The sequence below is a fragment of the Salmo salar genome, chromosome ssa02 (genome assembly GCF_905237065.1).
Source record: "Salmo salar chromosome ssa02, Ssal_v3.1, whole genome shotgun sequence".
In the NCBI taxonomy this organism is placed as follows: Eukaryota; Metazoa; Chordata; class Actinopteri; order Salmoniformes; family Salmonidae; genus Salmo; species Salmo salar.
In genome coordinates, this window is record NC_059443.1 from 88,973,293 (window position 1) to 89,034,240 (window position 60,948).

General features: G+C 41.8%; 1 pseudogene; it reads left to right on the plus strand.

Annotated features, from left to right (window-relative positions):
• Positions 1-8,577: 8,577 nt before the first annotated feature.
• LOC106599969 (piggyBac transposable element-derived protein 4-like) lies at positions 8,578-47,806 on the plus strand (annotated as a pseudogene).
• The last annotated feature ends 13,142 nt before the right edge of the window (positions 47,807-60,948 follow it).

A 60,948-nucleotide genomic window follows, 5' to 3' on the forward strand; every position in this document is an offset into this window, starting at 1 on the left:
CTGAAGACTTATCTCTTCAGTAGGTCCTATGATTAAGTATAGTCTGGCCCAGGAGTGTGAAGGTGAACGGAAAGGCTGGAGCAACGAACCGCCCTTGCTGTCTCTGCCTTGCCGGTTCCCCCCTCTCCACTGGGATTCTCTGCCTCTAACCCTATTACAGGGGCTGAGTCACTGGCTTACTGGTGTTCTTCCATGCCGTCCATGGGAGGGGTGCGTCACTTGAGTGGGTTGAGTCACTGACTTGGTCTTCCTGTCTGGGTTGCCCCCCCTTGGGTTGTGCCGTGGCGGAGATCTTTGTGGGCTATACTCGGCCTTGTCTTAGGACGGTAAGTTGGTGGTTGGAGACATCCCTCTAGTGGTGTGGGGGCTGTGCTTTGGAAAAGTGGGTGGGGTTATATCCTGCCTGTTTGGCCCTGTCCGGGGGTATCATCGGATGGGGCCACAGTGTCTTCTGATCCCTCCTGTCTCAGCCTCCAGTATTTATGCTGCAGTAGTTTATGTGTCGGGGGGCTAGGGTCAGTCTGTTACATCTGGAGTATTTCTCTTGTCTTATCCGGTGTCCTGTGTGAATTTAAATATGCTCTCTCTAATTCTCTCTTTCTCTCGGAGGACCTGAGCCGTAGGACCATGCCTCAGGACTACCTGGCATGATGACTCCTTGCACCCTCGACAACTACTATGATTATTATTATTTGACCATGCTGGTCATTTATGAACATTTTAACATCTTGACCATGTTCTGTTATAATATCCACCTGGCACAGCCAGAAGAGGACTGGCCACCCCTCATAGCCTGGTTCCTCTCTAGGTTTCTTCCTAGGTTTTTGGCCTTTCTAGGGAGTTTTTCCTAGGGAGTTTTTCCTAGTCACCGTGCTTCTTTCACATGCATTGCTTGCTGTTTGGGGTTTTAGGCTCGGTTTCTGTACAGCACTTTGAGATATCAGCTGATGTACGAAGGGCTATATAAATACATTTGATTTGATTTACGGATATCTTCTATACTACCCAAAATGCACTATGTGCTACAGAGTTTGTATGCCAGCTCGGTATCTAGCTCAAGCCTGTAAACGTCAGCCACACCTCATGGTTTCATATACTGTATGGTTGTGATATCTAGTGGGAACGCATTAGCACGGTAGACTCTGCTGCCTTGTTGTCAGCAGGGATGTTACTTTTTATACCAGAGCTACGAGGCCTGCGTCCAAATCGCTAAGCAGTAAACTTCAAAGCAGTGTACCGATGCCTGTATCACTTTATCAGCAGCACGTCATCAATGGCGTCTGAAGCTTCATTTCATCAAACAACCACCTGATTGGTTTGGTAATGGGCTTGTTCGACATTGCAGGCGACTGCCGACTGACTGATCTACAAATTCCCTGTTGCTGCTGTTGAACGAAGCGTTCCGTCCACTACATTATACGTCACACTAGCATCGCCTTAAAGCCCCACATGATGTATTGTTACACCATGTAGGAGCAGTATAGACCTAGTCTGTTCATTATATACATTTACATTATGTATTGTTACACCATGTAGCAGCAGTATGGAGGTACAGTGGGGGACAAAATTGTTGACACCCTTGATAAAGATGAGCAAAAACGACTCTATAAAAAGAAAATTCAAATACTGAGCTATATTGTGTAAAAAATACAGGGAAATGAGTTTATTTTATCCTAATACAATAGCTCAGAGAAAGAGATTGAGTTTAACATGTAATTCTCAAAATGTGGGGGTCTGAATTATTGCCACCCATGTTTTCAATACTCCAGCACCTTCCCCTTGGGAGAATAACGACACTGAAATGTTTTATGAGATTAGAGAACACATTGGGTGGGATCTTAGACCATTCCTCCATACAGAATCTCTCCAGGTCCTTGTTTTATTTATGGACTGCCCTGTTCAATTCAAACCACAGGTTTTCAAATGGAGTTCAAGTCCAAAGACTGAGATGGCCATTGAAAATGTTGATTTTGTGCCCAATTAAACATTTCTTCGTTGATGTTGATGTGTCTTGCTGGAAGATCCACTTATGGCCAAGTTTCAGCCTCCTAGCAGAGAGGTAACCAGGTTTTGGGCTAAAATATCTTGGTAGTGGGTAAAGTTTATTTATTTATTTTATACAGTAATTTTTGCTCATCATTATCAAGGGTATTAATAACTAGGTGCTTATTTTGATATCTAGTTATTTGACTGAATCAGAAATACAGATGTGGAGTAGATGTAGAGTTTGTTATAAATTCTCATAAAAAATCTGAACTAATCAAACAACACTTGTTGCTCTTTGTACGTGTTGATATAATATTCATATTTAATGGAGAGAAAAAAACGTTTCCCTAAACTGCTTTATAATAATATAATTCAATGAAGAATAAAAAAAGTTTATCCTCCTCAACTGCGTTTCCTCCCTCCAGACAGCAGATGGCGATATGTGTCTTTCAGGAGATGTTTCTAGTGTGACGTATAATCTAGTGGACGGAACGCTTCTTCAACAACTGCAGCCACCTCGGTAGCTCGCTAGTCAACAAAGTCGGAACATTCAAGTTCTTTGGACAATTTCGTGTTGTATTTGCCACTATACTTTAAACGTAGTTATGTGGAAACAACTAGCTACCCCATTTATTTTCATATTTACGTTGTAAGTCAACTAGCTGGCTGGTTAAGTTAGCACTAGTCTAGTCGCTAATGCTAACTAGCTATTATCACTGACCATGAATTCACTAAGCAACTCTCCTCCTGTTAAAGAAGAGGTCTGCTGGACGGAGAAAGAGGGACTGTGGCTGAACGTTGTCGTGAAAGAGGAGAAGGAAGATGAGGATGTCTCAGTAAAACAAGAAGTAGAGGGTGAGGCTGTTACAGTGAAAGAAGAAGAGAAAGACGTTACAGAGAAAGACACCTTCAGAGTGAAAGAGGAGGAGGATGTTACTGTGAAAGAAAAGGAGGAAGATGCCGTTTTTGGAGTGGAGGATGAAGTGAAAGAAGATGAAGACGTTTTTGGAACGAAAGATGAAGAGGGGGAGATTACTGTCACATTAGAGGAGGACGAAGAAGAGAAGACTGGAGAACTGATTAACACCAGTAAATACAGTGAGTACTATCTAATAAAACAGGGACATTGATCTGATTAACACCAGTAAATACAGTGAGTACTATCTAATAAAACAGGGACATTGATCTGATTAACACTAGTAAATACAGTGAGTACTATCTTATAAAACAGGGACATTGATCTGATTAACACCAGTAAATACAGTGAGTACTATCTTATAAAACAGGGACACAAACCATTTTCTAGTCTTGCCATAGACTTTCAAGACGATTTAAGTCCAAACTGTAACTAGGCCACTCAGGAACATTCAATGTCATCTTGGTAAGCTCCTCCAGTGTAGATTTGGCCTTGTGGTTTAGGTTATTGTCCTGTTAGGACAGTTTTTTTGTATTCAGATCTCTGAAATGCTCTCTACCTACGTAACATTTAGTGTCTCCTTATGTTACGCTGGAAAAACAGTTTTCATGGGCACAGAAATCCTAAATCATTTCAGTTTACTAAATGTTACTAAATGTTACCTACTGTTCCCTGTAGGAAAATAAATAAATCCTGAATCATTTCAGAGTTTGCTAAATCCAGTGGTTCTAACTGAGAGTCACCTTAACTTTATTGAAACACCCAAATGGATACTGTCATTAATGTGGTTCTTCAATAATTACACATAATACTTAATACTGTAGCTGTTTAGTTACAGTCACATGTTCAACTATCATCAGCTGATCCAGGAAATCATTTTCTGAATGACAGTCACATGACAACATCACGACATGCAACAACAACCAAAGTGCTTCTTCATTCATTACTCTGGTAAAGACAGTTATGTCGTGCTCCACGTTGGATCCAACATCCCTACCAAATTGATGTTTATAATGTGTTTTTGACTGCTTGATTTACTGTAGGGTCTCGTTAGTCTGTTTGGACACAGAGATACTTAGCTCATAATTTGTAGAGATCTGTTCCTTGATGGATAGGCTATTGTACAACACGCAGAGATATTTTCCTTTATTCAGGACATTTAGAATGAAAACACATTACAGAGTAGCCTAGTGGGATTATTCACAAAATTATCTGGTGATCAGGTTCTGAATTGTCATGACAAAGACATTTTAGTTTCCATGTTTCACCTTGAAATATTAAATGATTTATAGTCCTAGGTCTATGTTGTTGTTAGGTGAAGTTATGGGTCCTACAGTAGGTCTGTTTTTGTTAGGTGAAGTTATGGGTCCTACAGTAGGTCTATGTTATAGTTAGGTGAAGTCATGGGTCCTACAGCAGGTCTATGTTATTGTTAGGTGAAGTTATGGGTCCTACAGTAGGTCTATGTTATTGTTAGGTGAAGTTATGGGTCCTACAGTAGGTCTTTGTTATTGTTAGGTGAAGTTATTGGCCAATTTGGGTACATTTATTTTACAAACGCTCATTGACAGACTGGTAGCAAAGCTAGTCAAATAGCATTTTACTGGTTGAAGTGTTTTTTTAAAAGTATAAAGCAGTTGATTTGCGACAACACATATTATATTAAGCAGTACATTCAAATGAGCCTAACAATTATAATCCAAAGTAGTGTGAAATGTACTCATAAGCAACCTGGAAATGGAGGCTGTTTTTGCTGTCAGCCTGTAAGTTTCCCCACTGGTGAATTAGTGAATAGACAACAGAGCTTAATGTTTCCTTGAGTAGCACTCCTGATCTTTCTTTGTAACATTCATTACCAGATATACTACATCCATAACTAGTGGTTTCCTCATTACCAGATATACTACATCCATAACTAGTGGTTTCCTCATTACCAGATATACTACATCCATAACTAGTGGTTTCCTCATTACCAGATATACTACATCCATAACTAGTGGTTTCCTCATTACCAGATATACTACATCCATAACTAGTGGTTTCCTCATTACCAGATATACTACATCCATAACTAGCGGTTTCCTCATTACCAGGTATACTACATCCATAACTAGTGGTTTCCTCATTACCAGGTATACTACATCCATAACTAGCAGTTTCCTCATTAGCAGATATACTACATCCATAACTAGCGGTTTCCTCATTACCAGATATACTACATCCATAACTAGCGGTTTCCTCATTACCAGATATACTACATCCATAACTAGCGGTTTCCTCATTACCAGATATACTACATCCATAACTAGCGGTTTCCTCATTACCAGATATACTACATCCATAACTAGTGGTTTTCTCATTACCAGATATACTACATCCATAACTAGCGGTTTCCTCATTACCAGATATACTACATCCATAACTAGTGGTTTCCTCATTACCAGATATACTACATCCATAACTAGTGGTTTCCTCATTACCAGATATACTACATCCATAACTAGCGGTTTCCTCATTACCAGGTATACTACATCCATAACTAGTGGTTTCCTCATTACCAGGTATACTACATCCATAACTAGCGGTTTCCTCATTAGCAGATATACTACATCCATAACTAGCGGTTTCCTCATTACCAGATATACTACATCCATAACTAGCGGTTTCCTCATCACCAGATATACTACATCCATAACTAGTGGTTTCCTCATTACCAGATATACTACATCCATAACTAGCGGTTTCCTCATTAGCAGATATACTACATCCATAACTAGTGGTTTCCTCATTACCAGATATACTACATCCATAACTAGCGGTTTCCTCATTACCAGATATACTACATCCATAACTAGTGGTTTCCTCATTACCAGATATACTACATCCATAACTAGCGGTTTCCTCATTACCAGATATACTACATCCATAACTAGTGGTTTTCTCATTACCAGATATACTACATCCATGACTAGTGGTTTCCTCATTACCAGATATACTACATCCATAACTAGTGGTTTCCTCATTACCAGATATACTACATCCATAACTAGTGGTTTCCTCATTAGCAGATATACTACATCCATAACAAGTGGTTTTCTCATTACCAGATATACTACATCCATAACTAGTGGTTTCCTCATTACCAGATATACTACATCCATAACTAGTGGTTTCCTCATTACCAGATATACTACATCCATAACTAGTGGTTTCCTCATTAGCAGATATACTACATCCATAACTAGCGGTTTCCTCATCACCAGATATACTACATCCATAACTAGTGGTTTCCTCATTACCAGATAAACTACATCCATAACTAGTGGTTTCCTCATTAGCAGATATACTACATCCATAACTAGTGGTTTCCTCATTACCAGATATACTAAATCCATAAATAGTGGTTTCCTCATTACCAGATATACTACATCCATAACTAGTGGTTTCCTCATTACCAGATATACTACATCCATAACTAGTGGTTTCCTCATTAGCAGGGAGGAGTTTCAGGATTTTGTTTCCTCATTTTGTCTGTCATTGTTGAAGTGTACCTATGATGAAAATTACAGGCCTCTCTCATCTTTTTAAGTGGGAGAACTTGCACAATGGTGGCTGACTAAATACTTTTTTTGCCCCACTGTATATATATCCATACACGCATGCATACATATACACATATTTACATAGATACTTTTTTAAAGAATATACCTTTATTATTATTCCCTGCAAACCCTACCACCGATCGCCCAATTGGAGTAAACTAAGAAACACTTCGGCTTTTACCTTCAATTTATTCATCTTATACACATTTTACAGACAGTCTCATTTACAATAGTTCTTTTTTGTTTGTTTTTAGTTCTTCCTCTATTTCTGATGTCCATCCAGTTTGATTTCTATTTGTAACTGTGCTATATCACAAAAGTTCTGAACCTATATACATTTTACAGACCCTGTATGTTTTACATTGTTTATCTTGTTATTAGTTCCACCCTTCAGCTCCATTCAACCCCTCCCATCTATCCATCAACATCATCCATTTCGGATTTCTATTTGCCATATATTTTTCAACTGTGCTATGATGCTTCACAAAACAATTGAACCTTTCTATTCACATAGCTTCTACAGATTGTAAATTAAAAATAAACATTTTTGCTAAAATAATTATTATATTATTGATTGATTGACTATGGCTTTTCAAATCACCCAGTACTGCTATCTGCAGCATTAGTTGTAGGCAAATGTTGCAATTTTTCAGCCATTCCTGGACCTGTGATCAAAAACGAGCTACATATGGACAATACCAAAATAAATGATCTAATGACTTTGCCTCCTCACAGCAGAATCTGCAGAGCTGGGAAGATTGTATCCCCCATATATATAACATTCTATTCGTTGCAAGAATTTTGTATAGTCATTTAAATTGAAAAATTCTAAGTTTTGAATCCGGCGTTGTTTTGCGTATCAATTCATAAACCATGTGCCATGGAATGGGCACATCGAAAATCTCTTCCCAACTATTTTGCAATTTATATGGCACAGCTATCAGTTTTTTGGTCCTTAACCTCTCTTGGGTAGGGGGCAGTATTTTCACGGCCGGATGAAAAACGTACCCAAATTAAACGGCCTACTACTCGGGCCCAGGAACTGGAATATGCATATTATTAGTAGATTTGGATAGAAAACACTCTGAAGTTTCTAAAACTGTTTGAATGATGTCTGTGAGTATAACAGAACTCATATGGCAGGCAAAAACCTGAGAAGAATCTAACCAGGAAGTGAGAATTCTGGTGCTTGTAGTCCTTTCAAGTCATTGCCAATCAAACACACGGTGAGTTAGGGTTCATTTTGCACTTCATAACCCTCCCCTTGTCCAGGCCGGGTCAGAGCGACCCGCCGGCTCGGCCACGCGTTAGGAGCCGTTCCCCCGCGTCCAGGCCGGGTCAGAGAGACCCCCCGGCTCGGCCATGCGTCAGCAACGCGTATGTTATATCCCCCTCTGCAGTTGTCTAGGCCGGGTCAGAGAGACCCCCCGGCTCGGCCGTGCGTCAGCAACGCGTATGTTATATCCCCCTCTGCAGTTGTCTAGGCCGGGTCAGAGAGACCCCCCCGGCTCGGCCGCGCGTCAGCAATGAGTCGGCCACGCGTTAGGAGCCGTTTCACCCCGAGTCCAGGCCGGGTCAGAGAGACCCCGGGGGAAGCGTTAGCAATGCGTATGTTATATCCCCCTCTGCAGTTGTCTAGGCCGGGTCAGAGAGACCCCCCCGGGCCGGGCGCGTCAGCGTGCAGTCGGCCGGCCGTAGAGAGGCTACTAATATTGTCAGGAAGAAGAAAAAGAAGAAGACGAGGACGACGAGGACGACGATGAGGACGATGGCGAGGAATACAACCCCGCCCGGCGCCTCGCCGCGGTCCCGATTTCAGCGCGGCTCAGGTCCTGGAACAGATAGCCTCCAGCGTCGACCGAGAAGACGAAGAAGACTTTTGCGATTCCGAAGAGGAGGACGTTTCGGAAGACGAAGACGGCGAGGAATACGACCCCGTCCGTGACGCGGACGACTCGGCCTTGCGGTCACGCTCCTCTTCTTCTTCTTCTTCTTCTTCTTCAGGGGAGGAGGAGGAGGAGGAGGAGGAGCAAGACAGAGAGCCAGAGCGAGAGGACACGGCGGCGGCGGCGGCCGTCCAAGCCCGAAGGGAGACGTTGCTGTCAAAAAACGGCAAAATCAAATGGTCCTCCGCGGCCTATCGCGGCCCGGACCTGCCCCGCGCCACCCCGGCCCCGCGGTGACGCCTGGCCCTACGGCCTACGCGCCGTCGCGCGTGCTCGACATTGAGTCCACCTTCCGGCTGTTTGTCACGCCGGCGATAGAAAAGATCGTCGTGGACATGACCAATCTGCAGGGGGTGAGAAAATACGTTGACGGCTGGCGACCCATGGACTCAGTCGACCTGCGCGCCTACCTAGGGCTGCTAATCCTATCGGGCGTCTACAGGTCCCGGGGCGAGGCCACGGCCAGCCTGTGGGACACGGAGAGCGGCAGGACCGTGTTCTGAGCCACCATGCCGCTCAAGGTCTTTCACAAGTACTCGAGGCTGCTGCGATTTGACGACCGCCGGTCGAGACCCGCGAGACTCGCCGCCGACAGACTGGCGGCCATAAGAGAGGTCTGGGACCTGTGGGAGGAGCGGCTGCCGGCCCTCTACAACTCGGGGTCCGACTTGACGGTGGACGAACAACTGGTCCCGTTCAGAGGTACCGTGTGTGTGTCTGTGCGTATCTGCTGTGAGTATCTGTGCGTGTACTATAGAGAGGTAGCGTCGGCGTGTAACATAAACGCCGTGCGCCCCCCAATGATGAGCCAGCGGTAGTATAGAGGGGTATCGGCATCAGGAGCAGTAGCATCAGCAGCAGCAGTAGCATCAGCAGCAGCATCAGCAGCAGCATCAGCAGCACGACGCTGCTAATCTCCTTCCTCTCAACCCGGGGTCTGACTTGACGGTGGACCAACAACTGGTCCCGTTCAGAGGTACCGTCTATGTATCTGTGTATCTGTGTATCTGTGTAGTATAGAGAGGTAGCGTCAGCGGTAGCAACGCCGTTCGCCCCCCCCAATGATGAGCCAGCGGTAGTATAGAGGGGTAGCGTCAGCGGCATCATCATCATCAGCAGCAGCAGCAGTAGCAGCAGCAGCAGTAGCATCAGCATCATGACGCTGCTTGATGAGCCAGCGGTAGTATAGAGAGTTAGCGTCAGCATCTAATCTTCTTCCTCTCCCTCTCCCAAAAGGGCGCTGTCCTTTCCGACAGTACATCCCCAGCAAGCCGGCCAAATACGGCATCAAGTCGTGGGTGGCCTGCGACGCCAAGTCCAGCTACGCTTGGAAGATGCAAGTCTACACCGGTAAGGCGGCCGGCGGAGCCCCCGTGAAGAACCAGGGCGCCCGCGTCGTCCTCGATCTCACGCAGGGGCTGCCCGCTGGTCACAACGTCACCTGCGACAATTTCTTCACCTCCTGCGAACTCGACCAGCGGCTCCTCGAGAGGAACCTCACCATGGTCGGCACGGTGCGAAAGAACAAGCCCGAGCTCCCTCCCGCACTGCTCCAGTCAAAGGGCAGACAGGTCTCGTCCTCCAGGTTCGCCTTCACGCCCACCGCCACTCTGGTGTCCTACCTGGCAAAGAGAAATAAGAACGTGCTGCTCCTGAGCACGCTGCACGCGGAGGCCGACGTTAGCGATCACCGCGACCGGAAACCGGCCCTCATCCTAGACTACAACCGCAACAAGGGCGGCGTGGACAACCTAGACAAGGTGGTCGGCACCTACAGCTGCAGACGGATGACTGCCCGCTGGCCCCTGGTCATCTTCCACAACATCCTCGACGTGTCCTCCTACAACGCCTTTGTCATATGGCGAGAGATCAAGCCCGACTGGATGCCTCGGAAGCGGAACAAGAGGAGGGTGTTCCTGGAGCAGCTGGGAAAGGCGCTTGTCAAGCCCTTGATACAAAGAAGGCAGCGTCTCCCCCGCACCGAAGCCGCGTCCGCGCTCGTCAAAGTCCTGCAGAGTGCCGACCGCGACGCCGCTCCTCCGCCGGCCCGGGAGCACGCCGCCGGCCTGGACGCCGCTGGCCCGGCCGCTGCCCCGCTAGTGTCGAGTAAGAGGAAGAGGTGTCAGCTCTGCCCGCCCAAGAAGGACGCCAAGACACACACGGCGTGCTGCAGGTGTAAGAAATACATCTGCAAAGGCTGTTCGCACGCCTACTGTCACACTTGTGCCCTCTGGGCCTTTAGCCGAGACAGACAGGGTGACCCGCCCGGGGACACGGGGAGTAGGCAGAATGGGAGGACAACGGGAGGGTTAAGGCTTCCACTAGATGTCAACAGTCTTTAGAAAGTTGTTTGAAGCGTCTACGATGAACAGAGACCGAATGAGAAGCCTGGGAAGTTTGTCACCCAGAGAATGACATCACTTCATTGGGGCGCGTTCACGAGAGAGGATGTTCCGTTCCAAAGTCTTTTTCAAGACACAGGAACCGTCCGGTTGAAATATTACTGAATCTTCATGTTCTAAAGGCCCTAAAGGTTGATGTTTTACAACGTTTGACATGTTTGAACGAACGTAAAGACATTATTTTTTTTACTTTCATCGTCACATTTTCGGCGCACTTCCGACATTTTGAGTAGCTGAACTGAACGCGCGAACAACAAGGAGCTATTTGCACATAAATTATGGATTTTATCAAACAAAACAACATTTGTTGAGTACCTGGGATTCCTGGAAGTGCCTTCTGATGAAGATCATCAAAGGTAAGTGAATATTTCTAATATTATTTATTAATTTAGTTGACTCCAACATGGCGGCTATCTGTATCGCCTAGTGTATTTTTCTGAGCACAGTACTCAGATTATTGCAAAGTGTTATTTCCCAGTAAAGTTATTTTGAAATCTGGCAATGCGGTTACATTCAGGAGATGTTAATCTATAATTCTTTGAATGACAGTTTAATATTTTATGAAGGTTTTTGAATAGTATTTTTGTCAATTGTAGCGCTGATTCACCAGCAGTTTTGGAGGCTAAATATTTTCTGAACTTCACGCGCCACTGCTGTTTTTGGATATAAATATGAACTTGATAGAACAAAAAATGCATGTTTTGTGTAACATGATGTCCTAGGAGTGTCATCTGATGAAGACTGTCAAAGGTTAGTGCTTCATTTTAGCTGGTTTTCTGCTTTTGGACGGCTACCGTTGCTTTGAAAACGCTAAGAAAATGGCTGTTTTGTTACTCTGTTGCTGTGTTGGTATCCTAACATAATGTAATGTTTTGCTTTCTCTGTAAAGCCTTTTTGAAATCGGACAACGTGGTTCGATTCAGGAGATGTTTATCTATAATTCTTTGAATAACAGTTTAATATTTTATCAAGGTTTTTGAATAGTATATCTGTAAATCGTAGTGCTGATTCACCGGCAGTTTTGGAGGCAAAATATTTTCTGAACGTCACGTGCCAATGTAAAATACTGTTTTTATATATAAATATGAACTTTATCAAACAAAAAAATGCATGCATTGTATAACATAATGTCCTAGGAGTGTCATCTGATGAAGATCGTCAAAGGTTAGTGCTTCATTTAGCTGTGTTTTGGGTATTTGTGATGCATGCTAGTTGCTTAGAAAATGGCTGTGTGGTTATTGTGTCGATGTACTCTCCTGACATAATCTAATGTTTCGCTTTCGCTGTAAAGCCTTTTGGAAATCGGACAACGTGGTTTGATATCGTCCCACATACCCGAGAGAGGTTAAATGAAATTGGTATATGTTTTTATTTATCACACTTTTCTTTAACCATTTATGTTCTTTAAAACAGGGCCGACATACAAGTTCCTTACTTTTTTCCCCTTCTACTTGCCTCTTCCATTTTTGTGGTTATGCTGCAATTAATTCGTTGTAATTTTGGGTAGAGCAGACATTTCCATATGTCTGTGTTAGCTGCATGTGTGACATCACTCCACCAGTCCTATTTATAATATCATTCACTAAAATTATATATATATTTTTTTAAATGTCTTCGAAAAATACATTTTTTTTAATCAATTATTGTATTTCATTTTTAACCACAATTTTTGTTATTATTTGTTTTATTATTTGTTTTAGGTGGATTAAACTGAAATTGCAACCAACTTTCTAAGGCTTGTTTAAAAAAATAAAGATATTTTGGAGATTATTTCCTTTTCAAACAACCGAAAGTGGGCAGGTGTAATCTGAATAAAGGGAAAAAGGCCCTTCTTGAACATAGGATGAGACATGTACCAATTTACTAGAAAACCAGTTTGGATTTAAATATAACTTTGGTATGACTGATGCCTTTAGTGAGGTCTAATGCTTTAATATTTAATAATTTCTGCCCTCCGAATTCATATTCGTTATATAAATAGGTCCTTTTAATTTTATCTGGCTTGCCATTCCAAATAAAATTTAATCTTTTTTGTTCATATAATTTAAAAAGCAGGTCACTAGGTGTAGGCAAAACCATAAGCAAATAGGTAAACTGTGATATCATTAAAGAGTTAATCAGGGTGATTTTCCCACAAATAGACAGGTATTTTCCTTTCCATGGTAGCAAGATTTTATCTGTTTTTGCTAACTTTCTATAAAAATGTATTGGAGTGACTACATGGTAATGTAAAATGTGCATTTTTTTAGTGATCCAATACGTAGTATCATATCACTTATCATAATTTGATTTTAATCCAGAGAGGATAGCAAAAGTATCTAGATCCTCTATGAAGCCGTAAAGAGACTCTAATTGTGGTTTTAAAAGAACATGAATCATTGGCGTACAATGACACCTTGGTTTTTAAGCCACGGATTTCTAATCCCTTAATATTATTGTTTGATCTAATCTTAACAGCTAACATTTCAATGGCAATAATAAATAAATATGCCGATAGTGGACAACCTTGTTTTACTCCTCTAGATAGTTTAAAACTTTCTGAGATGTAGCCATTATTTACTACTTTACACCTAGGGTTACTATACATAACTTTAACCCATTTTATAAGAGATTCCCCAAAATTGAAATATTCTAGGCATTTATATATAAACTCCAGTCGTACTTTATCCATAGCCTTTTCAAAAACAGCTATGAAAACCAGGCCTGGTGTCCCTGATATTTCTTGACTGTCTTAATTTTCAAATTTAAGAAGTCAGTTGTTGTACAACTTCATGGGTATGATCTGGACATCACCTTTTACCTCAAATAAACAGTGGATTTCTGCTGTTGTGGGCCTTTAACCATCTGTCTGACTTTGTCGTTCACACAGGAGAGAGACGTGACTATCGTGGATCCTCTGTGGAGCCTCAACAACATCATGATGCTGACGAGGCAGAGAGGAGTCTCTCCAGATCAGAACTCCTCAAGAAACACCAGCAGAGACCCACAGGGAAGAAATCTCACTGCTGCTCTGACTGTGGGAAAAGATTCAACTCTTCATCAAACCTTAAAATACATCAAAGAATTCACACAGGAGAGAAATCATATGGCTGTGATCAATGTGGGAAGAGTTTTACTCTGCTACAAACCCTGAAATCACACCAGAGAACACACACAGGAGAGAAACCTTATAGCTGTGATCAATGTTGGAAGAGTTTTACTACATCTAGCAATCTAACTATGCACCAGAGAACACACACAGGAGAGAAACCCTTTAGCTGTGATCAATGTGGGAAGAGTTTTACTACATCTAGCTATCTAACTATACACCAGAGAACACACACAGGAGAGAATCCTTACGGCTGTGATCAATGTGGGAAGAGATTTATTCTGCTACAAACCCTGAAATCACACCAGAGAATACACTCTGGAGAGAAACCTTTTGGCTGTGATCAATGTGGGACGAGTTTTTCTCAGCTAAGCACCCTGATAGGACACCAGCGGGTACACATAGGAGAGAAACCTTTTAGCTGTGATCAATGTGAGAAGAGTTTTACTACATCTAGTTGTCTAACTATACACCAGAGAACACACACGGGAGAGAAACCTTATGGCTGTGATCAATGTGGGAAGAGTTTTACTCAGCTAAGCAACCTGATAGTACACCAGCGGACACACACAGGAGAGAAACCTTATAGCTGTGATCACTGTGGGAAGAGTTTTACTACATCTAGCTGTCTAACTATACACCAGAGAAAAACCTTATGGCTGTGATCAATGTGGGAAGAGTTTTATTGGGCTACAAACCCTGAAATCACACCAGAGAACACACACTGGAGAGAAACCTTATGGCTGTGATCAATGTGAGAAGAGTTTTACTACATCTAGCTGTCTAACTAAACACCAGAGAACACACACTGGAGAGAAATCTTATAGCTGTGATCAATGTGGGAAGAGATACTCTGATAAAAGATCTCTGATTAAACATCAGAAAATACATGAAGGAGTTGTTTCATGATATCGATGAAATAATGTCAGAATGTAGAATGTTTTAACATTGTAGTAGGAGTATTTTAATGATGTCACAATGTAGAGTGTTTTAACATTGTAGTACGAGTATTTTAATGATGTCACAATATAGAATGTTTTAACATTGTAGTAGGAGTATTTTAATGATGTCACAATGTAGAACCCTAAGCGTTTGTCCCCTGTTCTATTGATTTCAACATGATATGGATATTATCCTCAGGGGGAAAATCCAGGCTCTGAGTTGGAAGAGTTACTATTTATGAGATTTAACAAAAAGTGACAAAAAAAATGTGTTACACTTACCATGTTGGTGACCCACTTGAATCAAAATGCAACACTTCAAAATGTTTAGGTTTTCAATTTATCACAAACTGTTTCTGCATATTGGTTATTGATTTGGACACGTTAAAACTGTGTTTTGACTGTGGGGCTATCCCACCTAGCAAAATGTAATTGAAAGAATACTATGCCCTACGTGCTATATGATGGGTGTGATTATACGTTGAAAGTGAAGTTTTTTAAACAACTTAATTTCAACGTACTTGCAGCCTAAACACATGGACGCAGTATAATAGATTGGTCTATAATCAATTTTATTAACAGTCCTACATCACGCCATCATTTCTTGACAACATTCAAGTGCTAATTGTCTTTATTCCACTACTGAGGAAGCATGTCTCAAATCTCATATTTTAAACATTCAGCTTGACAAAATATACATGTTTTATTATTCCATGCCTCACCATTAAGTAAATGATTGCCAATACATATTAACAAAGGGGTGTACTTTAGCACGTCTAGCTCGTAGGGCACACTGATTGGTGTCACCTCCTTAGTCAGTATGTGTTACACCTGCTTCCTGTCTTTAAGTTTGGTGTGGGTTTTTCTTTTGTTTGCCTCTTCTTGGGCAGATTTAGTGGGTCTCATGGTGGGTGTCTTTTAGGTCCCAGTTGTTGTTACTAGTCAACTTTCAGTGGACACCCCCATAGTGTCTTTCAGAACCCCTCCTAAAACCCCACCTGTTTAGTTGTGGTTGTTGTTAGTTCCCTTTTCTATTTTAGTGACATTTGGTTTTCTTGCTGGGGAACGTAACAACAAACAATGTAGTAAAACAAGCTGATATTTTCAGTTGGATGTTGCATCCAATTAATATTTTAATCAATGGCATTTCCTTAGAATGTTCATTAGTCTTTCAGTTGTTAGTCTTCTGTTTTTTATCCTCTTATGTTTGTTGTGTACTAAATATTTCTGTTTAATTTCATTGTTTTTTTATTTGTTTTTTCCTGTGAAGCCATTGTGTTGCCTCCATGTCTGAAATTTGCTGTATAAATAAAGCTTGATTTGAACATATTGCAAAACAAATGAACCCAATGACTGACCAATCAACAGACTCTTGCTAAACCAATGAACAAATATGTACAAAAGCAACACGTATCTTGGTCCATCTTAGTATGAAAAACAGTATAAAATCTGTATTTCTTCCACTATCAAAATTAATGGTATGTACATTTCGTCTCACTTAAAAAAAAAAAAATCAACAATACATCAAAGGATTCAACTATTAAAAACTGAAACCGTATCAATCCCACTTGTGTTCCTAGCTCCAACAGAGCAGTAATATCTAACTAAATGCTTGTGTTCCTAGCTCCAATAGTGCAGTAATATCTAACTAATGCTTGTGTTCCTAGCTCCAACAGTGCAGTAATATCTAACAATTTCACAACAAATACCTAATACACACAAATCTAAGTAATGGAATAAGAATATAGAAATATATGGACGAGCAATGTCAGAGCGGCATAGACAGATACAGTAGAATAGTATAGAATACAGTATATACATATGAGATGAGTAATGTATAGACTAAGATACAGTGGAATAGGATAGAATACAGTATATACATATGAGATGAGTAATACATAGACTAAGATACAGTGGAATAGGATAGAATACAGTATATACATATGAGATGAGTAATGCCAGATATGTAAACATTATTAAAGTGACTAGTGTTCCATTCCTTAAAGTGACCAATGATTTCAAGTCTGTGTATGTAGGCAGCATCCTCTCTGTGTTAGTGATGCTATTTAACAGTCTGATGGCCTTGAGATTGAAAAACAGCTTCTGTCTCTCGGTCCCAGCTTTGATGCACCTGTACTGACCTCACCTCCTGCATGATAACAGGGTGAACAGGCAGTGGCCCGGGTAATAACAAAGAACAAATATGTGTGTCTGAGGGGAAATTAACTTTCATACAGCCAAAAGGGTGAGAAACTACACCAATATCAGTGGACTATTTGTACTAATGTAAATAAAAATAGATGATGGAACATATTCCCATTTGCTGACGTGATGAACCACTAAGGGGACATAAATATTTACCATCTAAACCATGTGTGACCTCTCACCTCTCTGGCTGTAGAAGTGTTCTTCCTAACCAGTCCCTCAACAGCTCTCTGACTGAGCTCCACCCTCACTGGGTCTTCAGAGGAGAGGAAGGCTGAGGAGGGATGGAAGGATGAATGGATCAGTCAGTCAATAAAGTGTAGAGCTGCTGTCTGACAAAATCACTATTTTAGTAGTTCATTAAAGTAAATTAGGCTTTATGACTGCTGAATAGCAACTATCAATCACTTAGATCATGTATTTTCAGGTAGAGATACATCCTTGGGACGTCCATAGCCCATTAAAGTTGACATTTAAAATGGTTAAGGTAGGGGTTAAGGTTAGGGTTCAGGGTAGGGATGTCCCAAGGATCCCAGATAGCATTGACCATTGTGCATTCTTCTGTCTCTTTTACAAAGCAGGTGTATGGCTGGATGAGTGTTTCAGACAGCAGGGTTACCCAGAGGAATGGCTGGATGAGTGTTACAGACAGAGGGGTTACCCAGAGGAATGGCTGGATGAGTGTTTCAGACAGCGAGGTTACCCAGAGGAATGGCTGGATGAGTGTTACAGACAGAGGGGTTACCCAGAGGAATGGCTGGATGAGTGTTACAGACAGCGGGGTTACCCAGAGGAATGGCTGGATGAGTGTTTCAGACAGCGGGGTTACCCAGAGGAATGGCTGGATGAGTGTTTCAGACAGCGGGGTTACCCAGAGGAATGGCTGGATGAGTGTTTCAGACAGTGGGGTTACCCAGAGGAATGGCTGGATGAGTGTTTCAGACAGCGAGGTTACCCAGAGGAACGGCTGGATGAGTGTTACAGACAGCGGGGTTACCCAGAGGAATGGCTGAATGAGTGTTTCAGACAGCGGGGTAACCCAGAGGAATAGCTGGATGAGTGTTTCAGACAGCGGGGTTACCCAGAGGAATGGCTGGATGAGTGTTTCAGACAGCGGGGTTACCCAGAGGAATGGCTGGATGAGTGTTACAGATAGCGGGGTTACCCAGAGGAATGGCTGGATGAGTGTTTCAGACAGAGGGGTTACCCAGAGGAATGGCTGGATGAGTGTTTCAGACAGCGGGGTTACCCAGAGGAATGGATGGATGAGTGTTACAGACAGCGGGGTTACCCAGAGGAATGGCTGGATGAGTGTTTCAGACAGCGGGGTTACCCAGAGGAATGGCTGGATGAGTGTTTCAGACAGCGGGGTTACCCAGAGGAACGGCTGGATGACGCAAGGGATCGTTATAAAAGTGGTGGGAAAAGTACCCAATTGTCACACTTGAGTAAAAGTAAAGATACCTTAAAACCTCTTGAGCATCTGATCCCGTTAGCGGGATCAAAATCCAGCGAAAAATCATATCGCCAATTAGCATTAAAAAATTAGCATAATTTTTTACAAAAATAAAAAAATTTTTTTTTTTTTTTATAGATACACCTCTCCTGAATCGACCCACGTCGTCCGATTTCAAAAAGGTTTTACAGGAAAAGCAAATCATTAGATTATATTAGATGAGTCCATCGTAAAAAGCAGCTTCATAGCCATTTTCCGACCAACCACTTCCATCACATATTATCAATAAACAGCTAAATGTAGCACTAACCTTTTACAAACTTCATCAGATGGCACCCCTAGGACATCATGTTATACAATGCATGCATTCTTTTGTTCAATAAAGGTCATATTTATATATAAAAACAGCATTTTACATCTCTGTCTGACGTTGACTACCTAATTTCCCCTCAAAAGCGTCCCGGTAAACAATGCTACGTTTCAATAAATTGCTATACTATAACGATTTTTTAAATGTATATTGTCAATCTAACATTTATAGATGAATATCTCTTGAGAACACCCGTCATACCAGATTTTAAATTAACTTTACTGGGTAATCACACTTTGCGATAAAAGGAGATGCGATACTCAGAAAATCAGCTAATATACAGTGCTCGGCGCCATCTTGGATGCAACAGTATGAACCATCTCATCTTCAATAATATTGTCAATAATCGCCTACCTTTAGTTGTCTTCATCAGAAAGCATCCCAGGTCCACAACAGATGTATTTTCGGTCAAAAAGTCCATACTTCACGTTCCATTAGCCTGATGTTGGTAGCGCGTCCTATGGCTCTCTCCAAACGCAGCTCTGCACTTCATACTGAAAGCAATCCTCGCGCATGTAGGTTCGTTCAAACATGTCAAACGTTGTATAAAATAAATGTTCAGGGCCACTAACACCAAGAGAGCCAATAAGATTCGAGGGGGATGATTTCATTGCCTTTAAAACCGTTTCCAAAGGTGGGGGCAGACATGGCCGCCCGGCGTCATAATGGTGATGGCCCATCCCCTGTGACCAATTTCAAACTCCTGTCATTCACTGAGTTTTGACTCTATAAGGCTCAAACCACTGTGAAAGGACTGGCGACATCTAGTGGAAGCAATAGGAAGTGCCAAAATATTCCTAAACCCCTTTGTTTTTCAATGGGATAGGTTTAAACTCAATACAACACATCAGGTATCCACTTCCTGTCAGAAAATGTCTCAGGGTTTTGCCTGCCAAATGAGTTCTGTTATACTCACAGACACCATTCAAACAGTTTTAGAAACTTTAGAGTGTTTTCTATCCATATATAATAAGTATATGCATGCCCTATCTTCTGAGTTTGATTAGTAGGCCGTTGAAAATGGGAACGATTTTTTTTCAAAATGCGCTGTGGCGCCCCCTATCCTAGGGTATCCTCAAGAGGTTTAGAAAATTACTCAAATTAAAGTGAAAGTCACCCAGTAAAATACTACTTGAGTAAAAGTCTCAATGTATTTGGTTTTAAATATACTTAAGTATCAGAAGTAAATGTAATTTCTAAAATATACTTCAAATAATTTCACATTCCTTATATTAAGCAAACCAGACGGCACCATTTTCTTGTTTTTACTATTTACGGATAGCCAGGGGCACACTCCAACACTCAGACATATTTTACAAACGATGCATTTATGTTTAGTGAGTCCTCCAGATCAGAGGCAGTAGATGACCAGGGATGTTCTCTGTTTAGTGAGTCCTCCAGATCAGAGGCAAGGCAGTAGATGACCAGGGATGTTCTCTGTTTAGTGAGTCCTCCAGATCAGAGGCAGTAGATGACCAGGGATGTTCTCTTGATAATGCGTGTATTGGACCATGTTCCTGTCCTGCTCAGCATTCTAAATGGAACCAGGACTTTTGGATATCAGGGAAAATGTATAGAGTAAGAAGTACAATATTTTCTCGAGGAATGTATTGAAGTAGAAGTTGTCAAAAATATAAATGGGTAAGTACAGATACCCCCCAAAAACTACTGAATTGGTACTTTAAAGTATTTTTACTTAAGTACTTTATACCACTGTAAAAATATGACCCAGGATGACAGCCTCACGCACAAACCTCCCCTCCCTCCAGACCAACACGTTCAATGCTTCCTTCAGTACTCCCCAAACCTCCCCTCCCTCCAGACCAACACGTTCAATGCTTCCTTCAGTACTCCCCAAACCTCCCCTCCCTCCAGACCAACACGTTCAATGCTTCCTTCAGTACTCCCCAAACCTCCCCTCCCTCCAGACCAACACGTTCAATGCTTCCTTCAGTACTCCCCAAACCTCCCCTCCCTCCAGACCAACACATTCAATGCTTCCAAAAGGACAATGACTCAAAGCACAGCTCCAAACTATACAAGAACTGTTTAGGGAAGAAGCAGTCAGCTGGTATTCTGTCTATAATGGAGTGGTCATCACAGTCACCGGATCTCAACCCTATTGAGCTGTTGTGGGGGCAGCTTGACCGTATGATACGTAAGAAGTGCTCATCAAGCCAATCCAACTTGTGGGAGTTGCTTCAGGAAGCATGGGGTGAAATCTCTTTAGATTACCTCAACAAATTGACAACTAGAATGCCAAAGGTGTGCAAGGCTGTAATTGCTGCAAATGGAGGATTCTTTGACGAAAGCAAAGTTTGAAGGACACAATTATTATTCCAATTATAAATCATTATTTATAACCTTGTCAAAGTCTTGACTATATTTCCTATTCATTTTGCAACTCATTTCATGTATGTTTTCATGGAAAACAAGGACATTTCTAATTGACCCCAAACTTTTGAACAGTAATGTAGGTTCAACAGGTTTGAGCAACACAGAATTTAGAACAGTCACATTATTATAGATGACGTCCCACACGCCCTAGAGCGTGCACAGCGTAGCCTTTATGTCATCCACTAAACCACTGGCCGTGCTCGAGAGCATCAAATCCATGCTACATTGTGGGTAAATGGTGACTGATTTATAAATAATAATGAGTAGTTATTTATGATGCAAGGTGATTTGTAGATCAGTCAGTCGGCAGTCGCTTGCAGTGTCGAACAAGCCCAATACCAAACCAATCAGGTGGTTGTTTGATGAAATGAAGCTTCAGACGCCATTGATGATGTGCTGCTGATAAAGTGATACAGGCATCGGTACACTGCTTTGAAGTTTACTGCTTAGCGATTTGGACGCAGGCCTCGTAGCTCCGGTATCAAAAGTAACATCCCTACTGACAACAAGGCAGCAGAGTCTACCGTGCTAATGCGTTCCCACTAGATATCACAACCACACAGTATATGAAAGCATGAGGTGTGGCTGACGTTTACAGGTTTGAGCTAGATACCGAGCTGGCATAAAAACTCTGTAGCACATAGTGCATTGTGGGTAGTTTAGAAGATATCCGGAAATAAGTGAAGAAATATGTAACAACGCAAAAACATAACTGTTTGTACTTATAGGAAACCAGATCATGACTACAACTTACTTACGAAGTCTTTAACCACACTGTGTTGTTACACTGGTGAGTAAAAACTACACCTACACTTTAACTTGTTGTCTGAAAATTAAATAAACATTTTACTCAACTGCGTTACCCACTCCAGTCAGCAGATGGCGGTCTGGGAATTTAAGGTCATGCTGTTGGTGTGACGTATAATGTAGTGGACGGAACGCTTCTTTCAACAGCAGCAACAGTTATTCAGCCACCTCGGTAGCTTGCTAGACAAAATAGCCGAAACAATAAAGCTCTTTAGACACTTTAGTGTATATTAGCCACTGTGTTCTAAACCCACTTCCGTTGTCTATTATGTTATCCGATTTAATTTCATATTTACAGTGTTGTTGTTATTATTCAGCTAGCGGGCTGGTTGAGTTAGCATTAGCCTAGCTAGCTAACATTCCCAACCATGCGGTCACTAAACTACTCTCCTGCTAAAGAAGATGAGGACATCACAGTAAAACAAGAAGTAGAGGGTGAGGCCGTTACTGTGAAATAAGACAAAGACGCATTCAGAGTGAAAGAGGAGGATTATGTTACAGTAAAAGAAGAGGAGGATGCAGTTTAAGGAGTGAAAGAGGAAGAGGGGGAGATGACTGTTACATCGACAAAGGAGGAGGAAGAAGAGGAGGAAACTGGACATCTGGGCTCGGTTTCCCAAACGCATCTTAAGACGCCCAATGGTTCTAACGGTGAACTTAGCCATAAGATGGTTTTGAGAAACCGTTCCCTGATTAACACTAGTAAGTACTGTCTTAAATACAGAGGCACAAACTCTGCAGTTGTTGAACTGATGTGTGGTGTTAAAGCGGAAATATGCAATAGCTACATCCATATTGTGACTTTTAAATTATTAATTTATAGCCATTGATTCTTGAAGAATATAACACATGCCTCATGAGCATAGTTCAACTGTTGTACCCCATCAGAACCCCAAATAAGCTTTTTTCTACTCCAATGTTTAGAAATGTAAACCAACACCGTATAGCCTCAACATGGTTAAAACTATCATGTTGATATCATGGATGGTCAGTCCTTGCATCCATAGGTCTGTCTATGCATTTGAAAGTAGTTACATTTCTCCAACCCCATAATCATCTTATAACCAAAACAGTGGTGGAATGACAGCTTTGTTATTGTATGAACTGCAGATTGCTGGGTTGTGTGGGTTTTTTCAACAGTAACAAAATGGCTGCCCAGAGGCTTGGTTTGGTAAACAGCTGAGGGGTGGGGGAAGGAGGAGTGTAACCACTCAAATTTATTCATCCATGATGTCATAATGATAATTTAACCAGGTTTCTAGGATATATAATATATTCTAGAATTCATCCATTATGTCATAATGATAGTTTAACCAGGTTTCTAGGCTATATAGTATATTCTAGAATTCATCCATGATGTCATAATGATAGTTTAACCAGGTTTCTAGGCTATATAGTATATTCTAGAATTCATCCATGATGTCATAATGATAGTTTAACCAGGTTTCTAGGCTATATAGTATATTCTAGAATTCATCCATGATGTCATAATCATAGTTTAACCAGGTTTCTAGGCTATATAGTATATTCTAGAATTCATCCATGATGTCATAATGATAGTTTAACCAGGTTTCTAGGATATATAGTATATTCTATAACTGCCAGTGTAGATTTCCTGTGGGGGCAAATTACTAGAGCTGTTGATAAGTCATTGTATAATATTCAGCTAATTTCTTTTCATGCCCTTACATTAAAGGCAAGACATACCTAGATTCAATTACATTCATGAATTGGTTTGAAACCTTTGTTTTAAACCCTTGTCAAATTTGGTGCCTTGCCGGATTTGTAAAAAATGGTTTGTCATGAAACTCTATTTTTTTTAAATGTATTTATTTCTACAAATCGCCCCATGTGTTTTTATAAAATCAACTATATGTACTGAACTTGTCTGATGCTTTAAGCACGCTGTTTGATTAAATAAATAAGACACACAAATGACGAGGGAGCCAGTCGTCACTATAAGCTGACCGGAGGGAGCCAGTCGTCAACATAACCTGACTAGAGGGAGCCAGTCGTCAATATAACCTGACTAGAGGGAGCCAGTCGTCACTATAACCTGACTAGAGGGAGCCAGTCGTCACTATAACCTGACTGGAGGGAGCCAGTCGTCAACATAACCTGACCGGAGGGAGCCAGTCGTCAACATAACCTGACCGGAGGGAGCCAGTCGTCAACATAACCTGACCGGAGGGAGCCAGTCGTCAACATAACCTGACCGGAGGGAGCCAGTCGTCAACATAACCTGACCGGAGGGAGCCGACCAGTTCTGAAAGCCTTTAGCCGTACCCTCATCCTACTCCTCTGGTGATGTAGAGGTTATCCCAGGCCCTGTGTGTCCCCAGGCGCTCTCATTTGTTGACTTCTGTAACCGTAAAAGCCTTGGTTTCATGCATGTTAACCTCTCTGGGCTAGACGTCCCACCCTAGTCAACAGCCAGTGGAATCACGTGGCGCGATATTCAAATACCTTAGAAATGCTATTACTTCAATTTCTCAAACATATGACTATTTTACACCATTTTAAAGACAAGACTCTCGTTAATCTAACCACACTGTCCGATTTCAAAAATACTTTACAATGAAAGCAAAACATTAGATTATGTCAGCAGAGTACCCAGCCAGAAATAATCAGACACCCATTTTTCAAGCTAGCATATAATGTCACAAAAACCAAAATCACAGCTAAATGCAGCACTAACCTTTGATGATCTTCATCAGATGACACTCCTAGGACATTATGTTATACAATACATACATGTTTTGTTAAATCAAGTTCATATTTATATCAAAAAACAGCTTTTTACATTAGCATGTGACTAGCATGTGACTAGCATTCCCACCGAACACTTTCGGTGAATTTACTAAATTACTCACGATAAACGTTCCCAAAAAACATAACAATTATTTTAAGAATTATAGATACAGAACTCCTTTATGCAATCGCGGTGTCCGATTTTAAAATAGCTTTTCGGTGAAAGCACATTTTGCAATATTCTGAGAAGATAGCCCGGCCATCACAGGCTAGCTATTTTGACACCCACCAAGTTTGGTACTCACCAAACTCAGATTTACTATAAGAAAAATTGGATTACCTTTGCTGTTCTTCGTCAGAATGCACTCCCAGGACTTCTACTTCAATAACAAATATTGTTTTGGTTCCAAATAATCCATAGTTATATCCAAATAGCGGCGTTTTGTTCGTGCGTTCAAGACACTATCCGAAGGGTAAAGAAGGGTGACGCGCCCGGCTCGTTTCGTGACAAAAAAATTCTAAATATTCCATTACCGTACTTCGAAGCATGTCAAACGCTGTTTAAAATCAATTTTTATGCGATTTTTCTCGTAAAAAAGCGATAATATTCCGACCGGGAGTCATTGTTTTCGTTCAAAGACTGAAAATGTAAACATGGAGTCGTCTCGTGCACGCGCGCGCCAGTCTCATTGTTCTCAGATCGACCAATTACCAAATGCGCTACTGTTTTTCAGCCAGAGACAGCAGAGTCATCATTCAACGTTCTGGCGCTTTCTGAGAGCCTATGGGAGCGTTAGAAAATGTCATGTTACAGCAGAGATCCCCTGTTTTGGATAGAGATGACAAAGAAGGCCAAGAAATGGTCAGAGAGGGCGCTTCCTGTTTGGAATCTTCTCAGGTTTTGGCCTGCCAAATGAGTTCTGTTATACTCACAGACACCATTCAAACAGCTTTAGAAACTTTAGGGTGTTTTCTATCCAAATCAAACAATTATATGCATATTCTAGTTACTGGGCAGGAGTAGTAACCAGATTATATCGGGTACGTTTTTTATCCGGCCGTGCAAATACTGCCCCCTATCCCCAACAGGTTAACATCAGAAGCCTCCTCCCTAAGTTTGTTTTACTCACTGCTTTAGCACACTCTGCCAACCTTGATGTCCTTGCCGTGTCTGAATCCTGGTTTAGGAAGATTTCTGAAATTTCCATCCCCAACTACAACATTTTCCATCAAAATGAGAGGAGTTGCAATCTACTGCAGAGATGGCCTGCAAAGTTCTATCATACTTTCCAGGTCTAAGCCCAAACAGTTCGAGCTTCTAATTTTAAAAATGAATCTCTCCAGAAATAAGTCTCTCACTGTTGCCACCTGTTATAGACGCCCCTCAGCTCCCAGCTGTGCCCTGGACACCATATGTGAATTGATTGGTCCCCATCTATCTTCAGAGTTCGTTCTGTTAGGTGACCTAAACTGGGATATGCTTAATTAACCTCTCTAGGGGGTGTGGGACGCTACCGTCCCACATGGCCAACATCCAGTGAAATTGCAGAGCGCCAAATTCAAAAACAGAAATACTCATTATAAAAATTCATAAAACATACAAGTGTTATACATCGGTTTAAAGATTAACTTCTTGTTAATCCAACCACGGTGTCAGATTTCAAAAAGGCTTTACCGTGAAAGCATACCATGCGATTATCTGAGAACAGCGCCCAGCAGACAAATCATTACAAGCAGTTACCAGCCAAGTAGAGGAGTTACACAAGTCAGAAATAGCGATAAAATGAATCACTTACTTTTGATGATCTTCATATCGTTGCACTCACAAGACTCCCATTTACTCAATAAATGTGCGTTGTGTTCGGTAAAGTCTCTCTTTATATCCAAAAACCTCAGTTTTGTTCATAAGTTTTGTTCAGTAATCCACAGTCTCAAAGGCAATCACAACAGCCAGACGAAAAATCAGAAAAGTATCAGTAAAGTTCGTAGAAACAAGTCAAACGATGTTTATAATCAATCCTCAGGTTGTTTTTAGCCTAAATAATAGATAACATTTCAACCGGACAATAACGTCTTCAATATACAGTGGGGGAAAAAAGTATTTAGTCAGCCACCAATTGTGCAAGTTCTCCCACTTAAAAAGATGAGAGAGGCCTGTAATTTTCATCATATGTACACGTCAACAATGACAGACAAAATGATGGAAAAAAAATCCAGAAAATCACATTGTAGGATTTTTAATGAATTTATTTGCAAAATATGGTGGAAAATAAGTATTTGGTCACCTACAAACAAGCAATATTTCTGGCTCTCACAGACCTGTAACTTCTTCTTTAAGAGGCTCCTCTGTCCTCCACTTGTTACCTGTATTAATGGCACCTGTTTGAACTTGTTATCAGTATAAAAGACACCTGTCCACATCCTCAAACAGTCACACTCCAAACTCCACTATGTCCAAGACCAAAGAGCTGTCAAAGGACACCAGAAACAAAATTGTAGACCTGCACCAGGCTGGGAAGACTGAATCTGCAGTAGGTAAGCAGCTTGGTTTGAAGAAATCAACTGTGGGAGCAATTATTAGGAAATGGAAGACATACAAGACCACTGATAATCTCCCTCGATCTGGGGCTCCACGCAAGATCTCACCCCGTGGGGTCAAAATGATCACAAGAACGGTGAGCAAAAATCCCAGAACCACACGGGGGGACCTAGTGAATGACCTGCAGAAAGCTGGGACCAAAGTAACAAAGCCTACCATCAGTAACACACTACGCCACCAGGGACTCAAATCCTGCAGTGCCAGACGTGTCCCCCTGCTTAAGCCAGTACATGTCCAGGCCCGTCTGAAGTTTGCTAGAGAGCATTTGGATGATCCAGAAGAGGATTGGGAGAATGTCATATGGTCAGATGAAACCAAAATAGAACTTTTGGTAAAAACTCAACTCGTCGTGTTTGGAGGACAAAGAATGCTGAGTTTCATCCAAAGAACACCATACCTACTGTGAAGCATGGGGGTGGAAACATCATGCTTTGGGGCTGTTTTTCTGCAAAGGGACCAGGACGACTGATCCGTGTAAAGGAAAGAATGAATGGGGCCATGTATCGTGAGATTTTGAGTGAAAACCTCCTTCCATCAGCAAGGGCATTGAAGATGAAACGTGGCTGGGTCTTTCAGCATGACAATGATCCCAAACACACCGCCCGGGCAACGAAGGAGTGGCTTCGTAAGAAGCATTTCAAGGTCCTGGAGTGGCCTAGCCAGTCTCCAGATCTCAACCCCATAGAAAATCTTTGGAGGGAGTTGAAAGTCCGTGTTGCCCAGCGACAGCCCCAAAACATCCCTGCTCTAGAGGAGATCTGCATTGAGGAATGGGCCAAAATACCAGCAACAGTGTGTGAAAACCTTGTGAAGACTTACAGAAAACATTTGACCTGTGTCATTGCCAACAAAGGGTATATAACAAAGTATTGAGATAAACTTTTGTTATTGACCAAATACTTATTTTCCACCATAATTTGCAAATAAATTCATTAAAAATCCTACAATGTGATTTTCTGGATTTCTTTTTCTCATTTTGTCTGTCATTGTTGACGTGTACCTATGATGAAAATTACAGGCCTCTCATCTTTTTAAGTGGGAGAACTTGCACAATTGGTGGCTGACTAAATACTTTTTTTCCCCACTGTAAAAGGTAAACAAGAAAGGCGCGCTCTCGATCTTGCGCATGAAAAATCTATGGGACACTGAATGCTCTACTCATTCAGAGTGGTCTTACACTCTCATTTTTCAGAATACAAGCCTGAAACAATTTCTAAAGACTGTTGACATCTAGTGGAAGCCATAGGAAGTGCAATTTGAGACCTAAGTCAATGGAATCTGTATAGGCAGTCAATGGAAAACTACAACAACAAAAAATCCCACTTCCTGGATGGATTTTTCTCAGGTTTTCGCCTGTCATATCAGTTCTGTTATACTCACAGACATTATTTTAACAGTTTTGGAAACTTTAGAGTGTTTTCTATCCAAATCTACCAAGTTTACTTTGGCACGCTTTTCATCCAGAGGAGATAATAGTGCCCCTTACCCTAGGGAGGTTAACACCCCGGCTATCCTACAATCCAAGCTAGATGCCCTCAATCTCACGCAAATTATCAAGGAACCCACCAGGTACAACCCTAAATCTGTAAACATGGGCACCCTCATAGATATTATCCTGACCAACTTGCCCTCCAAATACACCTCTGCTGTTTTCAATCAGGATCTCAGCGATTACTGTCTCATTGCCTGCATCCGTTATGGGTTTGCGGTCAAACGACCACCCCTCATCACTGTCAAACGCTCCCTAAAACACTTCTGCGAGCAGGCCTTTTAATCGATCTGGCCCGGGTATCCTGGAAGGATATTGACCTCATCCCGTCAGTAGGGGATGCCTGGTTGTTCTTTAATTGTAATTTCCTCTCCACCTTAGATAAGCATGCCCCTTTCAAAAAATGTAGAACTAAGAACAGATATAGCCCTTGGTTCACTCCAGACCTGACTGCCCTCGACCAGCACTAAAACATAGAATAGTCTCCGCGATATGCAACTTTCAGAGAGTCAGGAACCAATACACACAGTCAGTTAGGAAAGCAAAGGCTAGCTTTTTCAAACAGAAATTTGCATCCTGTAGCTCTAACTCCAAAAAGTTTTGGGACACTGTAAAGTCCATGGAGAATAAGAGCACCTCTTCCCAGCTGCCCACTGCACTGAGGCTAGGAAACACTGTCACCACCGATAACTCCACGATAATTGAGAATTTCAATAAGCAATTCTCTACGGCTGGCCATGCTTTCCTCCTGGCTACCCCAACCCCGGCCAACAGCTCCCCGCAGCTACTTCTCCAAGCCTCCCCATCTTCTCCTTCACCCAAATCCAGATAGCTGATGTTCTGAAAGAGTTGCAAAACCTGGACCCGTACAAATCAGCTGGGCTAGACAATCTGGACCCTCTCTTTCTAAAATTATCTGCCGCCATTGTGGCAACCCCTATTACTAGTCTGTTGAACCTCTCTTTCTAAACAATATCATAACCGCCATCGATAAAAGACAGTACTGTGCAGCTGTCTTCATCAACCTGGCTTTGTCAATCACCGTATTCTTATTGGCAGACTCAACAGCCTTCGTTTCTCAAATGACTGACTCGCCTGGTTCACCAACTACTTCTCAGACAGAGTTCAGTGTGTCAAATCGGAGGGCCTGTTGTCCGGACCTCTGGCAGTCTCTATGGAGGTACCACAGTGTTCAATTCTCGGACCGAATCTTTTCTCTGTTCAACGATGTTGCTCTTGCTGCGTGTGATTCCTTGATCCACCTCTACGCAGATGACACCATTCTGTATACATCTGGCCCTTTGGACACTTAACAATCCTCCAAACGAGCTTCAATACCATACAACACTCCACCCGTGGCCTCCAACTGCTCTTAAACGCTAGTAAAACTAAATGTATGCTCTTCAACCGATCACCACCCGCCCGTCCAGCATCGCTACTCTGGACGTTTCTGACTTAGAATATGTGGACAACTAAAAATACCTAGGTGTCTGGCTAGACTGCAAACTCTCCTTCCAGACTAATATTAAGCATCTCCAATCCAAAATTAAATCTAGAATCGGCTTCCTATTTCGCAAACAAAGCCTCTTTCACTCACGCTGCCAAACATACTCTCGTAAAACTGACTATCCTACCGATCCTTGACTTCGGCGATGTCATTTTCAAAATAGCCTCCAACACTCGACTCAGCAAACTGGATGCAGTCTATCACAGTTCCATCCGTTTTGTCACCAAAGCCCCATGTACCACCCACCACTGTGACCTGTATGCTCTCATCGGCTGGCCCTCGCTACATATTCGTCGCCAAACCCACTGGCTCCAGGTCATCTATAAGTCTTTGCTAGGCCGCCTTCACTTACTGGTCACCATATCAACACCCACCCATAGCACGCGCTCCAGGAGGTATATCTCACTGGTCATCCCCAAAGCCAATGCCTACTTTGGCTGCATTTCCTTCCAGTTCTCTGCTGCCAATCACTGGAACGAATTGCAAAAATCACTGAAGTTGGAGACTTATATCTCCCTCACTAACTTTAAGCATCAGCTATCTGAGCAGCTTACCGATCGCTGAAGCTGTACACAGCCCATCTGTAAATAGCCCATCCAACTGCTTACCTCATCCCCATGTTTTTATTTACTTTTTTTGCTCTTTTGCACACCAGTATTTCTACTTGCACATCATCTGCACATCTATCACTCCAGTGTTAATTTGCTAAATTGTAATTACTATGTAACTACTATGGCCTATTTATTGCCTTTCCTCCGTACTCCATTTGCACACACTGTGTGCACATAGATATTTCTATTGTGTTATTGACTGTAGGTTTGTTTATCCCATGTGTAACTCTGTTGTTTTTGTCCCACTGCTTTGCTTTATCTTGGCCAGGTCGCAGTTGTAAATGAGAACTTGTTCTCAACTGGCCAACCTGGTTAAATAAAGGTGAAATAAAAAATAAAAAAATAGAATCTTAACTTTATTGACAACACCCAAATGGATACTGTCATTAACACGGTTGTTCAATAATTACACATAATTCATAATACTGTAGCAAACATTATATTAAGCAGGACATTCAAATGAGCCTTACAATTATAATCCAAAGTAGTGTGAAATGCACTCATAACCAACCTGGAAATGGAGGTTACTCCCCTGAGTTTCCCCCATTCACATTCAGAATACATTGTGAAAAACTAAAATCTTTGCTCACCATTTTTGCTCCAGGCAGATATAGTACATCCATAACTATCGGTTTCCTCATTAGCAGGGAGGAGTTTCTGCAATCAAATTGCCCTCGTGCCGCAATTTTAGCAAACACAGAAAGGGACCTATATTGGAGACCAAAAGTCGTCTGGCACACTGCTTAGGATTTCAACAATCAATCAATCAAATTTATTTTTATATAGCCCTTCGTACATCAGCTGATATTCTCAAAGTGCTGTACCCGGTCCCGTGTGGCTCAGTTGGTAGAGCATGGTGTTTGCAACACCTGGGTTGTGGGTTCGATTCCCACGGGGGACCAGTACGGGAAAAAATGTATGAAATGTATGCATTCACTACTGTAAGTCGCTCTGGATAAGAGCGTCTGCTAAATGACTAAAATGTAAAATGTAAAATGTAACCCCAAACAGCAAGCAAAGCATGTGAAAGAAGCACGGTGGCTAGGAAAAACTCCCTAGAAAGGCCAAAAACCTAGGAAGAAACCTAGAGAGGAACCAGGCTATGAGGGGTGGCCAGTCCTCTTCTGGCTGTGCAGGGTGGATATTATAACAGAACATGGTCAAGATGTTAAAATGTTCATAAATGACCAGCATGGTCAAATAATAATAATCATAGTAGTTGTCGAGGGTGCAACAAGCACGTCCGGTGAACAGGTCAGGGTTCCATAGCCACAGGCAGAACAGTTGAAACTGGAGCAGCAGCACGGCCAGGTGGACTGGGGACAGCAAGGAGTCATCATACCAGGTAGTCCTGAGGCATGGTCCTAGGGCTCAGGTCCTCCGAGAGAAAGACAGAAAGAGAGAAAGAGAGAATTAGAGAGAGCATATTTAAATACACACAGGACACCGGATAAGACAAGAGAAATACTCCAGATGTAACAGACTGACCCTAGCCCCCGACACATAAACTACTGCAGCATAAATACTGGAGGCTGAGACAGGAGGGATCAGAAGACACTGTGGCCCCATCCGATGATACCCCGGACAGGGCCAAACAGGCAGGATATAACCCCACCCACTTTGCCAAAGCACAGCCCCCACACCACTAGAGGGATGTCTCCAACCACCAACTTACCGTCCTAAGACAAGGCCGAGTATAGCCCACAACGATATCCGCCATGGCACAACCCAAGGGGGGCGCCAACCCAGACAGGAAGACCACATCAGTGACTCAACCCACTCAAGTGACGCACCCCTCCCATGGACGGCATGGAAGAACACCAGTAGGCCAGTGACTCAGCCCCTGTAAAAGGGTTAGAGGCAGAGAATCCCAGTGGAAAGAGGGGAACCGGCAAGGCAGAGACAGCAAGGGCGGTTCGTTGCTCCAGCCTTTCCGTTCACCTTCACACTCCTGGGCCAGACTATACTTAATCATAGGACCTACTGAAGAGATAAGTCTTCAGTAAAGACTTAAAGGTTGAGACTGAGTCTGCGTCTCTCACATTGGTAGGCAGACCATTCCATAAAAATGGAGCTCTACCGGAGAAAGCCCTACCTCCAGCCGTTTGCTTAGAAATTCTAGGGACAATTAGGAGGCCTGCGTCTTGTGACCGTAGCGTACGTGTAGGTATGTACGGCAGGACCAAATCGGAAAGATAGGTAGGAGCAAGCCCATGTAATGCTTTGTAGGTTAGCAGTAAAACCTTGAAATCAGCCCTAACAAGATGAATATCTTATTTATAGCCTACAATCATCGATGTTACTACTAATGTGAAAAGAAGTCATTTTAAGACAATTGTCAAATAATTTTAACATTCATTACAGACGTCAATTGTTGTACAACATCATGGCTACGCTGTTGGCATCACCTTTTACAGTGGATTACCACTGTTGTGGGCCTTTAACCATCTGTCTGACTTTGTTGTTCACACAGGAGAGATACTTAACTATTGTGGATCCTCTGGGGAGCCTCAACAACTTCGTGATGCTGAAGAGGCAGAGAAGAGTCTCTCCAGATCAGAACACCTCAATAAACACCTGCAGAGATCCACAGGGAAGAGAACTCACTGCTGCTCTGACTGGGGGAAGAGATTCACCTCCTCAGCAGGCATTAAAATTCATCAGAGAATCAAGACAGGAGAGAAATATTATAGCTGTGATCAATGTGGGAAGAGTTTTACTACATCTGGCTCTCTGACTCTACACCAGAGAACACACACAGGAGAGAAATCTTATAGCTGTGATAAATGTGGGAAGAGTTTTACTACATCTGGCCATCTGACTCAACACCAGAGAACACACACAGGAGAGAAATCTTATAGCTGTGGTCAATGTGGGATGAGTTTTGGTCGATCTGACCATCTGGTATCACACCAGAGAACACACACAGGAGATAAATCTTATAGCCTTATAGCTGTGAACATTCTCCGATAAGACATCTGATCAAACACCAGAAAATACATGAAGGGGTTGTTTCATGATATCAATTATATGTCACAATGTAGAATGTTTTAACATTGTAGTAGGAGTATTTTAATAGTGTCCCAATGTAGAACCCTAAACGTTTGCCCCCTGTTCTATTGATTTCAGCATGATATGGATATCAGCCTCATAGAAAAATACAAGCTCTGAATTGAAAGAGTACTATTTATGAGATTTAACAAAAAAGAGTTGTGTTACACTTACCACGTTGGTGATGCACTTGAATCAAAATGTATCTGGCTGTTTTCTACAAATTGTCCTCTAACCAGGGATGTACACATTATTTCCAGATTCCATGTGGTTTTTGAGTTGTTAGTTTTAACAGGACGTGCAACCTCATCTCTCTCCTCTCAGTACAATTGATTACAACATGATATCGATGAGTTATGACAAATAAGTGTTGCGTTACTTTGTTAAGCGACCCCTAAATTTAAATGCATCACTCCAAAATGTAGCTGTCTTCTGCAGGTTGTCCTCTAACCAGTGAGGTAAAATAGATCTCCCATTTCCATGTGTTTTTTTAGTTGTGTTAGTTTCAACAGCACGTACAACCTGATTTCCACCCTAATCGATATCAGTAGTTTATTGCTACTTTTCAAAACAATAGAGTTTTTGGTGCTTGTGTCCATGGTGAGGACAACTTGGTTTCTGATTGTCTCAAGGTGGGCAGTCAAAGAAAATTGTGTTTGCATTTAGCCAGTGAGTTGCCATGGATCTTATTTTGACTGCATGTTTTTCCGTATTGGAGATGAGTTTTGTTTGGGCTCGTTCCAAGGGGACGAGAGTTCTAGAAGCAAGTGAGTTTTAGGAAGACGACAGTCAGAAGCTCATTTTATAATTTTATAAATGTATATTTTTTTCTATTTTTTAATTGTTGACAGCCAGTAGACACCATGTTTATATTGTAGAAGGTGAAGCATTGTAGTTGATTATAATGTGAAATGGAAGTTGTTTACTGTTGGTGGTAAGCATTCTATTAAGGTGTTTTAAGGGGGAAGGTGTTACGTTCTTTGGTTTTTCCATTTATGTGTTAAGGTTGGACTTTAGCACGTGTAGCTCGTTAGCACGTGTAGCTCGTTAGCACGTGTAGCTCGTTAGCACGTGTAGCTCGTTAGCACGTGTAGCTCGTTAGCACGTGTAGCTCCTTAGCACGTGTAGCTCCTTAGCACGTGTAGCTCCTTAGCACGTGTAGCTCCTTAGCACGTGTAGCTCCTTAGCACGTACAGCTCAGTACTGTTTATACAGCAGATACTGTCTGCTGTGAATTATAAGTATCTTTCATACAAATCTTAACCTTGTGTCCAGTTCTATACATCTGTTGTTCGTCATGTAGGTTGAAAGGGCTATTAAAGACCTTTGTACTTTTGTCTCGTGGCTCTCAACGAATCATCTGGGGATGATTCGTCGACCAGTCATCATTATCGTAGAGCTCTCAATTGATTGACTTTGTATTTGTGCGTTGTATTGACCTACTCTCTTATTAATAAGTGAATAAAGATTTAGTTTAAGAATAACTCTGACTTGTGTGATAAGTTTGTCTCTTCATTTGATATGAAAGAAATTAACCTGAGGTCCTGGTGACCTGGCTAAGTGGTGCTCCAGGGATCCCTCAAACTTGATCTCAGGGAGACCACACTTTGGGAACGGAGCAGATAGACCCACCTTTGACCTGAGGGGAAGCGAGCCGAGTGGATACCACATCTCAAACCTAGTTTTTTTTAAAAGAGGTGAGCGTAAACACGCAAAGTGTAGTTTTTAGAAAAGCCTCGTAGGCTCTGAGTGTGTATTCCTATGTGGAGGTGTAAACAGGGAGGCTCTGAGGCTGAGTCAGCTATCTGTGTGAACTAGATGAAAACTAGAATATGTGTTTACTAGTTAAGACCATTTATGATATAGTATAAGATAGTAAGGTGCACCTGTAATTGTTTTAAACCTGGACCCCATTTTAGAAGTATTGAAAGATGTAAATGTATGAGTTACATTATCCTAGGAACTAACCATGACATAGAAATGTGAAAATATTTCTGCAGGTTAAAATATTGTTGAAAAACAACTAATTGATTAGGTATGTTTGAGAATAGCATTGTGTGACTGTGATATGAGAGTTGTGTGACTGTGATATGAGAGTTGTGTGACTGTGATATGAGAGTTGTGTGACTGTGATATGAGAGTTGTGTGACTGTGTTATGAGAGTTGTGACTGTGTTATGAGAGTTGTGACTGTGTTATGAGAGTTGTGACTGTGATATGAGAGTTGTGTGACTGTGTTATGAGAGTTGTGACTGTGAAATGAGAGTTGTGTGACTGTGATATGAGAGTTGTGTGACTGTGATATGAGAGTTGTGTGACTGTGATATGAGAGTTGTGTGACTGTGTTATGAGAGTTGTGACTGTGAAATGAGAGTTGTGACTGTGTTATGAGAGTTGTGACTGTGATATGAGAGTTGTGTGACTGTGTTATGAGAGTTGTGACTGTGAAATGAGAGTTGTGTGACTGGGATATGAGAGTTGTGTGACTGGGATATGAGAGTTGTGTGACTGGGATATGAGAGTTGTGTGACTGTGATATGAGAGTTGTGTGATTGTTATATGAGAGTTGTGTGATGTTATATGAGAGTTGTGTGACTGTGATATGAGAGTTGTGTGACTGTGATATGAGAGTTGTGTGACTGTGATATGAGAGTTGTGTGACTGTGTTATGAGAGTTGTGACTGTGTTATGAGAGTTGTGACTGTGTTATGAGAGTTGTGACTGTGTTATGAGAGTTGTGTGACTGTGTTATGAGAGTTGTGTGACTGTGATATGAGAGTTGTGTGACTGTGATATGAGAGTTGTGTGACTGGGATATGAGAGTTGTGACTGTGATATGAGAGTTATGTGACTGTGATATGAGAGTTGTGTGATTTTTATATGAGAGTTGTGTGACTTATATGAGAGTTGTGTGACTGTTGTCGTGTCTTTGGGGTACCATTAAAAGACATGTTTATCAATTAACTCCCTGTAATTATTATCACGCGATTAAACTGATTAATCGTTTAATTGTAATTAACTAGGAGATCGGGGCACCAAGGAAAATATTCAGATTACAAAGTTATAATTTTCCTAATATAACTTTCCTATATTATAACATTATATATTATATTCTATTATAGTATAGGCCGATTATCTTCTGGTTTAAATGGTGTATTTTACCTCGCGTCCAGTCTCATTCCAAACGTCGTAAATTGTTGTATCTGCACGAACCCAGTCTTTACTAAGAGTCATCCATACATCAATTGTCTTAAAATCATTTATTTACTAAACTAAGTAATTCACAGAAAGTATACAAACAGTAATTATCGTCACAAAGAATTGGTAGAGTAATGTGCCCTAGTGGGCTAACAGTCCTGGCGGCCTGTTGAACAATGGGTCATAAACGGTCAGCTGAGGAGACACACAGAGTTCATTAATATTAACAATTGACATGCTAATCAATTGCACATGAACGCTCACTCATTTGGGAACAATTGCAATCAATATATATTTACGCTCAGTGTGTCGTCGGGATCCTTGTTGGAGCGTCGTTCTGTTGGAGAGTTTTGTCCGCGTTCTCTCTCTCTCTCTCTCTCGGTTAGAATGGATCTTTCAAAGCGACATTCATTAATGTCGTTATAGAATGGATGTTTCGTTGGTCTTCGCGTTCAATGATATAATTTCTAGCTGCAGACTATTAATTAATATCAAAGACTTGTTCTTATTCTGTCGGTATCGATAGTCTAAAAGTTAACCACGTGGTATGGTTCACTTTCAGTAGAGTACTTGGATGGTCAAACCTATTGGCCAACTCGCAATGGAGTGGAGGCCGGGTCTCTTAGACAAGTAAATCAGGGTGGGTTTTATAGTGAACATAGAACAGGCTTGTCAAATGACGCCTGGTCCTGTCTGTGTCCCTGGGGGCGTGCCGATGACTGAGTTAAGCTTGGTACAGAAATACAATTCTATCACATTAACCTGTTAGGGCTAGGGGGCAGCATTTGCACGTCTGGATAAAAAAATGTACCCGATTTAATCTGGTTACTAATCCTACCCAGTAACTAGAATATGCATATACTTATTATATATGGATAGAAAACACTCTAAAGTTTCTAAAACTGTTTGAATGGTGTCTGTGAGTATAACAGAACTCATTTGGCAGGCAAAACCCTGAGACATTTTCTGACAGGAAGTGGATACCTGATGTGTTGTATTGACTTTAAACCTATCCCATTGAAAAACACAGGGGCTGAGGAATATTTTGGCACTTCCTATTGCTTCCACTAGATGTCACCAGCCTTTACAAAGTGTTTTGAGTCTTCTGGAGGGAGATCTGACCGAACAAGAGCCATGGAACGATGATGTCCCATTAGACACCTGGCACGCGAGTTCATGTTGGGTACCCTCGTTCCAATACGTTATAAAAGAGTATGCATTCGTCCACCTTGAATATTATTCATGTTCTGGTTAAAAAAGGCCCTAATGATTTATGCTATACAACGTTTGACATGTTTGAACGAACGTAAATATATTTTTTCCCCTCGTTCATGACGAGAAGTCCGGCTGGCTTAGATCATGTGCTAACAAGACGGAGATTTTGGACATAAATGATGAGCTTTTTTGAACAAAACTACATTCGTTATGGACCTGTGATACCTGGAAGTGACATCTGATGAAGAGAATCAAAGGTAATGGATTATTTACATAGTATTTTCGATTTTAGATCTCCCCAACATGACGTCTAGTCTGTATCGCAACGCGTATTTTCTGGGCGCAGTGCTCAGATTATTGACAAAGTGTGATTTCCCAGTAAGGTTATTTTTTAAATCTGGCAAGTTGATTGCGTTCAAGAGATGTAAATCTATAATTCTTTAAATGACAATATAATATTTTACCAATGTTTTCTAATTTTAATTATTTAATTTGTGACGCTGACTTGACTGCCGGTTATTGGAGGGAAACTATTTCCTCAACATCAATGCCATAGTAAAACGCTGTTTTTGGATATAAATATGAACTTGATAGAACTAAAAATGCATGCATTGTCTAACATAATGTCCTAGGAGTGTCATCTGATGGAGATTGTAAAAGGTTAGTGCATCATTTTAGCTGGTTTTATGGTTTTGGTGACCCTGTCTTTGACTTGACAAAACATTACACACAACTCTTGTAAATGTACTGTCCTAACATACTCTAAATTTATGCTTTCGCCGTAAAAGCTTTTTGAAATCGTAAAACGTGGTTAGATTAAGGAGATGTTTATCTTTCAAATGGTGTAAAATAGTTGTATTTTTGAAAAATTTGAATTATGACATTTATTTGGATTCAAATTTGCCGCTCTTGAAATGCACCTGCTGTTGATGGACTGCACCACGGGTGGCACGCTAGCGTCCCACCTAGCCCATAGAGGTTAACATCAGTACATAGCATCTCAATGTATTACAAATAGCTTTATCCTTATTAATACATTTTATACAACCATGTGGATGCAAGTCTCATCGCTGAGGCTATTATATAAACCATTTTATGGTAATATGGCTATATTGTCTCTTCTGAGTATCACAAAATTGTACCAAGTGGACCAGTTCGTAGCTGGATTCTTCACCAATCGTCCATACCTTCTCCAGAACACAAATGTCACTCGGTTCCCCAATTCTGTGAGTTGGAAGAATTTCCTGTGTCTCTCTATGGGCCATGTGGCAGGAGATTATTCTCTGGAATTTTACCACTCCTTCACACAGGGACTGGGTGGGGGAAGGTAGGTTGGGGGATGGTGCAAGGGGGGAGGGGGTCAACTGTCATCCCTGTACTCAAAGAGGCCAACGTCATGACACTGTGATATGAGAGTTGTGTGACTGTGATATGAGAGTTGTGTGACTGTGATATGAGAGTTGTGTGACTGTGATATGAGAGTTGTGTGAATGTGGAAATGAGTTATAATCTGTCGTCTGGATAGTAACATATAGAAATATTCTTAATCAGATGATTGTAATGTGGATAATAAGCGGGATGATATTTTAGAAAGCAGTGGAAGGTCAATAGTTCCTGGGAGGCTTGATTTTGCCGTGGTCTCTGGGAGGTTAGAGAACCGTTGACGATCCGGTCATTGTCCGGGAAACAAACGTATATGTTTTGGTTCCGCTGGGAGTATGTTTGGAGAGCTGCTTCGTAGCTATGGAGAGTCCTTGATAAAGCAAATGGAATGGTTGTTGTGAGTACCTGAGAATTTCTTACGTTTTCTATGGATTCTGTGAATATATGAAAATATGATGAATTGTATGTGTGTATAATGATTACTAGAGATTTGATGAAGTAATACTGGGAATATAATTAGATACAATTTAAACAACCCATATGTAGACGAACGTAGGTTTTGAGTTGGTATCTTTAATGGATCATTTGATAAAGATGAGGTTTAAGCATTATTTAACTGTCTACAAAGTCTGGGCAGTTGTCTCAGAAACTGATTGGAGTGTGTCCACTTTAGGTTAAGTTACCCTAACGATGTAACTATAAAACGCTTATTGGATTTTCTCCATCCGGGTACTACATTTGAAATAAAACTGCCCTTAAGGCCTGGGGGGGGGGGGGGTTCTTCCCAGTATGAGAGGAGTTGCTGGATTTATTGAATAAACCTTTTTCCATAAAGTTAGAGTGAACCATGGTGGCTGACTTGCTGTTGATGCTGAAGAAGCGTCCCGTACACTAGATTATACGTCACAGTGGCAGAATCACCTGAAAGACGCACATCGCCATCTTCTGACTTGAGTTGGTATCGCAGTTGAGAAAATACTTTCAGACAAAAAGCTAAAAAGCGACTGCCCCTAAAAACCAACGACTCCCTTTGAAAACGGGCGATGTGGCATCAGAAACATTTATTATAGTGTAAAAATGTACTACAAAGTGTAGCTAAATATAATAACTTTGGTCATACCCAGTCAGCACGTGATGTCAATGGACATCGAATTATGGTCGATATCAGGTCTGTCTGTTGTGGCTGCTATTTCGCCCTAAAATTGTCATCCCAAATTGGTCTGTGTATAACTATGTAAATGTCTCTCGGACAAGGTGACTTTTATCAATATACACTCTAAAAAGTAAAGGTTCCTGGAGTATCCTGTAGGGGTTCTTCAAACTGAAACTGTGGGGGAACCCCTAAAAGTTATTTGAAGAACCTTTTGTGGGAACCCCTATAAGTTCTTTGAAGAACCCCTTATCATGGTTCCTCAAATAACCTTTTGGGGTTCCTTTTTTAACTCCCTGTCCACCCTCCCTCCGTTATAAAAACATATTTTAATAACAATATTGACAATATGGATTTAAATAATTCATTGTTTATTTAGTGGCACCACAAATGTGAATTAATATTTACAAAACAACTTACCAAACAAAACACATTACAAAATTGCAACATTTCTGCAGACATGTCAGACCATAATAAATAATACATTTACTTTGTATAGTGTTTTTCATGACATTTAAAAAATATATAAATAATGATGTACAATAAAAACAACATTAAAAATGAATCACAGGTCAACTAACAATATTGTAGACTTGATGGTAAATACAGATTTTTTTCAGCTTTAGTGTGTATATCATATTCACTTAGTTATGTCAGGAAGTTTTCCATCTTTATGACCGGCCCTGGTAACTTCACCCCAACTTCTCTTATCCCCAGAACACAGTAACTAAACAACATAAGTGTTTTCCTGACATTTTTGGGAAATTTAACATAAAATAAAAAATCCAGCCGTAGCAGAGCCCCAAGTCCCATGGGGACGTCCTCTAGGGCCTGGATGTTCTCCCCATCAAAGGCCAGCGGGATTTCACTCTCATGGTGGAATGGATTTCCACCGATGTGCAGTAAAGGAGTGAAGAGCGGTGAAATCTGTGTCAACAAAAGTAAGAAAAGATTAATACACATACAATTAACAAAGAACATAACAAATGTTCAGCTGTAGTTTTATATAAGCATGCACACCTATGTTAATGAAGAAACAGATGATTGGTGTATAGACATACCTTGTCACGGACATAAAGGCCACTTGGGTCCTCATTGAAGACGTTGGGCAAGAGCAGAATCGCTGCTGTGGTCTCCAGTCCTAGTAAAGTAAAGCAATGATCTTACTACACTTGCTAATTTCATTACAAAATAAATTAGAGAAAGGGAAGGAATAAGAGCTGTTGTTGTCTTTATGGAAACGATATACAATATACGGGAAAGAATATAGTTGAGGAAATAATCCAAACCTAGTTGTGCCTAGTTAGGACATAACGTTAGCTAGCTAGCTAACGGTACTGTACTGTAGCTCATACAACGCCGACGGTCAAACCCGGCTTTCTAATATTTACGTTCATTAACTATAGTAACGTTATGGAAGATATTCACAGAATACCATCATTGTATTCGTTATTCATTATTAGTATGTTATATTATTATAATAAATGATTTCGAGACATATTCAGAGCCAAACATCAACCCAACTTAACCTTTTTAACTGTTGTCGTATCCAAACTTGTCACCATCGTTTTCAGTTGTAATTGCGAAGTTCCCGGAAGAAGTCCAGCAACAACGGAGGTTCCTCGATGAACCCACCTTCTAACAAGTTCTTTGAAGAACCTTTTGGGGCTGTTTTTCATTGACCAAGAACCCTACGGTTCTTAGGGGATCTGAGAACAACTCCAGTTGAACCCTTCATTTTTAGAGTGTGGTCGACTCTATTTACTCTCAGATTCAAACATGATGATTAGCATCAACGATCAAGTCAGCTGCTGCTGCTCCAATACAGTATGAGGTGAGACGGTGAACTGACTTTGAACCGGGCAGTCAGCTGCTGCTGCTCCAATACAGTATGAGGTGAGACGGTGAACTGACGTTGAACCGGGCAGTCAGCTGCTGCTGCTCCAATACAGTATGAGGTGAGACGGTGAACTGACGTTGAACTGGGCAGTCAGCTGCTGCTGCTCCAATACAGTATGAGGTGAAACGGTGAACTGATGTTGAACTGGGCAGTCAGCCGCTGCTGCTCCAATACAGTATGAGGTGAGACGGTGAACTGATGTTGAACTGGGCAGTCAGCCGCTGCTGCTCCAATACAGTATGAGGTGAGACGGTGAACTGATGTTGAACTGGGCAGTCAGCCGCTGCTGCTCCAATACAGTATGAGGTGAGACGGTGAACTGATGTTGAACTGGGCAGTCAGCCGCTGCTGCTCCAATACAGTATGAGGTGAGACGGTGAACTGATGTTGAACTGGGCAGTCAGCCGCTGCTGCTCCAATACAGTATGAGGTGAGACGGTGAACTGATGTTGAACTGGGCAGTCAGCCGCTGCTGCTCCAATACAGTATGAGGTGAGACGGTGAACTGATGTTGAACTGGGCAGTCAGCTGCTGCTGCTCCAATACAGTATGAGGTGAGACGGTGAACTGATGTTGAACCGGGCAGTCAGCTGCTGCTGCTCCAATACAGTATGAGGTGAGAAGGTGAACTGATGTTGAACTGGGCAGTCAGTCATTCATTCTGTACTATGAGTCTGGTCTATCATTGTTGGAATTGAAAAAGACTACTGCACATTGTGGTGGAAATTCTAACCAATCAGGAGAGACTGTCATTTCTTCAAACAATCAACTTTATGTGATAATAATTGCAATAAAGTAGCTGGTCAGCCCTACACTCTGAGGTGGAAGGCCGAGAGCTCGATGACACAAGGAGTTCAGAAGCCTTATATAGTCAAACTATGTTGTTCATATAGTAAACACGTGATCTTGGTATGTGTACGTGTGTGGAGAACGAGACACAGACTAACTGTGAATTGGTCGTCTCGTTCTGTAGCAACAGCTAGTTATTCTAGTTTTCTAGTGAGGTGTCAAAACAACAGGAAATCACTCTAGACACAGTTCCTGTGAAGTAGATCAACTGTTCCCTGAATTGAGCCAAGCGCCTTTGGCCTGTCTGTCCAGAGGGTGTGTGGTTGCACACCCACACAAACATACACATAAACTTCTCAACCTTAAAGAGATCCTTCAACACATTAGAAGTCATATAAACTTAAAGAGGTTAACATAGATTCTTCCCTCACAAAATTGCAGAGATAAATCAGATCCAGCCTGAACTGTGTGATGTAGTAGGGAGTTGTAGTTTCTCTAGAGATAAATCAGACCCAGACTGAACTGTGTGATGTAGTAGAGAGTTGTAGTTTCTCTAGAGATAAATCAGACCCAGACTGAACTGTGTGATGTAGTAGGGAGTTGTAGTTTCTCTAGAGATAAATCAGACCCAGACTGAACTGTGTGATGTAGTAGAGAGTTGTAGTTTCCAACAGGCCAATATTCTACATAGTTTAGCGCATAAAATGTAATTAACCACAATGGCCATAATCCATTGCGTGCCTACTTGTCTTGTCTGTTTATTTTACACCTGCTATGTAAAAGAGAGAAGAATGCACAATGGTCAATCATTTCTGGGATCCTTGGGACATCCCTACCTTAACCCCGCATTAAATGACAACTTCAACGGGCTAGGGACGTCCCAAGGATGTATCTCTACCTGAAAATACATGATCTAAGTGATTGATAGTTGGTATTCAGCAGTCATAAAACCTTATTTACTTTAATGAACTACTAAAATTGTGATTTTATCAGACAGCATAGACAGCAGCTTTACATTTTATTGACTGACTGATCCATTCATCCTTCCATCCCTCCTCAGCCTTCCTCTCCTCTGAAGACCCAGTGAGGATGCAGCTCAGTCAGAGAGCTGTTGAGGGACTGGATAGGAAGAACACTTCTACAGCCAGAGAGGTGAGAGGTCACACATGGTTTAGATGGTAAATATTTATGTCCCCTTAGTGGTTCATCACGTCAGCAAAAGGGAATATGTTCCATCATCAATGTTTATTTACATTAGTGCAAATTGTCCACTGATATTGGTGTAATTTCTCACCCTTTTGGCTGTATGAAAATTAATTTCCCCTCAGACACAAACATTTGTTCTTTGATATTATGAAGGTAATTTGTGTCAAATGTACTTGTCCTCACTCATTCGCCCCATCTCTTTACATTGCTGATGCATATTCAGTGGCCAGACTCAAATTCCGAACACAATGCCCATCCTGGCAGATCTGAACCTAATGCAGCACATTGTGACTTTTGTGCATCCAGACCTAATGCAGCTTGGAGTGATCAGATGACAGAAGTCACATTTAGATATATATATATATATATATATATATATATACACTGCTCAAAAAAATAAAGGGAACACTTAAACAACACATCCTAGATCTGAATGAAAAAAATAATCTTATTAAATACTTTTTTCTTTACATAGTTGAATGTGCTGACAACAAAATCACACAAAAATAATCAATGGAAATCCAATTTATCAACCCATGGAGGTCTGGATTGGAGTCACACTCAAAATTAAAGAGGAAAACCACACTACAGGCTGATCCAACGTCCTTAAAACAAGTCAAAATGAGGCTCAGTAGTGTGTGTGGCCTCCACGTGCCCGTATGACCTCCCTGCAACGCCTGGGCATGCTCCTGATGAGGTGGCGGATGGTCTCCTGAGGGATCTCCTCCCAGACCTGGACCAAAGCATCCGCCAACTCCTGGACAGTCTGTGGTGCAACGTGGCGTTGGTGGATGGAGCGAGACATGATGTCCCAGATGTGCTCAATTGGATTCAGGTCTGGGGTACGGGCGGGCCAGTCCATAGCATCAATGCCTTCCTCTTGCAGGACCTGCTGACACACTCCAGCCACATGAGGTCTAGCATTGTCTTGCATTAGGAGGAACCCAGGGCCAACCGCACCAGCATATGGTCTCACAAGGGGTCTGAGGATCTCATCTCGGCACCTAATGGCAGTCAGGCTACCTCTGGCGAGCTCATGGAGGGCTATGCGGCCCCCCAAAGAAATGCCACCCCACACCATGACTGACCCACCGCCAAACCGGTCATGCTGGAGGATGTTGCAGTCAGCAGAACGTTCTCCACGGTGTCTCCAGACTCTGACACGTCTGTCACGTGCTCAGTGTGAACCTGCTTTCATCTGTGAAGAGCACAGGGCGCCAGTGGCAAATTTGCCAATCTTGGTGTTCTCTGGCAAATGCCAAACATCCTGCACGGTGTTGGGCTGTAAGCACAACCCCCACCTGTGGACGTCGGGCCCTCATACCACCCTCATGGAGTCTGTTTCTGACCGTTTGAGCAGACACATGCACATTTGTGGCCTGCTGGAGGTCATTTTGCAGGGCTCTGGCAGTGCTCCTCTTGCTCCTCCTTGCACAAAGGCGGAGGTAGCGGTCCTGCTTCTGGGTTGTTGCCCTCCTACGGCCTCCTCGACGTCTCCTGATGTACTGGCCTGTCTCCTGGTAGCGCCTCCATGCTCTGGACATTACACTGACAGACACAGCAAACCTTCTTGCCACAGCTCGCATTGATGTGCCATCCTGGATGAGCTGCACTACCTGAGCCACTTGTGTGGGTTGTAGACTCCGTCTCATGCTAACACTAGAGTGAAAGCACCGCCAGCATTCAAAAGTGACCAAAACATCAGCCAGGAAGCATAGGAACTGAGAAGTGGTCTGTGGTCCCCACCTGCAGAACCACTCCTTTATTGGGGGTGTCTTGCTAATTGCCTATAATTTCCACCTGTTGTCTATTCCATTTGCACAACAGCATGTGAAATTTATTGTCAATCAGTGTTGCTTCCTAAGTGGACAGTTTGATTTCACAGAAGTGTGATTGACTTGGAGTTACATTGTGTTGTTTAAGTGTTCCCTTTATTTTTTTGAGCAGTGTATATATATATAGTGGGCTCCAAAATTACTGGCACCCCTGACTGGCAATGCACAAACGACACTTAAAAAAATATAAATAATATAATTCTAGAGATAAACTCAAAATACCAACATGTGGGAAATACTGTACTTTATTAATGTTTCAATGGAACCAACCAAAATCATTCAGTTATTTAATACAAAATACATTTAACCAAAATCAAGGTTTCATAATTATTGGCACTCCTCATTTAGTACTTAGTGCAACCACCTCTGGCAAAGATAACAGCATAGAGTCTTTTCCTGTAATGTTTGACAAGGTTAAGGAACAAATTTGGAGGGATTTTGGACCATTCTTCTATGCAGATCCTTTCAAGATCCTTCACATTCCCGGGTTAGCGCTTATCAATTGCCCTCTTCCACTCAGGTTTTCGATTGGATTGAGGTCCGGCGACTGAAATGTGACTGGAGATTTTGTTGTCACAGAACCATTTCTGTGTGGATCTTGATCAGGTCATTGTAAATCAATAGAACAGGGGGCAAACGTTTAGGGTTCTACATTGTGACATCCTTAATATACTCCAACTACAATGTTAAAACATTCTACATCGTGACATTAATTCATTGATATCATGAAACATCTCCTTCATGTATGTACTTTTATCAGATTATCTCTGGTCACAGCTATGAGATTTCTCTCCTGTGTGTGTTATCTGGTGTCAAGTCAGCTGCACAGATCGAACAAAACTCTTCCCACATTGATGACAGCTATAGGTTTTCTCTCCTGTGTGTATTCTCTGGTGCACTGTCAGATAGCTAGATTGACCAAAACTCTTCCCACATTGACCACAGCTATAAAGCTTTCTCTCCTGTGTGTGTTCTCTGGTGTGACGACAGGCTGGTTGACCGAGTAAAACTCATCATTGAGTACAGCTAAAACTTTCTCTCCTGTGTGGATTTTCTGATGAATTCTAATGCCTGATGAGGAAGTGAATCTCTTCCCACATTGATCACAGATATAAGATTTCTCTCCTGTGTGGATTCTCTGATGAATTCTAATGCCTGATGAGGAGGTGAATCTCTTCCCACAGTCAGAGCAGCAGTGAGTTCTCTTCCCTGTGGATCTCCGCAGGTGTTTCTTGAGGTGTTCTGATCTGAAAAGACTCTTCTCTGCCTCGTCAGCATTATGAGGTTGTTGAGGCTCCCCAGAGGATCCACAATAGTCCCGTCTCTCTCCTGTGTGAACAACAAAGTCAGACAGATGGTTAAAGGCCCATAACAGCGGTAATCCACTGTAAAAGGTGATGCCAACAGCGTAGCCATGATGTTGTACAACAATTGACATCTGTAATGAATGTTACAATTATTGGACAAATGTCTTAAAATGAGCAAGAACAGTCATATTTTGTCTTGTTTTCACATTAGTAGTGAAATCGATGATTGTAGGCTAGAAATAAGATATTCATGTTGTTGAAACTCTAAGCAGTGTGCCAGACTACTTTTGGTCTCCAATATAGGCCCCTTTCTGCGTTTAATAAAATTGCGGCACGAGGGCGATGCACACACAATTTGATTGCAGAAACACCTCCCTGCTAATAAGGAAACCACTAGTTATGGATGTAGTATATCTGGAAACGAGGAAACCACTAGTTATGGATGTAGTATATCTGGTAATGAGGAAACCACTAGTTATGGATGTAGTATATCTAAAATGGTGAGCGAAGATTTAAGTTTTTCACAATGTATTCTGAATGTGAATAGGGAAAAACTCAGGGAAGTAACCTCCATTTCCAGGTTGCTTATGACTACATTTCACACTACATTGGATTATAATTGTAAGGCTCATTTGAATGTTCTGTTTAATATAATGGTTGTGTCATCATCGCAAATCAACTGCTTTATACTTTGCCAAATTGGCCCATAACTTCACCTAACAATAACATAGACCTACTGTAGTACCGAAACCTCACAAATGTCGTGATGTTTGTCATTTGACTGGCATTCAGAAAATGATTTCCTGGATCAGCTGATGATAGTTGAACATGTGACTATTATTCACCTTTATTTAACCAGGTGGCCAGTTGAGAAAAAGTTCTCATTTACAACTGCGACCTGGCCAAGATAAAGCAAAGCAGTGCGACACATACAACAACACATACAGTCATATGAAAAAGTTTGGGTACCCCTGACAATTTCCATGATTTCCATTTATAAATAATTGGGTGTTTGGATCAGCAATTTAATTTTGATCTATAAAATAACTGATGGACACAGTAATATTTCACTAGTGAAATGAGGTTTATTGGATTAACAGAAAATGTGCAATATGCATCAAAACAAAATTAGACAGGTGCATAAATTTGGGCACCCCAATAGAAAAATCACATCAATATTTAGTAGAGCCTCCTTTTGCTAAAATAACAGCCTCTAGACGCTTCCCATAGCCTCTAATGAGTGTGTGGATTCTGGATGAAGGCATTTTGGACCATTCCTCCTTACAAAATATCTCCAGTTCAGTTAGGTTTGATGGTTGCCGAGCATGGACAGCCCGCTTCAAATCATCCCACAGATTCTCAATGATATTCAGGTCTGGGGACTGGGATGGCCATTCCAGAACATTGTACTTGTTCCTCTGCATAAATGCCTGGGTAGATTTTGAGCAGTGTTTTGGGTCGTTGTCTTGTTGAAATATCCAGCCCCAGCGTAACTTCAACTTTGTGACTGATTCTTCAACATTATTCCCAAGAATCTGCTGATATTGAGTGGAATCCATGCGACCCTCAACTTTAACAAGATTCCCAGTACCGGCACTGGCCACACAGCCCCACAGCATGATGGAACCCCCACCAAATTATACTGTGGGTAGCAAGTGTTTTTCTTGGAACGCTGTGCTCTTTTGCTGCCATGCATAACGTCCCGTGTTATGACCAAATAACTCAATCTTTGTTTCATCAGTCCACAGCACCTTATTCCAAAATGAAGCTGGCTTGTCCAAATGTGCGTTTGCATACCTCAAGCGACTCTGTTTGTGGCGTATGTGCAGAAAAGGCTTCTTCCGCATTACTCTCCCATACAGCTTCTCCTTGTGCAAAGTGCGCTGAATTGTTGAACGATGCACAGTGACACCATCTGCAGCAAGATGATGTTGTAGGTCTTTGGAGGTGGTCTGTGGGCTGTTTTGACCGTTCTCACCATCCTTCGTCTTTGCCTCACCGATATTTTACTTGGCCTGCCACTTCTGGCCTTAACAAGAACTGTGCCTGTGGTCTTCCATTTCCTCACTATGTTCCTCACAGTGGACACTGACAGCTTACATCTCTGCGATAGCTTTTTGTAACCTTCCTCTAAACCATAATGTTGAACAATCTTTGTTTTCAGGTCATTTGAGAGTTGTTTTGAGGCCCCGATGTTGCCACTCTTCAGAGGAGAGTCAAAGAGAACAACAACTTGCAATTGGCCAACTTAAATACCTTTTCTCATGATTGGATGCACTTGTCTATGAAGTTCAAGGCTTAATGAGCTCACCAAACCAATTGTGTGTTCCAATTAATCAGTGCTAAGTAGTTACAGGTATTCAAATCAACAGAATGACAAGGGTGCCCAAATTTTTGCATAGCCTATTTTTCACATCTGATTTAATTTCATACAACTTAATATTGCTACACTAAACATCTTTGTCTGGACAATACCCCAGTACTCAGCTTTTATTAGAAAATGAATGGCATGCCACTGTGATCATTTTCTGTGATGACAGAGTAAATTATTATGCAGCCTCAGAGGGGTGCCCAAACTTTTTCATACGACTGTAGTTAGAAATACTGGTGTGAGCAAGAAAAGTAAATAAAAACATGGGGATGAGGTAGGCAGTTGGATGGGCTATGTACAGCTGCAGCGATCGGTAAGCTGCTCAGATAGCTGATGCTTAAAGTTAATGAGGGAGATATAAGTCTCCAACTTCAGTGATTTTTGCAATTCGTTCCAGTCACTGGCAGCAGAGAACTGGAAGAAAAGGTGGCCAAAGTAGGTGTTGGTTTTGGGGATGACCAGTGAGATATACCTCCTGGAGCGCGTGCTATGGGTGGGTGTTGCTATGGTGACCAGTGAGCTGAGTTAAGGCGGCCTAGCAAAGACTTATAGATGACCTGGAGCCAGTGGGTTTGGCAACGAATATGTAGCGAGGGCCAGCCGACGAGAGCATACAGGTCGCAGTGGTGAGTGGTATATGGGGCTTTAGTGACAAAATGGATGGCACTGTGATAGACTGCATCCAGATTGCTGAGTAGAGTGTTGGAGGCTATTTTGTAAATGACATCGCCGAAGTTAAGTATCGGTAGGATAGTCAGTTTTACGAGGGTATGTTTGGCAGCGTGAGTGAAAGAGGCCGGTTCTAGATTTAATTTTGGATTGGAGATGCTTAATATTAGTCTGGAAGGAGAGTTTAATAGTCTAACCAGACACCTAGGTATTGTAGTGTTCCACATATTCTAAGTCAGAACCGTCCAGAGTAGTGATGCTAGTTGGGCGGGTGTAGGCAGCGATCGGTTGTTGATTGATCGGTTGTTCTTATCGGCTGATGAGTCTGCCAATAAGAATACGGCGATTGACAGAGTCGAAAGCCTTGGCCAGGTCGATGAAGACGGCTGCACAGTACTGTCTTTAATCGATGGCGGTTATGATATCGTTTAGTACCTTGAGCGTGGCTGATGTCCACCCGTGACAAGCTCGGAAACCGGATTGCACAGCGGAGAAGATACGGTGGGATTCGAAATGGTCAGTGATCTGTTTGTTAACTTGGCTTTCGAAGACTTTAGAAAGGCAGGGCAGGATGGATATAGGTCTGTAACAGTTTGGGTCTAGAGTGTCACCCCCTTTGAAGAGGGGGATGACCGCGGCAGCTTTCCAATCTTTAGGAATCTCAGACGATACGAAAGAGAGGTTGAACAGACTAGTAATAGGGGTTGCAACAATGGCGGCAGATAATTTTAGAAAGAGAGGGTCCAGATTGTCTAGCCCAGCTGATTTGTACGGGTCCAGGTTCTGCAGCTCTTTCAGAACATCAGCTATCTGGATTTGGGTGAAGGAGAAGCTGGGGAGGCTTGGGCAAGTAGCTGCGGAGCTGTTGGCCGGGGTAGCCAGGAGGAAAGCATGGCCAGCCGTAGAGAAATGCTACTTGAAATTCTCGATTATCGTGGAGTTTTCGGTGGTGACAGTGTTTCCTAGCCTCAGTGCAGTGGGCAGCTGGGATGAGGTGCTCTTATTCTCCATGGACTTTACAGTGTCCCATAACTTTTGGAGTTAGAGCTACAGGATGCAAATTTCTGTTTGAAAAAGCTAGCCTTTGCTTTCCTAACTGCCTGTGTATATTGGTTCTCGACTTCTCTGAAAAGTTGCATATCGCAGGGACTATTCGATGCTAGTGCAGTACGCCACAGGATGTTTTTGTGCTGGTTGAGGGCAGTCAGGTCTGGAGTGAACCAAGGGCTATATCTGTTCTTAGTTCTACATTTTTTGAAAAGGGCATGCTTATTTAAGGTGGTGAGGAAATTACGTTTAAAGAACAACCAGGCATCCTCTACTGACGGGATGAGGTCAAAATCCTTCCAGGATACCCGGGCCAGGTCAATTAGAAAGGCCTGCTTGCAGAAGTGTTTTAGGGAGCGTTTGACAGTGATGAGGGGTGGTCGTTTGACCGCGGACCCATAACGGACGCAGGCAATGATCGCTGAGATCCTGATTGAAAACAGCAGAGGTGTATTTGGAGGGCAAGTTGGTCAGGATAATATCTATGAGGGTGCCCATGTTTACGGATTTAGGGTTGTACCTGGTGGGTTCCTTGATAATTTGTGTGAGATTGAGGGCATCTAGCTTGGATTGTAGGACGGCCGGGTGTTAAGCATATCCCAGGTTAGGTTACCTAATAGAACCAACTCTGAAGATAGATAGGGGGCAATCAATTCACATATGGTGTCCAGGGCACAGCTGGGAGCTGAGGGGGGTCTATAACAGGCAGCAACAGTGAGATACATTTCTGGAGAGATTCATTTTTAAAATTATGTTATAATTAAGTCTATGATTTGATAGAGCAGTCTGACTGAGCGATGGTAGGCAGCAGCAGGCTCGTAAGCATTCATTCAAAACAGCACTTTCGTGCGTATTGCCAGCAGCCCTTCACAATGCATTGCGCTGTTTGTGACTTCAAGCCTATCAACTCCCAAGATGAGGCTGGTGTAACCGATGTGAAATGGCTAGCTAGTTAGCCGGGTGCGCGCTAATAGCGTTTCAAACGTCACTCGCTCTGAGACTTGGACTGTTTTTTTTTTTTTAGACTTGGATTGGTTGTTCCCCTTGCTCTGCATGGTTAACGCTGCTTCGAGGGTGGCTGTTGTCGATGTGTTCCTGGTTCAATCCCAGGTAGGAGCTAGGAGAGGGACGGAAGCTATACTGTTACACTGGCAATACTAAAGTGCCTATAAAATCATAATTGGTCGACCTCTAGCGGGTACAGTGGCGGTAAACCTCCGCATTGAGTGACGATAAGAGAGGTTGCATCTCTGGAGGCACCAGTTATGCTAGGTGAGGTCACCGCATGTGTGGGAGGTGGGACAAAAGAGCTCTCTGAGGCATGTTGAGTGTGACGAGGGGCTCTGCAGTAAAATAAAACAATGATAACTACCCTAAACAACAGTATACAAGGCATATTGACATTAGAGAGAGACCTAAAGCGAGGCATAAAGCAATCCCAGGTGTTGATTGGGAGAGCTAGCTAAGACAACAACGGGTAAGACAACAGTTAATCAGCTAAGACAACAACAGGTAAAATGGCGATGAGGTCCAGAGCTTACGGCAGGAATCCGGTGATGTAGTGGCTTCTAGTCGTCTTAGTGAAGAGTCTGGGAGGCATCAGCTGTGTAGCTGAGTGATCATAGGGTCCACTGAGCAGGCCGGGAGATGGACCTGGCTCAAGGCTAGCTTCGAGGCTGGGCCACTCGGTGGCAGCTAGCTAGCTGGAATACGGTGATGTAGTGGGGTAAAACAGTCCGATATGCTCAGGGTTGATATCGTACTGTGCAGACTGGCAGGTATTATTCAGGCCAAAAGTGGCTGGTGTCTGAGCTAAAAAGGTAAAGCAGTGGCTAACAATGACTAAATAGCTAGTAGCTAATTAGCTGGTTAGCTTCTGATGGCTAGATTCTGATGGAGGTTCTAGCTATAAGGTCTAAAAAATAGCAGATCCGTATCACATTGGGTGAGGTGGGTTGCCGGAAGGTATATTTAATTTAAAATGGAAAAAGAGATTAAAATATATAGCAATATATACAAAAAAAAGACGAAATAAAAACATAACATTTATAACAAACACGTCTTAATGCTACGCCATCTTGGATTACAAGATGACTGTTAAAAACCATTGGATTTAGCAGACTCTGAAATTATTTAGCATTTCTGTGCCCACGAAAACTGTTTTCCCAGAGTAACATAAGGAGCCACTAAATGATACATAGTTCGAGTGCATTTCAGAATACAAAAAAACTGTCCGACAGCAAGATCCAGTATTTAAGTTGAAGTTCATCGTATGACAAGCGTAACGTTATGACTATAACTACTGTTCCCTGAAGGAGGGAAACTAGGTACAACATACTATTAACCTGTTATGGATAGGGTGCAGTATTTTCACGGCCGGATAAAAACTGTACCCGATTTAATCTGATTATTACTCCTGCCCAGAAACTAGAATATGCATATAATTATCAGCTTTGGATAGAAAATACTCCAAAGTTTCTAAAACTGTTTGAATGGTGTCTGTGAGTATAACAGAACTCATTTGGCAGGCCAAAACCTGAGAAGATTCCTTACAGGAAGTGCCGTCTCTGACCATTTCTTCGCCTTCTACACTCTCTTTATTGAAAACTGAGGATCTCTGCTGTAACGTGACACTTCCTACGGCTCCCATAGGCTCTCAGAAGGCGGCAAAAAGCTGAATGATGTCTTTGCAGGCCCTGGCTGAAAAACACTAGCGCATTTAGATAGTGGTCGATCAGAGAACAGAGACTGGAGGCGCGTGCACGAGGCGACCCCATGTTTTTATTCTTTCGTCTTTGAACGAAAACAATGACTCCCGGTCGGAATATTATCGCTTTTTTACGAGATAAAAATTGCATAAAAATTGAGTTTAAACAGCGGTTGACATGCTTCGAAGTACGGTAATGGAATATTTAGAATTTTTTTGTCACGAAACGCGTCGGGCGCGTAACCCTTCGTCACCCTTGAATAGTGTCTTGAACGCACGAACAAAACGCCTCTATTTGGATATAACAATGGATTATTTTGAACCAAACCAACATTTGTTATTGAAGTAGAAGTCTTGGGAGTGCATTCTGACGAAGAACAACAAAGGTAATCCAATTTTTCTTACAGTAAATCTGAGTTTGGTGAGGGTCAAACTTGGTGGGTGTCAAAATAGCTAGCCTGTGATGGCGAGCTATCTACTCAGAATATTGCAAAATGTGCTTTCACCGAAAAGCTATTTTAAAATCGGACACCTCGATTGCATAAAGGAGTTCTGTATCTATAATTCTTAAAATAATTGTTATGTTTTTTGTCAACGTTTATCGTGAGTAATTTAGTAAATTCACCGGAAGTGTTCGGTGGGAATGCTAGTTCTGAACGTCACATGCTAATGTAAAAAGCTGGTTTTTGATATAAATATGAACTTGATTGAACAAAACATGCATGTATTGTATAACATAATGTCCTAGGCGTGTCATCTGATGAAGATCATCAAAGGTTAGTGCTGCATTTAGCTGTGGTTTTGTTTTTTGTGACATTATATGCTAGCTTGAAAAATGGGTGTCTGATTATTTCTGGCTGGGTACTCTGCTGACATAATCTAATGTTTTGCTTTCGCTGTAAAGCCTTTTTGAAATCGGACAGTGTGGTTAGATAAAGGAGAGTCTTGTCTTTAAAATGGTGTAAAATAGTCATATGTTTGAAAAATTGAAGTTTTGGGATTTTTGAAGAATTTGTAATTCGCGCCACGCCTATCATTGGATATTGGAGCAGGTGTTCCGCTAGCGGAACGTCTAGATGTAAGAGGTTAAATCCACATGTTATGACTATAACTACTGTTCCCTGAAGGAGGGAAACTAGGTACAATATACTATTAAATCCACATGTTATGACTATAACTACTGTTCCCTGATGGAGGGAAACTAGGTACAACATACTGTTAAATTCACGCCTCGCTGGAAGCCCCGTCTTCTACAGGTGATGAGCGCGAGGCTCGGATTTCTTCCTTAAATTTAATACGGCTCTTCAGCGACCCAGGAAGGGGTGGGGCCAAACAGGTATTGTACCTCGTCTCCCTTCTTCAGGGAACACTAATTATAGTGTTAGGTTCTGATTTTTCAGAGTAAATAACTCACGGACACTAGAGAAGCTTAACCAAGTTTAATTTTTCCCAAAGGGTCGTTACAGCTGTAAGTCAGACAAAAACATGTTCTCACCATCACAAGTATATATACCCCACTTTGGACACTCGTCCTTCTCTCCAATCCTTACATCTTCTGGTTCGACAGGAAGAGGGTAACAGGATACTAAACCCTTATTACTCCCTTCAGGAGATCTGACCTGACCTCCTGACCTCAACCCCTCCTTCACCTAATCCACAAATGTCCATCCGCTTCCCCTAAAGCAATCCTGTGATCTCCTCCCGTCCACCCAGCACATTCCACAGCCACTCTGTCTTTCTACAGATCTCACTCCTTTATATACTCTGTGTCTGATCTATCATGTCTTTAATATGTTCAAAGTTTAGAATCCAACAATAGTCATAAAGTTACACTCCCTTTTAGTCGGTCAACTTCGGTACAACATACTATGGGACAATACAATCATTCTCCATGCCGACCCAAACGGATAATAAATGAAACGGCCCCTGGCAGACCACCCAGACCTGACCCCGCAAGATGTGCCAGTTTCGTCAATTTATTAATTGTCTTTTGTTTGAAACACTCCTGTCAATGTTGAGTAAGGACGCACACCTAATTACGCATATAGAAGTAGGACTAGTCTTCCTGGCCTGTGTGCAAATGTAGGCCTATAAAATGTGCCCATTTGGGGATGTCTGATAGTATTTCTGATTGTCTTAATGCACCACCACTAATGAGTTGTGGAGGTTCTCAAAGTAAATGTTTCTTCACCTCAAACAGCAAGTGCACCTCAGCCACGCTCAAGGTCCTAAACGATATCTTAACCGCCATCGATAAGAAACAATACTGTGCAGCCGTATTAATTGACCTGGCCAAGGCTTTCGAATCTGTCAATCACCACATCCTAATCAGCAGACTCAATAGCCTTGATTTCTCAAATGATTGCCTCGCCTGGTTCACCAACTACTTCTCTGATAGAGTTCAGTGTGTCAAATCGGAGGGCCTGTTGTCCGGACCTCTGGCAGTCTCTATGGGGGTGCCACAGGGTTCAATTCTTGGCCGACTCTCTTCTCTATATACATCAATGATGTCGCTCTTGCTGCTGGTGAGTCTCTGATCCACCTCTACGCAGACAACACCATTCTGTATACTTCTGGCCCTTCTTTGGACACTGTGTTAACAACCCTCCAGACGAGCTTCAATGCCATACAACTCTCCTTCCGTGGCCACCAACTGCTCTTAAATACAAATAAAACTAAATGCATGCTCTTCAACCGATCGCTGCCTGCACCTGCCCACCTGTCCAGAATCACTACTCTGGACGGTTCTGACTTAGAATATGTGGACAACTACAAATACCTAGGTGTCTGGTTAGACTGTCAAACATCTCCAATCCAAAGTTAAATCTAGAACTGGCTTCCTATTTTGCAACAAAGCATCTTTCACTCATGCTGCCAAACATACCCTCATAAAACTGACTATCCTATCGATCCTCGACTTCGGCGATGTCATTTACAAAATAGCCTCCAATACCCTACTCAATAAATTGGATGCAGTCTATCACAGTGCCATCCGTTTTGTCACCAAAGCCCCATATACTACCCACCACTGTGACCTGTACACTCTCGTTGGCTGGCCCTCGCTTCATTCTACTTTGCACTTTCTTCTACTTCAAATCTACCATTCCAGTGTTTTACTTGCTATATTGTATTTACTTTGTCACCACGGCCTTTTTGTCTTTACCTCCCTTATCTCACCTCATTTGCTCACATTGTATATAGACTTATTTTTCTACTGTATTATTGACCGTATGTTTGTTTTACTCCATGTGTAACTCTGTGTTGTTGTATGTTGTCGAACTGCTTTGCTTTATCTTGGCCAGGTCTCAATTGTAAATGAGAACTTGTTCTCAACTTGCCTACCTTGTTAAATAAAGGTGAAAAAAATAAAATATCAATGTCCCTGTTTTATTAGATAGTACTCACTGTATTTACTGGTGTTAATCAGATCAATGTCCCTGTTTTATTAGATAGTACTCACTGTATTTACTGGTGTTAATCAGTTCTCCAGTCTTCTCTTCTTCGTCCTCCTCTAATGTGACAGTAATCTCCCCCTCTTCATCCTTCATTCCAAAAACGTCTTCATCTTCTTTCACTTCATCCTCTTCTTTCACAGTAACATCCTCCTCTTTCACTCTGAACGCGTCTTCCTCTTCTTTCTCTGTAACGTCTTTCTCTTCTTCTTTCACGGTAACAGCCTCACCCTCTATTTGTTGTTTTACTGTGACATCCTCCTCTTCCTTCTCCTCTTTCACGACAATGTTCAGCCCCAGAGCTTCTTTCTCCGTCCAACAGACCTCTTCTTTAGCAGGAGGAGAGTAGCTTAGTGAGCGCATGGTCGGGGATGTTAGCTAGCTAGGCTAGTGCTAACTTAACCAGCCAGATAGTTGACTTACAACTTAAATATTAAATTAAATGAGGTAGCTAGTTTTTTACACATAAGTATGTTTAAATCACAGTTGCAATTAAACCAGGAAAGTGTCTAAAGAACTTGAATGTTCCGACTTTGTTGGCTAGCGAGCTACCGAGGTGGCTGCAGTTGTTGAAGAAGCGTTCCGTCCACTAGATTATACGTCACACTAGAAACATCGCCTGAAAGACACATATCGCCATCTGCTGTCTGGAGGGAGGAAACGCAGTTGAGGAGAGAACTTTTTTTCTTCTTCATTGAATTATAATATTATAAAGCAGTTTAGGGAAACGTTTTTTTCCTCTTCATTAAATATTAATATTATATCAACACGTACAAAGAGCAACAAGTGTTGTTTGATTAGTTCAGTTTTTTATGAGAATTTAAAACAAACTCTACATCTACTCCACATCTGTATTTCTGACTCAGTCAAATAACTACCCTTGATAAAGATGAGCTAAAATTACTGTATAAAATAAATAAATAAACTTTACCCACTACCAGGATATTTTAGGCCAAAACCTGGTTACCTCTCTGCTAGGAGACTGAAATTTGGCCATAAGGGGATCTTCCAGCAAGACACATCAACATCCACAAAGAAATGGTTATTTGGGCACAAAAATCAACATTTTCAATGGCCATCTCAGTCTTCGGACTTGAACTCCATTGAAAACCTGTGGTTTGAATTGAACAGGGCAGTCCATAAGACAGACTAAATAAAACAAGGACATGGAGAGAATCTGTTTGGAGGAATGGTCTAAGATCCCACCCAATGTGTTGGATCTAATCTAATCTAATCTAATCTCATTAAACATTTGATTGTCATTATCCTCCCAAGGGGAGGAGGCTGCTGGAGTATTGAAAACATTGGTAGCAATAATTCAGACTCCTACCTTTTGAGAATTACATGTTAAACTATATATTTTTCTCTGAGCAATTGTATTAGCATAAAATAATATAATTTCCCTTTATGTTTTATACAATATAGCTCAGTATTTGAATTCTTTATTTTATAGAGTCGTTTTTGCTCATCTTTATCAAGGGTGTCAACAATTTTGTCCCCCACTGTACCTCCATACTGCTGCTACATGGTGTAACAATACATCATGTAGATGTATATAATGAACAGACTAGGTCTATACTGCTCCTACATGGTGTAACAATACATCATGTAGATGTATATAATGAACAGGCTAGGTCTATACTGCTCCTACATGGTGTAACAATACATCATGTAGATGTATATAATGAACACACTAGGTCTATACTGCTCCAACATGGTGTAACAATACATCATGTAGATGTATATAATGAACAGACTAGGTCTATACTGCTCCTACATGGTGTAACAATACATCATGTAGATGTATATAATGAACAGACTAGGTCTATACTGCTCCTACATGGTGTAACAATACATCATGTAGATGTTTATAATGAACAGACTAGGTCTATACTGCTCCTACATGGTGTAACAATACATCATGTAGATGTATATAATGAACAGACTAGGTCTATACTGCTCCTACATGGTGTAACAATACATCATGTAGATGTATATAATGAACAGACTAGGTCTATACTGCTCCTACATGGTGTAACAATACATCATGTAAATGTGCACTACCGTTCAACAGTTTGGGGTCACTTCGGAATGTCCTTGTTTTTGAAAGAAAAGCAATTTTTTTGTAAACAGTGTGCCAGCCTTCTTGTTCTTTAACAAAGCTTTTGTAAACAGTGTTTTTGCATGCAGCAACTCAACCATGAAGGCCTGATTCATGCTGTCTCTGAAGAGTTGATGTTGAGATGTGTCTGTTACTTGAAATCTGTGAAGCATTTATTTGGGCTGCAATCTGAGGTGCAGTTAACTCTAAGGAACTTATCTTCTGCAGCAGAGGTAACTCTGGGTCTTCCTTTCCTGTGGCAATCCTCATGAGAGCCACCCATACCTTGTCACAACACAACTGATTGGCTCAAACGCATTAAGGAAAGAAATTCCACAAATTAACATTTAACAAGGCACACCTGTTCATTGTAAGTGTAACACCTGTTCATTGAATTTAATTCCAGGTGACTACCTCATGAAGCTGGTTGAGATAATGCCAAGAGTGTGCAAAGCTGTCATCAAGGCAAAGGGTGACTGCTTTGAAGAATCTCAA